Genomic DNA, 71,112 nt, shown 5'->3' with positions numbered 1-71,112 from the left:
CATTGTAAAATTAAACTTTGTCCATTTGTAATTAATAAGTATCATGTGGGGAGATATTTTTACACTATATCTATTCCTCTTAAAACTAGATTTAGTATCCATTGATATTAAATGTAATTGTTCCTTTAGTTGAAAAGGCATACATGACCCAAAGGTTTAAAAAAACCTCAACAACAAAGTGAATGTAGTGAGTAGTACTGTGAAAAGTAAATCTTCTGACTTCAGATCCTCAGATTCCCTCCTCTTGTTACCTTTTTTAAAAAAAATTTATTTAGTTGCAGCATGTGGGATCTAGTTCCCTGACCAGGGATAGAACCCAGGCCCCCTGCATTGGGAGCAAGGAGTCTTAGCCACTGAACCACCAGGGAAGTTCCCTTATCTTACCTTTTTGTGCACATGTCCTTGTGGCAGAAACAATGTCACAAGACACTGAAACCCATTTCATTTTCTTCTTCCCCAACTTGAAGAATGACAATATTGCCTACCCTGCCTTATAGTGAGACAGGGCCCATGAGACTAGTTTTGCTTCAAAGATTACAAACAGAAGTGATATGTGTTCTCCTTAGCCAAAGTGTTTAGTGCCAGCTCCCTTCTATGCTGCAGCAACTGTGGGGCCCTGCCTTTGGTTGGAGGAGCCACAAGATGGAAACACCCTGGATCCCTGCGTCACCACATGGAGAACAGAACAGCGGCCCTAAAAGAGTGGCTTATCTCTCAATGGACATGTGTATGCACCAGAAATATTTCAAGTTTAATATGTTGTTACAACATAATTTAGTCTATCCCAATAAAATTATTATGAAAAAATAATTATTTTTATTGTTAAAAACATGTAATTACACATAATTTTATTGTATATAAATAGGTGCATTATGAAACATTCTGGATCTTCCTTTTCTTAACAACATCTTTGAGATTTCTTTCTACATCAGAATTTTTAGCTCTTTTTTTTTTAGTTGGAAAGTGCTCTATTGCAGGAATGTACTTTAGTATATATTTAGAAGGTAAATTTCTTAAATAGGTACTGCATATATATAGTTTAAAATTAAAACAGTTCAAAAGAGTATGTGTGAAAAATTCTCCCTCCCACAACTTCCCTGTGCCAACAAATTTCCCTCAAAGATAACCAATATTTTCTGTTCCATGTATATACTTCCAGAGATATGTATAGATGAAACATTTAAATGAAACTCACTTAGTCTTGGATTTGGCTGAGATCCCAAAACAGTAAGGTCATATTCAAAGTTAGATGCAAATTCACCAACATAGGATTTCCAGAAGGAGAATGTAGAAAAACCAGTTTTTTACGCTTAGTTCACCACCCACCTCCAGCTTACCAAAGCTGTTGGAGAGGCAGAAAAAAAGATAGGGGATTCAGGGTTTTAGAGAAAGTTATTCTACTTTGTACTGGGTCATTGCCACCATCCCCAACCTCATCCAGAGGTGTGTGTGCCCCTTGATATAAGGAATTTGGCTGGGATCGTGCGGCCATATGTATGTTCCTTCCAATCTGAGACACAGTGGCTCAGATCTCAGTTACATCTGGGATATGTGAAAAATAAAGGTCTGGCTTAGTCATCCTGTGGGGAAGAGATGAGGCTACAGTTTGGGATACAACAGATTTCCCAACAGTAGGTCAAATGAGCATGTTTTCTCTAGTCCAAGTGTGGTACATACAGGCAAGAACTCTGGAGAAGTACTGTCTTGGATACTGTTCAAGAAAGCTGCCTAAAGAAATGAGTGGACTTCAGCAGAAGGAAGGTGGAGGCGTATCACCAGATGCCGAGTCTCAACAAAGAATTATAAACAAACAACCACAAAGGCAACATACTCATCTGTGTGAAAGCAAGTGTAGAGAGGGGACCTGCATGCGGGTTCAGTGGCTAAGACTTGGCACTTCCAATGCAGGGGGCCCAGGTTTGATCCCTGATCAGGGAACTAGATTTCACATACCACAACTAACATGCAGGTAAATACATACTTTTTTAAAAAAAACACAGGTGCAGAGATGAGATTCTCAAAGATGGAATGATGGAACTTCAAAGAACTCAGAAATTCTGTAAAGCAATTACCTCCAATAAAAAAAGAAATTTAAAAAATGAACTCATAAATACAGCCTGCAAAAAATAAATAAATAAGAGTAAACCTTAAACATCTGTGAGCCCTAGAGAAGGCAGATGTCACCCATGACAGCACAAGTCAAGTACAAACATTACTCTCTCCCCTGTGACTTCCTCCATGTGTTCCAACCTTAACCAGTTTCGTGGTTGTATAAAGTCATTCACTGAAAGGGGTGCCTGGCTGTAGGTGCCAAAGGGGGCTGAAATCCAGCATGCTTTCAGTCTTCAAACCATATGCCCTGGCATGGGGCTGTGCCTACTTGGAGGAAGAGCTGCCTTTTTCTACTTCAAACAGAGGCACAGTGGTCTCACATGGGGTTGCATTCACTCAGAAGGGGGACCTTTTTCTAATCTCTACAAACACACCAGATGAATAAACAGCCACTCAGCTTAGAAGGATGAGACAGCAACAAGATGAGAAAAGTGGAAGCACTGAATGAAGAAGGAATGGAATTGATCACATAAAATTTTTTCATAGGAGGTGACCCACATCCTAGAGGTCCAGGCTGGGAAAGAGGAAGGGGCCTCAATTTTAAATCAATTTAAGAGTGATGACTGTTAGAGGGAGCTGGGCATTTCTGATAATTAACTGATGTTAATTTCTGTTAATTAACTGATGTTAATGTTGTTCGGGAGACTAGCATTTCAGGAGGACTTTTAACACCTAAGACTGATTTGAAAAGTTGATGAACTTGACCTAGGTAAAAGCGGCAAAGGAAAAACAGCCATACAGAATAAACTAAAGGGTCAGTGGAAGACAAAAATTAAGATGCTTTCTACAAGGACCTACTGTATAGCACAGGGAACTCTGCTCAATGTTATGTGGCAGCCAGGATGGGAGGGTAGTTTGGGGGAGAATGGATATATGTATATGTATGGCTGAGTCCCTTTGCTGAACACCTGAAACTATCATAACATTGTTAATTAGCTGTACCCCAATACAAAATAAAAAGTTTTTTAAAAAAGATGTTTTCTGATTTATACTCTGTAGTAGAGACTTCTGACTCCCTACTAACATATATTCTGTCCTTTGCAACTTGATACAACATCTAGAATAAACTTTGTCCAATGAAATGTAAGATGGGTTGGGGTATTCAAATAGGTGGGCCTTAGGAAGCATTACTATGAACAAAGCTAGTGGAAGGGATGGAATTCCAGCTGAGCTATTTCAAATCCTAAAAGATGATGCTGTTAAAGTGCTACACTCAATATGTCAGCAAATTTGGAAAACTCAGCAGTGGCCACAGGACTGGAAAAGGTCAGTTTTCATTCCAATCCCAAAGAAGGGCAATGCCAAAGGATGTTCACTACTGTACAATTGCACTCATTTCACATGCTAGCAAGATTATGCTTAAAATCCTTCAAGCTAGGCCTCAGCAGTATGCGAAATGAGAAATTCCAGATGTACAAGCTGGATTTAGAAAAGGTAGAGGAATCAGAGATCAAATTGCCAATATTTGTTGAATCCTAGAGAAAGCAAGGAAATGGCCGGAAAAAAAAAATCCTATTTCTGCTTCATTGACTATGCGAACGCCTTTGTGTGAGTCTCAGCAAACTGTGGAAAGTGCTTAAAGAGATAGGAATACCATATCACTTTACCTGTCTCCTGAGAAACCTGTATGTAAGTCAAGAGGCAACAGTTAAAACCAGACATGGAACAACTGGGAAAGCTGTATGACAAAGTTGTATATTGTCACCCTACTTATTTAACTTCCATGCAGAGAACATCATGCGAAATGCTGGACTGGATGAATCACAGTCTGGCATCAAGAGTGCCAGGAGAAATACCAACAACCTCAGATATGCAGATGAAACCACTATAAAGGCAGAAAGTGAAGAAGAACTAAAGAACCTCTTGATGAGGGTGAAAGAGGAGACTGAAAAAGCTGACTTAAAACTCAACATTCAAAAAACTAAGATCAAGGCATCTGGTCCCATCATTTCATGGCAAATAGAAGGGGGAAAAGTGGAAGCAGTGACAGATTTTATTTTCCTGGGCTCCCAAATCATCACAGACAGTGACTGCAGCCAAGAAATTAGATATTTCTTCCTTGGAATGAAAGTTATGCAACCTAGCTGTACTGTGCTTAGTCGAGCATCCGTGTCCAGCTCTTTGTGACTCCATGGAAATCTAGACAGCATATTAAAAAGCAGAGATGTCACTTTGCCAACAAAGGTCCATATAGCCAAAGTTATGGTTTTTCCAATAGTCATGTACGGATGTGAGAGCATAAAGAAGGACCATAAAGAAGGCTGAGCACCAAAGAATTAATGCTTTAAAATTGTGGTGCTGGAGAAGACTCTTGAGAGTCCTTTGGACTGCAAGGAGATCCAACCAGTCTATCCTAAAGGAAATCAGTCCTGAACTCATTTGAAGAACTGATGCTGAAGCTCCAATACTTTGGCCATCTGATGCAAGGAGCTGACTCATTGGAAAAGACCCTGATGCAGGGAAAGATTAAAGGCAAAAAGAGGAGCGGGCAGCAGAGGGTGAGATGGTCAGACAGCATCACAGGCTCAAAGGACATGAATCTGAGTCAGAGGACCCTGGTGCGCTGCAGTCCATGGAGTCACAGAGTCAGACACTTAGCGACTGAAAAACAACAACTACAACAAGTGAGGTGCCACTTCCAGGACTGGTCTAGTAAATACCTCCCACAGTATCCACACACAGGGGATCTCTCTTTCCTCTTCTGCCAGCTGGATGCAGCTGGATCCATGAATGAAAAGGAAGATAAGAGCTGCCCCACAAAGCTGAACACCTGTTCAAGACTACTAGGTGAGCAGGAAATAAACATCTATTTTGTTAAGTCACTATAGTTTAGATTTGCAGTATTAAAGGAATCACAATTCTTTAAAACTAGAAAGGAAAAAAAAAAAAACCAAGTGGAAATTATTTCTTGACAGGCAAGGGAGAACTGCAAGGAGACAGATAATGTCTATGAACAAAGTAAAAGATGGGGTTTATATAGATTTTGGGGGAAATGAGGGGTTTAGATTAACTATAAATGATTGGCAATGACTGGCAATGACTGGCTCAAACTGAAGTGGGGTTTGTCATTGATCAGGTGGATTTCAAGAGCAGACCTACTGTAACAAGTTTGGTGTCCATGGGTGATTCAGCCCAAGGTTGATAATGAAAAGTCTTACTTTTTCCTGTTTCAATTCCTGAGGTCATGAGTAAGTTTCTTCAGGCAAGAGTGGAGTTTTTTTTCTTTTTAAAAAAATCTTTTTTGGAGTATAGTTGATTTATAGTGTTGTGTTGGTTTCAGGTGTACAAAAGTGAATCAGTTATACATATAGTCACTCTTTTTAAGAGTCTTTTCCCAAATAAGCCACTGCAGAGTATTGAGTACTGTTCCTTGTGCTATACATAGCTCCTTAATAGCTGTCTAGTTTATACATAATAGTGTATATATGTCAGTCCCAATCTCCCAGTTTATCCCTCCTCCCACCCTTTCCTCCTGGTAACCATGTTTGTTTTCTATATCTATAACTCTATTTCTGTTTTGTCAATAAGTTCATTTGTACCCATTTTTTAGATTCCACATGTAAGTGATATCAACATATTTGTCTTTCTCTGACTTACTTTACTCAGTATGATGATCTTGAGGTTCATCCATGTTGCTGCAAATAACATTATTTCATTCTTTTTTATGGCTGAGTTATATTCCATTGTATATATGTACCACACTTCTTTTTCCATTCCTCTGTTGGTGGACATTTAAGTTGCTTCCATGTCCTGGCTATTGACAATAGTGCCGCAATGAACACTGGGGTGCATATATCTTTTTGAATTATGATTTTCTTCAGATATAGGAGCGGGATTACTGGATCATATGGTAGCTCTGTTTTTAGTTTTTAAATAAACCCTCATACTGTTCTCCATAGTGGATGTACCAATTTACATTCCCACCAAGTGTACGGGGATTTCCTATTCTTCACACCATCTCCTGCATTTATTGCTTGTAGATTGTTTGATGATGGCCATTCTGATCTGTGTGAGGTGATACCTCACTGTAGTTTTGATTTGCATTTCTCTAATAATTAGTGATGTTGAGTATCTTTTCATGTGTTTTTAGCCATGTATGTCTTCTTTGGAGAAATATCTGTTTAGATCTTGCACCCATTTTTTGATTGGGTTGTTTGGGGATTTTGATATTGAGCTGCATGAACTGTTTGTATATTTTGAAGATTAATCCCTTGTTGGTTGCTTCATTTGCAAATATTTTCTCCCATTGTGAAGGTTGTCTTTTATTTTGTGGTTTCCTTTGCTGTGCAAAATCTTTTAAGTTTAATTAGTTTCCATTTATTTATTTTTCACCTGTGACCCCATTTATTTATTTTTGTTTTTATTTTCATCACACTAGGAGGTGGGTTGAAAAAGTTCTTGCTGTGATTTATGTCATAGAGTGTTCTGCCTATGTTTCCCTCTAAGAGTTTTATAGTGTCCAGCCTTATAATTAGGTCTTTAATCCATTTTGAGTTTATTTCTGTGTATGGTGTTAGAGAGTATTCTAATTTCATTCGTTTACATGTAGCTGTCCAGTTTTCCCAACACTGCTTATTGAAGAGACTCTTTTCTCCATCAAACATTCTTACCTCCTTTGTCATAGGTTAGGTGGCCACAGGTGTGTGGGTTTATGTCTGGACTTCTTATCCTATTTCGTTGATCTATATTTCTGTTTTTGTGCTGGTACCATACTGGTTTTGTAGTATAAAACAGTAGAATTTTCCATTCTCATCTCCCTTTTGGTAGGAAGATTTGTAGCATAAAGAGTGGAATTTTTCTGTAGTTTTGTAATATAAAGAGTGGAATTTTCCAATCTCCTCTCCCTTTTGGTCCTCACTGACAGATCATGGAAGAGGCTACTATTGTCTAGAACAAGAATGGGCAATTAAAAAAAAAAAAAGATACAAACGAACTTATTTACAAAAAGAAAGAGACTCACATACATAGAAAACAAAAGTATAGTTACCAAAGGGAAAAGGGTGGGGGGAGGGATAAATTGGGAGGTTGGGATTAACATATACACACCACTATGTATAAAATAGGTAACTGGGACCTGCCTGAGGGTCCAGTGGTTAAGAATCCACTTGCCAATGTAGGGGACATGGGTTTGATCCCTGGTCTGGGAAGATCCCATGTGCCTCGGGGCAACTAAGCCCGTGTGCCACAAGTACTGAGTCTATGCACTGCAACTGCTGAAGCCTGTGCGCCCTAGAGCCCATGCTCTACAACAAGAGAGGCCACTGCAGGGAGAAGCCCACACTGCAGCTAGAGAGTAGGCCCTGATCACCACAACTACAGAGAGCCTGTTCGCAGCAACAAAGCCCCAACACAGCCAAAAACAAATAAATAAAACTGAAAATAAAATAAATAAATATAAATAATATATGATAATATATAATATAAATAGATATAAAATAAATAAAATAAAACCAACAAGGACCTACTGTACAGCACAGGGAACTTAATATTTTGAAATAATCTATAAGAGAAAAGAATTTGAAAAAGTATATATATAACCTAATTGCTGTACTGTACATGCAAAACTAACCCAATGGTATATAATTATACAATTGTATATCAATTATACTTCAATTTTTAAAAAAGATATGAAAGAGAATGCTAAAAAATATATGCACAGATATATCAGGATGCATCTTATCAAAAATTAGAAAAAAAAAGAATGGGTAATTTTTTATTTTCTTGCAAATATTTTCTCCCATTGTGAAGGTTGTCTTTTATTTTGTGGTTTCCTTTGCTGTGCAAAATCTTTTAAGTTTAATTAGTTTCCATTTATTTATTTTTCACCTGTGACCCCATGCAAAGGGCCAGAAGGTAAATACTGTAGGCTTTGTGACCCATACTATCTCTGTTGCAGATACTCAACTATGCTGTTGCAGTACAGAAGCATCATGAATATATAAACAAGGAAGTGTTCCATAAAACTTTATTTAAAAGATAGATGGTTGGCCATGTTTGCTCCACAGGCTACAGTTTGCTGAGCCCTGGTCTAGAATTCTAGATCTAATTCATCTAGATTACATGGATTATTAGATTCATTCTTAGATATGGTTATGGTTTTCCCTGCCAGGTGAAATGGTGGTTGTGGTGATCATCATGTGTTTTTGATTCAGGCTCATCTGTTGCACCATTTCATGAGGCAGCCACTACATCAGTTCAGTTCAGTTCAGTTCAGTTCAGTCACTCAGTCGTGTCCGACTCTTTGTGACCCCATGAATTGCAGCATGCCAAGCCTCCCTGTCCATCACCAACTCCTGGAGTCTACCCAAACCCATGCCCATTGAGTTGGTGATGCCATCCAGCCATCTCATCCTCTGTCGTCCCCTTCTCCTCCTGCCTCCAATCCCTCCCAGCTTCAGGGTCTTTTTCCAACACCAACTAGAGAGTATATGACTGCAACATCAATAAACATACAACTAGCAGAATAAAGAGGGACTGGAAAGTTCACCAAAGTCATGATCCAGATTTTAACAGATTAAACCCTCAGGAAAGATCCTCTTCTTGACCTAAATTATGGGAATAACATAAGGAGTATTGACCAGGTTGTTACTTTTTGAAATTTTTTGAAGTTTCTCTTACTTTTTTGCTAATGTTGAAAATCTGTCTGAGAGCTCTTTGGGAATACAAGCTGCTTAGAAGCAAAGAGAGCTGAAATTTCTGGGGGAACTATATTGCCCCAAACCCCCACAAGCCTGGCCTGAATAAATAAGTAAAACCATAAAACAGCGCTTGGGTCTCCAACCATCCGGAAGCAGGTGGTCAGAGCTGTACAGTCCTCAAGGAAGGCATGCTCCCACTTCACACAGAGCCAGGGAGAAAAGTGGCTGAGCCAGGACTTGCCAGAAGGCAGACGCATGGCATAGGGAGAACAATGACAAGAGCAGAACTGGGTCTAACCTGAGAACTTCCTTCACTGCCTGGGTAGAGCATCTTTTTTATAACTCCCTTTAACTTTTCGTTTTACATGATGTATGACTGACCAACATTTTGTTATTAACAGCCCCAGGTGCGCAGCATGGTGATTGGATATTTCTGTTACGAGATGATCACCCCAGGTCTAGTCACCATCTGTCACCATACAAAGATACTAAATAATTATTGACTATAATCCTTATGTGGTTCATTTTATCCCTGTGGCTTATTTATTTTGTAACTGAAAGACTGCACCTCTTAAAAAAACAACAACTGTACCTCTTAATCTCCCCATCCATTTCACTTACCCTCCCTCACCCCTCCCCTCCACAACCACCTGTTTGCTCTCTCGGAGTCTGTTTCTGTTTTGCTGTTTGCTCATTTGTTATGTTTTTTAGGTTCCACATGTGAGATAATAACCATATTTGTTTTTCTCTGACTTATTTCATTTAGCACTATACCCTCTAAGTCCATTTATGCTATTACAAATGGCAAGATTTCATTATTTTTAGGCTGATATTACATTGCATGTGTATATGTCAGGATATATATATGTGTTATATATATGTTATGTATGTTATATATATGTTTTATATAGAGAGAGCTTCTTCATCCACTCATCTATTAATGGACACTTAGGTTGCTTTTGTAAATTGACTATTGTAAATAAGGTTGCAAAGCTATAGGAATGCATGTATTTTTTTTAAGGTTCTTAAGATAACATTTTTTTAAGTTAACATGTGCATAATAGGAAACCAAAAAACACAAGAAGCAGAAAACAAAGTCACTCATAGTCACAGTTTACCGTTTGATGTGTCCTTCTGGTCCACTAAAGGGTAGACCTTTTCCAACAAGACGTCTCACTTATTTATTACTGAGCCAGATGGACCACTAGTGAGGAAACACCAAGAGCCAAACATTTCATTTCTCCCTTAAAATACTCATGAGGCGTTCAGACAGTAGGTCATTAGAGGGTGTAGAAAAGACCCAGAAGGAGATAAAGATCACCTATAATAGGACCATACAGGGATAACTATTGTTAAGACTTTGGTATATAGTCTTCCAGTTTTTTTTTTAATTTTACTTATTTATTCTTTTATTTATTTCTGGCTGTGCTGGGTCTTCATTGCTGTGCCCGGCTTTCTCTTCTTTCAGTGAGAAGGGGCTACTCTCTAGTTGCGGTGCATGGGCTTCTCATGGTGGCAGCTTCTCCTTGCGGAGCACAGGCTTTCGGGCACACTTCAGCAGTCGCAGCGCGTGGTTCAGTAGCTGCGGCTCCCAGGTCCTAGAGCACGGGCTCAGTATTTGTGGCACAGGGACTTTCTTGTTCCACCACACGTGTGATCTTCTTCCCGGACCAGTGCTCGAACCCATGTCCCCTGTGCTGGAAGGCAGACTCCTAACTACTGGATTCACTACCCAGTCTTCCAGTTTCTATAATGTACACACACACATATAGGGGTGTGTGTGTGTGTGTGTGTGTGTGTGTGTGTGTGTGTGTGTGTGTGTGTGTGTGTGTGTGTGTGTGTGTGTGTGTGTATGCATATCTGTGTATACACACATATTTTTAAAACCTTATGAATATGGACCCATAATACACATATTGTTTTATAATTCTATAATGTACACACACACATATAGGGGTGTGTGTGTGTGTGTGTGTGTGTATGCATATCTGTGTATACACACATATTTTTAAAACCTTATGAAAATGGACTCATAATACACATATTGTTTTATAAAAATTTTAACTTAAAATGTATCCTACATAGCCTTTCAGCAGGTAAGTAGCACTTCTTATGCGGGGCTTCTTACAGACTCAGTCTGATTCTTCTCCAATGTCTTCTCTTGGAGTTGTACCAATTTTATTGCCAGTTTTCATTTGAATCCATTGGGAAATGGGACAATGCCACTTTTGTTCCTTGGCCAGGAATCACTTGATCCTGAAAGTCTTGTGAGAAGACATTGCAAGCAGCAAATTCCTGTAATTTCTACTCTTAAATGATGTAGGAAGTGTTATTGCTGATTCCATTGCCTCAGGCTTTCAAACAAGAGAGTAAATTACAAACAGATAAAACTCAACCAAATGATGTGAAAAATACCCTGTACTACTTGTGAAAAGGTGCAGCAGGTACTACTCTGGAGCCATTTCTCTGGCCAGGAGATGGTCAGGATCCCTCCAGGAGTGAACTGGGAGTTTCTTGTAGTGTAGCCCAGTCTCCAGGAATGGAAGGTCACTGTGGATATTCCCTCCAGAGAGCAGTGCAACCCCAGACCTTATCTTTTTTAATTAATGTTTCTTTTTCCTTCAAAAAAATATCCAGAAGTAGAACTGCTAGATCATATGGTAGGTCTATTTTTAGTTTTTTGAGGATCCTCCATACTGTTTTCCACAGTGGTTGCACCAATTTACATTCTCACTGACAGTTCAGAAGGGTTCTCTTTTCTCCACATCCTTGTTAACATTTGTTGTTGTCTTTTTGATAATACCTATTCTGACAGGTATGAGGTGATACCTCATTGTGAGTTTCTTTTTTTTTAACTTTTAAACTCATTGTGGTTTTGATTTGCATTTCCCTAATGATTAGCAATGTTGAGCATCTTTTCATGTGCCCTTGGCCATCTGTATGTCTCTTTCAGAAAAATGTTTATTCCGATCCTCTGCCCAAGAATATCTTCATAATATATATGTCAGAATTCCATGATAGCTTTGGATATGACTGCTTTGTTTCCCATTTTCCCTTTTCCAAATAGGGACTTTTATTGCTGTTTTTCTGTCTTATCATTGGGTACTGGGTGGAGTAGTAATGAAGTATTGATGGCAACAACTTGACTTTTAGCTCATAGATTGCTAGACCATGAGGCAATTCATCCAAGCTAATTAGAAAAGACTGCAATCATGATTTTGATATGAAATTCAATAATTGAATTAGACTTTTGTCTTCACCCTTGGGGAGAAAGTGAATATATTTGGTGACCAGAGAGGCTGACTGTGACAGAGGCCTTGTCTGTCTAGCAAAATCCATTAATCTCTGGAACTATTAAACTAGTTTCCCATATTCCCATTCAATTTGAGTACGGCCACATGACAATGTTTTCTCCAGTGTGAGTGGAAGCAGTGTGTATCACTTTCTGACCCAGGGGATGGCAAACCAGAAGATGAACAGAGCCAAGGCCCATGAATGACAGCAATGTAGGAGTGCTTCCTCCCTGACCTAAATATCTGTCCAGAACTATTAGGTAAGCAAGAAATAAATTACTTTGCTGAGTTGTGTTTTGGATCTATTTGTTGCAGTTGTTTAGCCTGGATTAACTGATATACACCCCATGAGTCATGCTTGTTCAACATAATGATTATATATGCACATCCTGTTTAAACATAATTATTAATGGTAACATACAAACATCCTGTAATGAGCCTTGCTTTTTTAATGTCTCGGAAAGTGATCCACATTAGTACATTGCAAACTTCATTTTTATCTTCTTTCCATTTTGCTTTTTGATAGCTTAAGTACCATGTTAGTTAACCAGTTCCCTACACATGAACCATTGAGGCTGTTTCTAACCTTTAGTTAGTATCCTATGTTGCAGTTCTTTCGGTTTGTACTCTGCTAATGTAAGGCACAGGTCAGCTTCAGGTCCACCAGTATCTGGCTTTACTCTCTGTATTAGGACTTTACTTAGCTCCTTTTAGTCAAATTACAAAGCTAATATTTGACCATATTGATTCTCTGTAGCCTACTATTGTAAAACTCAAATGGTTACAAACTCAAAACATTTACATTGATGGGAGGAATATAGCATGGAGGTCAGCAGCATGAATCATAGTCAGAGACCCTGCGTTCAAAGCCCAGTTCTGCTACATGTAACATGTATTTGACCTCGGGCAAGTTGTTTAACTCCTATATGCATTAGTTTTCTCATACAGTAAAATGCAGGTTCGGGCCTCCCTGGTGGCTTAGAGGTAAAGAATCTGTCTGCCAATGCAGGAGACACAAGAACCACGGGTTGGATCTCTGGATGTGGAAGATCCCCTGGAGAAGGAAGTGGCAATCCACTCCAGTATTCTTGCCTGGAAAATCCCATAGACAGAGAGCCTGGGCAGTCTACAGCCCAGGGGGTCGCAAAAAGTCAGACACAATTGAGCGACTGGGCACAAAATGAAGGTTCCTGTGAGGATTAAATGATAATGTAAGTAAAGTGCTTAGCACATGATAACCATCAGTTAATAAGCAGTGTAGAGTTTTCCGTAATGTATAATTTTGTCTAACTACAAAAGAAAACAAAAATTAAACTTGAGTCTAAGGTTGGCACATGTATCATAACTATCTTTATTGTTAAGATAGGAAATTATTTTTCATTAAATCACTTCTTCTTTTCCAAGATGATTTTTTTCTTACATACTTTTCTGTGACTTCCTAGTTTCTAAATTCTACCACTGATGACTTCCTATGTCAGTAGAAATGTACTGACTTCATTCTTTTTAAAGACTGTAATTTCATGGGGTAATGATTCAGTTTTATTAAGGAGAGAGCCCTCAAATCTTGTGACTATTCATTTGAATTTTGTATCAAACTATTAGGGTTAGATTGTATTGGGTTCAGGCTGGTCCTATATTTTAGGTTCCAGAAATTTAGCCATTGTAGATGCAAAATTAATGTTAAAGCAACAACACAGAGGGTCCACTGAGTTGGGGAGTGAGAGGGAAGGAGTTGCAGAAAATGTACACAAATGTAAATGCCATTCTCCAAGTACTTGAATTCCAGAAGTGAAACTGGAGGGTTCAACTGTCCATATTAGGAAATGACTCATTGGTTGATGACCACAGTGTTAAGCTAAGTATTTTGCCCTATTTTTTGTGAAGGTGGCAGGGAGCATGAAAGGGGTAATAGTACTAGTAAATCAGTTAGCTTTACAACCATTCTTTTCTCTTCTAACATAATCTTAGTACAGTTATAAGCACTATAAAATCAAACTTTCACTTTAATTGGAGAGACTGAAAATCAAGCTCAGTTTTTCAAGATGAAGTTTCTGAAAAAGATTCCAAAATGAGGTTATCTCATTCCCTGAAATTGCATCCGAGTCAAGAACCTGTGTTAAGATTGGCTTGAATCCATCAAAGCATTCAACATGTGCTCTTGCCATAAAGTAGCAAATGAAAGCTTGGAGAACGACAACCTTTTCAACTTCTCTAGCACTGAATATATTCCACATTAATAAAACATCAGGAACTCCTAACGCCTATTAAACCGTACTTGGTTTCCTTTAGCTCAGATTCTGGATTAACTAGCATTAAGTACACAACAGGAAGGAACGTAGCTGTGCTGTGTGGGAGCAATAAAGACATGATGAACCCAATGCCTAAACATTACAAAAGCATGTGCTCCCCACCCTATATTTGGGAAACTTCTTCCCCACTGAAGTTGATAATGAAAAGCAAAAGTGAAAGTTGCTCAGTCATGTCTGACTCTTTGCAATCCCATGTTCTATACAGTCCATGGAATTCTCCAGGCCAGAATACTGGAGTGGGTAGCCTTTCCCTTCTCCAGGGGGTCTTTCCAACCCAGGGGTCAAACTCAGGTCTCCCACATTGCAGGCAGATTCTTTACCAGTTGTGCCACAAGGGAATCTTCCTGACCCAGGAATCAAATTGGGGTCTCTTGCATTGCAGGCAGATTCTTTACCAACTGAGCTATCAGGGAAGCCCAATCTTGACAACAGAAAATGTATATTACTATTCTTAAGAACTCAACATTCAGTGTTGGTGCTTAGGAATAATGATTTTTGATGGGTTAAAGCCCCTGACCATATGTAGGTGTCTGTGGACACATTTATAGGAACTGGTTGGTGCCACTATTCTCCCGACCAACCAAGCTCATTGCCAGGCTGACTTCAGCTTGGGCACCCTCTCCTCTTAGTCTTGTCAGCACTCGACAGTATCTGGCTTATAACAGCTCTGTTGGATGGGAGGCCAGATAGCTCCCAAAGAGCCCTGACCAGAGACAGAGACCTGAGACTAGAAGTCTTGTTCTAGGACAGATGGCTTGAACTGTCTCCTATTCCCGTTTGCTCTGGAAGCCTATGGGACTACTGAGTGCTAGAAATCTGGGTGAAGTTTTGCAAAAATAGCTTTCAATTCTGTGTCAAGAAGAGCGAAATGAACCAATGTTTGCAAAGATGAATCACTTGCCTTAGGGGTCTGACTTCTTCCAGGTCAGGGAAAGAACAATATAGTCCAGTTCATCAAAATGTTGGAAAATCCCAGAGTCAAAGGATTGGAAAGGACCTCTGTGGTGAGAGCAGGTTAAAAGGCAATGGGCTTCCTGCAGGGGAAGGCTGGCTGCCCACCACCGGCCGGCCTTGATATTTTGGGTCTCAATAACTAGGTGCTGGCAGTTTCCCAGGGCTGATTGGCTTGTGGAGGCTAACAAACATAACTCAGACAATCAGGCACCAAATACTAACCACCTGATTTGAAAGATGAACAACAGGGACTTCCCTGGCAATCCAATAGTTAAAGACTCCATGCTTCCATTTGCAGGGGGTACGGCTTCAATCCCTGGTCAGGGAACTGAGATTGCACATGCTGTAAGGTCAAAAAATAAATTGAAAAAAAATTTTTAAGAAAATAAACAAAAAATGAACAATAACAAAAAAAAATTCACAGTTTTGTGAAAGAAAGGACCTAGGAGTCAGTCTGATGGGCATATGTTCCCCTGTAGGAAAACACACTGGAAGTCAAATCAGGATACAGATAACATTACTGGTACAACCACCACCACAAAAGCAAGGTCGCCTCAGGGATGTGTGAACAGGATACACCTCCTTTTAGGCTTGTCACATTCTTTCTTTACACACAGTTATACACATGTGCTAATAGAGGCTCCTGAGGCTATACCTTGATCTCAGAGCAAGAAGAGCCTTAATCATCTGTCACATTTTAATTTTCTATTACAGTAAAAGGACGGTCCCCTCCTGCCTTACCTGAAAAGCCTCTTGTGGGGCCAATGCAAGTGGAAAATGTAATCACTGTGAATTTCAATGCGAAAACATTTTTTATGTTCCCAAGTCCCCAGATTGACACCTATTCATGTGAAAACACCAAATCTCTAAGATGGACACAATTACATCAGTAATTCACATTGGTTATCATAAACACATAAAAGCATTTTCCCTTCATTAATTGTAACTAATTACATTATTTTTCTATAATGTGTCCATTTACCATATTTCTCAGCTTGTTTCTTAGCTTTTATGCCCTGTACTATTTAAGAATAAATTAATAACAAAACATACATACAAATGGTACCTAATATTTATACAATTCAACCTTTATTTTTAAAACGAATGGTACCTAATATTTATACAATTCAACCTTTATTTTTAAAAAATAATAAAATCAATGAAAACCATGCAAATGATATCACCTATATTGAACAGTTGAAATAAGAGACATGATGTAAGAGTACATCCATGCTGTATTTAAGCAAAATGTGATGGGAGAATTTTAGGTAACATAGGCCAGCTATGTGAAGATGATGTACGGACACTTTCTTCTTCAGCTCTAAGAATTCCACCAACCAATTCCAGCTGGACAGATGCAAAGAAATGCCCTGGGTTTCAATTACCTTTTATTGTAAAACAAACTGCCCCAAAACTTACTGGTTTAATTTTAAAACAATAAACCTAGTTTTTCACTGGTCTATGGGTTTGTCAATGGACTTCTGGGCTTGGCCAGCATAGCTTGGCCTAGATGGTCTACAATGGCCTGGTTCACACATCTGATGGTTGGTAGGCTAGTTTGTCTAAGGGGCCACACTCACATGTCTGGCAATTGCTTAGATGTCAGTTGGGGTGATGACTACATGTCTTTCATCATTTATCAGGCTGGCTAGAGTTTTTCACAAGGTGGTGAAAGAGTTCTCAGCAGCAAGAGAGAGCAAGCCATAATTGTAAGCACCTTTTAAGATTTTTATGGACTTCCCTGGTGGTCCAGTGATTAAGAATCTGCCTGCTGATGCAGAGACACAGGTGGGGTTCGATCCCTGGTCTGGAAGGATCTCATATGTCAAGGAGTGACTAAGCCTGTGTGCCAACTACCGAGCCCACGTTCTAGAGCCTGTGCTCCAAAACAAGGAAAGCCACTGCAATGGGAAGCCCATGCACCACTATGAAGAGTAGCCTCCACTTGCTGCAACTGGAGAAAGTCCACACAAAGCAACAAAGACCCAGTGCAACCAAAAGTAAATAAAGCTAAAAAAAATTTTTTTAAATACTTCTAGTATCAGATTTGCTAATATCCCATAGAACAAAAGCAAGTCAAATGACCAAGCTGAGATTCAGAAAATGGAGAAACAGACTCCACCTCTCAATGGGAGCAGCTGAAAAATACTATGGTTATTCTATTCAATCTACCACATCTTGGATGCCAAAGTAGAGAGATTGATATTTCTGGTAACCAGAATGGATGACTATCTCCAGAGCTTAAACACATGACTATGGGGGGGTGGGGGGTGGGGGTGGGGCAGAGAGTTTGTGTGTTGTTTCAACTACTACTGAGTTTATCTAGGAAGGCTGCCCTCCTTGGGTCCTCTACTTCACCTGAGGCAGAGTTAAAACCAAAGAGGTAGGCAGAGACTAGGGTTCTGCCGGCCACAGGAAGGAATTTAGGTCTCAATCCCAAGAGTAATGGGAAGCCGAAGAGCATTTTAAAGAGAGAGAGATAAGATCGCTTGGGCTGCAATGAGGACAGTAATTCTAGAAGCTTTGCCAGGAAGGGGAATCTTGAGATAAGGCGTTAGTCACAGAATTTAGGGTCAAGGGAAAGGGTGTTTTTTTTTTGTTTTTGTTTTTTCAAAGCAAAAGATGATTGAAACTAGAGCTTGTTTGAATGCAGATGGAAGGATCCAACATTGCAAAACGTTAAAGGGAGAACCCTGAGAATTAGGAAGGGAAACTTAAGCTCCCATGGCAAGTTTAGTTTAAAAAACTATCATACAATTTGGCGCTTCCCAGGTGGCACAATGGTAAGGAATCCGCCTGCCTATGCAGGAGACACAGGAGATACAGGTTCAATTCCTGGGGCATAGGAAATGGCAACCCATTCCAGTATTCTCACCTGGAAAATTCCACAGATAGAAGAGCCTGGTGGGCCACAGGGCTGCAAAGAGTTGGACACGACTGAGCATGCAAAGCACGCATATTCTGAGCACAGAAAAAAAAAAAATTACCATACAATAAAAATGATTGCATTTTTGTTATACAGTTCTATGGATTTGAACACATGTATAGACTCACGTAATTACCACCACAATCAGAATACAGAAGAGTTCCATCACTCCCAAATCCTTCTTTTTGCTATCCCTTTATAGTCACTCTTCAATTCCTAAATCCGGGAGCCACTGACTTATTCTCTGTCAGTATATTTTTAATATTTTCAAGATTTTCATTCTGAGACTAGCTTCTTTCACTCAGCATAATGCCGTCATTGTTAAGCTATTGTAGCACCAAGTTGTTGGGTATACGAATACTTAATTCCCTTTTTTAAAAAAAATTTTCATTCCTTTTTATTGCTGAGTAGCATTCAATCGGGGTCAGCTTAGGACAAAATTTCTTGGTTAGTAGTGATATCACTATTCTACCAGTTACTTGGGACAAAAACCTTGACATCATCCTTTACTCTCTTCCCTAAACTATATATAATGCATTAATAAGTCCTGTGGCTTTATTTTCAAAATGCACCTGAAATTTGACTCGTTCTTACCATCTCCACTGCTTCCATCATCTTCTGCCAGAACTAGCACTTCCACTCTTACTTCTCTACCCTCATTGTCTGTTCCCCACATAATAGTTATATGAAAGTTTAAGAGGCTTAAATGTGAACAAACAGCTCTTCAGTGGTTTTAGTGGTAGCAATCCAAAGTTATCACCATGGCCTACAAAGTCCCACATGATTGGACCCCAGGCTACCTCTCTGATCTCATCTCCTACCACTCTCCCCACACTGACTCTGTATCAGCTAGAGCGATCTCCTTGCTATTTCTATAGCATGTCAAGCACCCTCCTGCCTCAGAGCATTTAAATTTGCTTCTCCTGTCTAGAACTTGCTTTCCCTAGATATCCACATGGCACAGCCCCATCAGATCAATTCCATTTTCTGCTTAAGTCCCTTATCAATGAATCTTTCTCTAACATCTAAAATAGTAGCCACCTGAGACCACTGTTTAACCATTACCTTGCTTTGTTCTTCTTAGAATATATACAAACACACATATATTTGTTTTTCTGTCTCCTCACACTAGAAACCATCTTACTTGGGTTTCTCCTTGGAAGGAAAGTTATGACCAACCTAGACAGCATATTAAAAAGCAGAGACATTACTTTGCCAACAAAGGTCCATCTAGTCAAGGCTATGGTTTTTCCAGTGGTCATGTATGGATGTGAGAGTTGGACTATAAAGAAAGCTGAGTGCCTAAGAATTGATGCTTTTGAACTGTGGTGTTGGAGTAGACTTTTGAGAATCCCTTGGACTACAAGGAGACCCAATCAGTCCATTCTAAAGGAGATCAGTCCTAGGTGTTCATTGGAAGGACTGAAGTTGAAGCTGAAGCTCCAATACTTTGGCCACCTGATACGAAGAGCTGACTCATTTGAAAAGACCTTGATGCTGGGAGGGATTGGGGGAAGGAGAAGGGGACAACAGTGGATGAGATGGCTGGATGGCATCACCGACTCAATGAACATGGGTTTGGGTGAACTCCAGGAGTTGGTGATGGACAGGGAGGCCTGGTGTGCTGCGGTTCATGGGGTCGCAAAGAGTCAGACACAACTGAGTGACTGAACTGAACTGAACACTAGAAACATCCTTAAAAATTTTTGTTCATTGCTCAACAAGCACCTAGATGATGTCTCATCTGGCATATAGTTGTTCAATGAATATTTTTGATTGACTAACTTATAGGAGGCAGGGATAGGATGGGAACACATGCAGATTTATAGATTTGAGGGCATTCTACATTTTATATTACTTAGACAGTAGGATAATCAGGGAAGCAGTACAGGAAGCATAGGATTAGAGATTTGCAGACAGTGGAGAGAAATTTAACTAGAAAAGTATGATGAAATTCCCAGACACTGTTCAGAGCTCATTTAAGGTTGAAATTATTGTATTTAGTGATGCCAATCTGCTCAGCAGGACAATTTACTGTGACAAGATACAGGCATACAGAAGCATGTTAATCCATCAATGATGAAGGACTTGTTTGGGGAAAAGAGGAGTGTTGGGGCAGGCTTAAGATTACTAGGGGGCTGTAATGATGTAACATTGAATTTAAGATGGATAAGGAGGGAACTGAAAAGTGGGAATTAAGTAGAAGCTTTCATCAGATTGAAGGTTCTTTTAAGGTGAAAAAGACAGTTATGGTGATGTTCTTGAGCAGTCAAGTTCAAGGTTATCAGGCTGTCGTTGGATAGAGAGATGTTCGAATTACTGATTTCTAAAGGTCCGTCTAGTCAAGGCTATGGTTTTTCCAGTGGTCATGTATGGATGTGAGAGTTGGACTGTGAAGAAAGCTGAGAGCCTAAGAATTGATGCTTTTGAACTGTGGTGTTGAAGAAGACTCTTGAGAGTCCCTTGGACTCCAAGGAGATCCAACCAGTCCATCCTAAAGGAGATCAGTCCTGGTGTTCATTGGAAAGACTGATGCTGAAGCTGAAACTCCAAAACTTTGGCCACCTCACGTGAAGAGTTGACTCATTGGAAAAGACCCTGATGCTGGTAGGGATTGGGGGCAGGAGGAGAAGGGGACGACAGAGGATGAGATGGCTGGATGGCACCACTGACTCGATGGACATGAGTTTGAGTAAACTCCGGGAGCTGGTGATGGACAGGGAGGTCTGCGTGCTGCGATTCATGGGGTCGCAAAGAGTCGGACACGACTGAGTGACTGAACTGAGCTGAACTGAACAAGACGGAGTTTATGGTGACAAGATCCAGGTTTTTTGACTGGGATTGAGAGGCTGAGATAAGGGATGAAGCCTGCAAGTTAAATGTCAGTGATTCTAAATTTATCAAGATGGCAGATGGTTATAGAAAGTAAGAAAAGGAGCTGGATGCACGTATTAACAGATCATCTTCACAGAGGTGGTTAAATGGGTGGCAAAGTCTTAAGAGTAAGCGTCACAGAAGCAAGAGTTTTTACAAGAGGTGACAGTATTTGACATATTGCCCCCACTTCTGGAACCTGGGAAGTGAGAATACTAACCCATGTGAGAGAGTTCCAGGGGATGCTGAATCCTCAGAGGACACAGAAAAGCTAATCTGGAAGCGGGAATCTCAGAGGAAGACCGGTTTGTAGGCAGGAGCCTGGGGAGGGGACCGCAGCAGCAGAAAACCCTGACACTTCTTGTCCTTTATTTACCTTCCTCCCAACCTACCGCTAGCCCGCGTTACACCAACCCTCACAGCTAGAAAACTCACAGAAAAGGGAGCAAGAGGACCGGCTATTTTCAACTCCCCGCGGAAGTGCTCTCACCGGAACTCCTCCGTGTTTGCGCTTTCCCATTGGCGGAAACTTCTGCCAGCTTCCAGTAGCTTCCGCCCACGACTCAGTTGGGCGGAGCTTTCCCTGGAAGTCACTTCCGCTAAACCCCGCCCCTCGTTCCCTTTTTGGCCACTTCCGGCATCAGGCCCCGCCTGTTCCTTGTGGCCCCGCCCCCTTCCCCCCGCCCCGGGCCGGCTACCCGGCCCCGCGGCGCCGCTTCCGGTGCGGGCCCCGCCCCGGCTGTGGCCCCCGGCTGCGGAGAACTCCGAAACGCAGCTGCCGCGCTGGGGCCTGAGTGACCGCCTCCTGCGCCGCCGGCGGACCCGGAGCGCCCCGCACAGGTAAGCCGCGCGGGGTCCGTCTCCCTCAGCCTCGGCAGGAGCGGGTGCTGTGGCAGGTGGAGGAGACGGAGGAGTAGAAGGGAAGGCAGGTGTGTAGCGGCAGACGTGAAGGCGCGGGCCGGCGGAGCACTGGGGGCCGCGGAGGAAAAGTGAGAGCGCTGGGAGGAGCCCAGAAGCGCCCTCGCCCATTAGGGTGATTTGAGATAAAGGGATGGGAAGAGTGAGGGGCCCCTGGGAACGGAGAGAGCAAAGATAAGGTGACGTTGGGAAGATCTAAGAAGAGCCAGCGGATTGGCTTGGGGGTGGAGGGGGGCTTGGTAGAGGTAAAAGGGATAGAGTTGGGTTGGGGGGATGTAAAGAATGGCGGGGTGATGGATGTATGGGATTAAAGGGGGCTGGCAGAGGGATCTGGCAGCTAAGGTAGAAGGAATGGTGGGCGAGGCGGGCTTCAAAGCTGCAAGGAGTCCGTTGCGCCCGTCTTGCAGGTCCGGGAACTTTAGGCGAAATGGGGGAGGGGGCCGTGTGAAGGGATGGAGTGGTTTAGATTTTTGAGACTTAAGTTTTCTAAAAGTAGGTAGGTGGTATTGTTTTTTGGATCTAGTAGCTGCTTAGGGTCAGGGGGAAGATGGGCTCTTTGGAGGAGGGTGTGCGCATCGAGTTGTAGAACTGAGTCATCTCAGTCTTCCTAAAGAGGCTGTGAGATACCCCCCACCCCCCCTCTCGGCTGGGGACAGCATACAGAGAAGATGGTGCCACAAGAGGAGAAACAGTTGTTCGATGACTGGCAGGACTTGTTTGAAAAATTATCCCGCTTGTGATCGATTGATGTTGTAATGTTATAAGGAGAACGAAAATGATCACCGAATTCTTTGCTTTGCCTTATGCTTTTGTTTACTTTTATTTGATGCAGATTGTTTTTATTTTAAATGAACACTTTTGGCAACTAGATTTAATGTGGGTGTTAACTTTTTCATGCTTTGTTACGCTATAAAAAGGACTATAGCAGAATGAAAGTATTGCTGCAGGCATAACTCACACTTTCTAAAGTGCAAAGAGAGGAAGTAGAGGCAGTAAGAGGCAAATTGGAATTTGAATTTTTCACCGAATGCAAAAGACAAACGAAGTGCTTCTAAGATTAAACAGAAAATGAAAATTTTTTAAATTTCTTTTTTTGCCTAGCTTTAAAAGTTGTACCTTTTCAATCTGTTAAAAAAAAACCAAAACAAACATAAATCCAAGCAGTGGTTTTGCTAGGGGTGTGATTACTTCCCCGTGAGATTTTGAAGATGCTAAGACATTTAGGTTTCTTTCTTTTTTTAAAAAATCTTTCTGCTCAATCCTTAAACAGTGGAACAGTGCATTTATCAAATTTATCAAGTCCCAACCTGTGCACTGCTGCTGCTTCTTTCATGTGATGATAGCACTGTACACCATGTTGCAAGTCCTGTTCACCTAAAATTTGCCCATGCATAGTAATCCATTCAGTTGCGGAGACTTGCTGAGGAAACATAACTCAAGTGAGGTTTGCTGGGGGTGGGGGCCTGAAAAGGAGGAAGGGAAGAGGGGGGCTGGTTAGAGGAGGAGAGGGTGTGAAAGGGGTGTGTGTTTGGAGACTGATTGGTAAGAATGCTGATAAACCTGCCCCCAGAATACTTTTGGCCTGAAAGCCTTTCCTTTTTGTATTTGTCATAGAATGTCATAGAAGTGAATCAGAAAGAAAGGGGATGTGAAGAGATTTACTAGACTGTTTTTAAAAAAGAAGATTTTTTAAAAAATTAAAATTTAAAAAAAAAAGAGCTTTGACTTGTTTAGACGATATTGATACCTGTTTCCAATTAATTAAAGCTTAAAAATCTCCAGAGGAATCCCTCCCTCCCCTGTTTGTTTTTGAGTTGATGATTGCAATTTGAAACTCGTGCCTCCTTTCGTGTTTCATTCTTTCATGTTGTTGAAATTGGATTCTTTTTGATGCTATAATGTCCAGTTAGCATTGGCTAAGCCCACTCAAAAAGCAGGCTGGCCATTTATTCTGGAAAATTTTTAAAGTTTAAATCCAAGGGGAGTTTGCTAGGTTCTGCTTTTCTATGAGAAAAGTCTTTGTGTCTGCCTGATAATTCTGTCTTGCTTTGATGGTAATATCTTTCTCTGATGGGCCTGGGAACATAAGCAATAGTCTCTTTCTTGTAGGCAGGCCCTTCTTTTCCTTTTTTATTGTGGTTTTCCTACTCACAACCTCTGTACCGTGCAAACCCAGTTGCTTTTTCAGTAATAAACAGATTAGTGTTTGATAATGTTGAGGAAGAGAATTAGAACACAGATGTTTGCAGACTTCATGTCATCTAGGTTTACTTTGTTTTAAACCCACCAGTTGTCCAGCTCTACTGAGATTCATCCCATATGCTTCTCTTAAATCCTGTTCCTCTTCCTCACACTTTTTCTTACCCACCCACCCCAAACTCCTGCTGCTCAGGTTTACGGGCACATGTTTAATGTTCAGAACTCATGCCCTTTACTGGAGCAGAGAAAACGTCTTTTTTCCCCCTGAATTATTTGTTTATTTATTTTTGGCTGTGCTGGGTTATCGTTGCTACACTTTCTCTAGTTGCGGTGTGCGGGCTTCTCATTATGGTGGCTTCTCTTATTGCAGAGCACAGGCTCTCCGGCACACGAACTTCAGTAGTTGTGGCACGTGGGCTCAGCAGTACAGGCTCAGTAGTTGCGGCACACAGGCTTAGTTTCTCTGAGGCATGTGGGATCTTCCCAGACCAGGGATCGAACCCTGGTCTCCAGCCTTGGCATGCAGATTCTTTACCACTGAGCCACCAGGGAAGCCCAGAAAACCTTTTTATACCTGTTTTACATCTTTTTTTTTTTTTCCCCTTTCTTTCTCCATCTGTGTGGTTTCTATGAATCACATAAAGGTTTAGACCCAGTGTGCCTGTCGGGCTGTGCCCAGGTTCGGAGCCATGCCAGTTTGTGGGTGAAATTCAAGGCAGTGATGGAGCCACTGCGCCCTCAGCAGAAGCAGCCGCCGCCACCGCCGCCGCCGCCGCCACCCCACCTGGCTCCCCTGCAGATGGATGCCAGAGAGAAGCAGGGGCAGCAGATGAGAGAAACCCCGTTCTTGTACGCCCAGAAGCTGGTCACACAGCAGACTCACCTTTCTGCCACACCTGGGAGGCCTTCGGGCAGCCCTGCCCTGGGTCCCTCAGCCAGAGTTCCACCAGCCACCACGGTGGCCCGAGTTTTTGAACGGAGCAAGGTGAACTCAGAGCCTGAGGAAGAGGAAGGAGGTTTGGAAGGTGAGGATGGGGATGATGAAGTTGCAGAGGTGGCTGAGAAAGAGACCCAGGCTGCTTCAAAATTTTTTCATGTGCAGAAGGTGGCTCGCCAAGACCCCAGAGCAGCCCCCTTACCTGGTCTGCTCCCAGCGCCAGGGCTCGCACCCCATGGACAGCAAGCTAAAGAAGACCATACCAAAGATGCTTCTAAGACCTCCGCTTCAGTCTCCACGGCAGGGCAGCCGGGCTGGAATCTGGATGAGCAGCTCAAGCAGGTCAGTCTTTTCTGCTTGGGGGCTTATTTGTTCCCCCAAAAGGCTAGTCAGGGAGGGGTGCTGGACTGCCAGGGTCTGTGCCAGGCTGTGTCTTCTCAGCCTCCTTCAGTGACCAGCAGCCTAGACAGGGATAAACCTTGCGTTTTCCCCTCATAGTTGTTTTCTTGATTAGAGCAATGAAGTGGTAAGTTACTCCTAATATAGAGAGTTCCAAGTTTAATGGGAGAGATTGTCAATACAGTCTTTTTTTGGGGGGAGGGGGTTGAGGAAGAATGAGGTTGCAACAGTGTTATGAGGGATATCTAAAAATGAGATGTATGACTCCAATTTCAGTTTTTCTAGTAGTAGTATGATAAGAGAACTGTCTTGCCTAAGATAGTGTCTTAGCCCCAGGCTAACCCAGGATCGAGTTTTTTAAGGACAATTTTGTTGTTTTGCTGCTAAATGTGGCTGATGGGAAGCTGTTACATTGTGTATATTTTCCAGCAAAGAGCCTTATAGACATGATTTCATCTCACCCTTATTTTACCTCCTTTGAAACATGGAAGGGTAGACCTCACAATTTTCTTTTTATTTACTTATTTTGCTGTGCTGCTCGGCTTGCAGGATCTTAGTTCCCCAGCTAGGGATTGAACTCAGGCCAGGCACTGAAAGCCCTTAGTCCTAACCACTGGACCACCAGGGAGGCTCTCACAGTTCTCTTTTTAGCCAAGGAAAGCTTCAGTGATTCCTACACAAGGCAGAGCTTGAGGGTCATCTAAGGAGAGCTCCAGAATAGTTTTAAAAAATGTAGACTCCAGGGTCCTAATAAATTAATTCAGGAGGTGGAGCCTAAGGAATCTGTGCTTTCTTTGCCTTCTGCTGCTTGTCTTCCTGACTTGCCACGCTCCTTTTCTTCACCCAAAGAATGGGAGTGATGATCAGTTCTTCCAGGCCAAGTGACTTGGTGTGAAGGCAGGGAGTTCATAATAAACCGGGTAATATTTGGGTACTCCCTGTAAGCACATATACTTCTTTTTTTTCCGTAAAAAATATTTACTTATTTATTTATTTGGCCTTGCCGGCTCTTAGTTGAGGCATATGGGGTTTTTAGTTGCAGCATGTGAACTCTTAGTTGCCGTATGCGGGATCTAATTCCCTGACCAGGGATGGAACCTAGGCCCTCTGTGTTGGGAGCTCAGAGTCTTGGCCCCTGGACCTCCAGGGAAGTGTGCAGCATATATACTTCTTGTGGTCCAGTGATGCTGTTTAGAAATCAGTTGTGAAGAGCTGTGGATTTACACAGAGCAACCAAGCAGCCTTATGAGAAAGTCCTTTGTAGGCTGAAAAATGAGCATCTTTGTATCCAGGAGCCTTACCTATGCAGTTGATCTGAGCTTTACAGTAGCAGTGTTTGCAGTAGGTTCCAGAGCCAGCAAAGTGGGTTCAAATACCATCTCTTCCATCTGTTACCCTTGTGATCTCTTAGTAGGGCTCCTAATTCCTTTGAGCCCTCTGTGAAATAAAAATACCGAAGCATACCTCCAAGGATGTTGTGAGGATTAGCAGAACTAGCTCACGGTGGTAGTAGTGCCCCAGGCGCTCTTTCATGCACACAGTGCCATCCTCCACTGCAGCTCCACAGACACGCTCAGAAGCAGGGGAGACCCCGAGAAGCGCAGAGGTTTCCCCTCTGATCACCAGGAAGGTGGTGGCAGAGCTCGGACTAGGATCAGAGAGTCCTAGCTTCCCCTACAGCAGCGGCCTGGCTGCCAGCCCAGACCCGCCTCCCGGCTGATTGCTTTGGTTTAGCAAAACATCTGTGACTTGCCGGCAGCCCCCGAACTGCTGTGTGGTTGGCAGAGTTCCACGCCGGCCGCTGAGTCAGCTCCTAGCGGGAGCCCGCCCTGACAGCACTAGGAAAGTTCAGGCCCGAGGCGGCTGGGCTGCCCCTGCCTTGGCAGCTGGCCAGCCTCTGCGTGTGTGCGGTCGTTCCTAGAAAGTGCAGCCTCGTGCGAGGAACAAGTGCAGCTCCAGTGCCTGTCTGTCTTCAGGAAGTGCAGCAGGTGTTGAGGTCAAGCCATGAGAGCCTTGAAAAAAGACACTCTGCAGAAGTGGCATGTGGGTACACACACGTGTGCGCCGTGGCCCGCACCCAGCTCCGGTTCTCAATAGCATCAGTCCCGTGCCTGTGCAGCTCAGGGCTCAGGAGGCTGGCTGTTGGCTTCTGAAACCCTCTGAGTTCATTTTAAATTTCTAAGGCATGCTCACTAATTATAGACTGCCTGACAGAGCACTTGCCAGAATGTTTTTAAATGCCAGTGTGTGTGTGCGTTTAGTCACTCAGTTGTGTCTGACTCTTTGCGACCCCATGGACTGTAGCCCACCAGGCTCCTCTCTCCATGGGAATTCTCCAGGCAGGAAAACTGGAGTGGGTTGCCATGCCCTCCTACAGGGAATCTTCCCAACCCAGGGATCGAACCTGGGTCTCCCTGGGTTCTCATTGCAGGCAGATTTTTTACCATCTGAGCCACATAGCTGAGGCCTAATCTTTCACCCTAAATTTACCCTCCCCCTGAGTTTGGAGATCAGGAGCTAGGTTAGGGGCTCACGAGGTAAGAATGACTTTAAACTTAAGATGTGCATCTTCTTTTCTCCTTTCGAATTTAAATTTTCAAGATTGATTTGCTCTTTGCCCTCCCTTTGTCTAATCCTGCTTCTGAAAGTGGTAGTTAATGTGCTTGGGGATTTTAAAAACTTTTTAGTTATGCTTTGGAAAGGGGACTAAAAAAATGATATGCCTAGGGAGAGCCTGTAGAAACTATTACAAACTAAGACTAGCTTTTTAAAAGTTTATTATTATTATTGAAAGTCTTGTTTATTATGCATTTAACTTCTAGAGAGCAGAAAAAGATCTTATTAATGTGTGACAGTGTCCATTCTGTTCTTTCACACAACAGACTTAACAGAAGCTTCTGGGGTCAGGCCCATACTCCGGGGGCTAAGGCCTCTGCTTCTCCCTTGAAGAGCCTTCCAACTAGGTTCAGCAGAGGCAGTGTGGAAACTTCAAGGGGGATTGAGTCTTGGGTTGTGACAATTTTACTCTGTCCTGAGTCAGTTAAAGCCCAACTGCCCAATCTGAGCTCTGCTGCAGATATTTTAAAAGTTTTGTATCTTGGTATTCATATACCAAGATAAAGTTGATTTTGTCTGCAGCATAGCTAACAGGAAATCAACAGGAAAACTCAAAAGTATTTTAGAAGATTTAGGGGTGCTGTGGGGGTCTACAGCAGGCATCTGCCAACCGCAAAGCAAAATTTGAAAAGTTTAAGGGCTCCACAGTTTATCTTTTGTTTCTGAAATCATTTTATAGCCTGTAAAATCAAAATTATTTGATGTTGTCTCCTTGAAGAAACTCTTAGAAAATAATTCATTCTTAAGGAAGGCCTGGACTGTTAGAGAGTGGTATTCTCTGACACCAGAGTGATGGGAAGATGGATGATGCCATTGAACCAAGCTTCTAAAACCCATCAGATTTCATTGGGCAGAGTAAGTAATCGTAAAACAAAGCAACAAAGAGCTGAGTGTCCCTTCTCTCAAGGGAGATCAATAGAACCCTATAACATAGAACCAGCTAGGAGTGTTGCTGACCCATTAGGGGTGGTCCTCTGTCCTTCTGGAAAGAGAGCAGTTCGGGCAGTACAAGCTTTGTCTTGAGCCCCTATTAGTAAAGCCAAGTTTTCCAGAAGGGCATAGATTCCTTCCTGTGGAATAGGAAGCTGAGTGATGGCTTGATAGGCACATGGGAACCAGAGAACATGTCTGATTTTCTGTGTACTGTGGCAGTCTCTTTGTTACTGAGTGTGAGGAGGAGGAAAGTTGATTGACTGCTTGGTCTCCAGAATCCACTACCAAGAGTTCCTCTGAGCAGTGAGGTGTGTTCTCTTGGGCTTAGCCTACTCCTCTGGGTTCATACTGCTTGTCTTTGAAATATTCAATGCTTTTAATTTAAGGTTGTGCAAACTATTGCCTGAAAATAAATAAGATCATTAGCTTTGTCCACTTTCTTTGTAGGTCTACTTTGCATGCCCTTAGCTTCTGTATTCATGGTGGAATCCATTTAGATCAGTGTTACTCAAATGGAGACTCTCTCCTCACCCCCTCCCGCTCCTAGGGGGTGTTTGGCAGTGTTGGGAGATACGTTCAGTTGTCATGACCGGGGCAGGTGGAGTTACACTGCTGGCACAGAGTGTGTAGCGGCCAGGGATACTGCCAAACCTCCAATGCCCAGGACGATCCCCCACAACAGAGAATAACCTGGGCCCAAATGTCAGCAGTGCCAAGGTTGAGAAACCCTGCTCTAGATTGTGTAATTAGAAGGTGAACAGAGACACTCTGCTTTCATCAGACACTGCCTGAGATGCTTCCTTTGTGTCTTGATCTTGGTAACTGAAGTGTTTGGCAACCTGGAGTTTTCTTCACTTCTGTTTTCAATATCCGTGTTGAGTTTGTATCTTCTGCCATCATCATGTGGGTGAACAGACTGTCCATTACTTGGAAAAGGATTGGGACCTACAACTTTGTGCTCTGTCAGTGCGTTCTTCCAGCCCAATGCTTCATGGTATCTAAAATGTCAGTGTTGATTTGTGAGAGAACTTGGTTGCCCTTCTAGATATGAACCCCAAAAGGTCAAGGCATAAATACTCAGCAACCTTGTTATGTATTAAGAGATGCGATATTAACTCAGCATTGGTTTTAGAACCTAAAGTTGTGGGTTTAGATGCTGTCTCCACCGCTTGCTATAGCGCTCGGGATGGATGCCCTCTCCTACTATTCTGAACCCATGCTTCCATCTTTCCCAGAGGATGATAATCCTCTCTTGCCATCCTCAGGGAACAATTTTAAAGATATTACAAAGGCGGAAGAAGAGAATATGAATGTGAAAAATCTTCCTAAAATGTGTGCCATGATGCAAAGTTTAGGTTGAATTGTCAGTAGCGCCTAAATGCTTTTTGAAGCTGTCACTTTTCAGTTTTTACTACCTTTGTAGGGGTAAGATGTTGCATAAATCTTAGTGCTCTAAAACTGTGACCAAACTCTAGTATTCTGGGGCTCTCTGAAGCATTTCAGGATTATGTGAGCTAAAGCCATTGCATTTTTGAAGCTGCTTCTTTCCATGTTAAAATGGGGATATTTCTCCTTTAGGTAAAAGTAAGCTTTATGTTGAATTCTTATAAATACTTGGTTAGGGACTTAACGACTCATCCCTTCATGTGTGTCTCCACTCCCATCCCTTCCTAATTTTCAGGACTTGTTCCATCAGCGAGCCCATTTCCCTGACTCTTTAAGTCTCCTTTAATCAGTAAATCTGCCCAATTCAGTTGCTACCAAGGAAGGCGAAGTCACTTTTTATCTCTTTAATTTTTGTTTACTTATCTTTTGACTGTGCGGGGTGGCTTGTGGAATCTTAGTTCCCCAACCGGGGATCACACACAGGCCTCAGCAGTGAAAGTACAGAATCCTAACCACTGGACTGCCAGGGAATTCCAGAGAAGTCTCCTTCCAGCACGTTGTGTAGTCCAGACAGTTCCCCCGCTTGCCATAACGAAACTTCTCGGAGGAATGGTTTGTACGGCTTACGTCACCTTGTACTCACTCCTCAACACACTTCAGTCTGGACTGTGTCTCTTGTGTATGTATCCCTGAAGCTCCTCTTGGCAAGGCCTCCCAGGGATCACCATGTTACTAAGCCCTGCCTGCCCTCACCTCCTGTGATTTCTCTCCAGTATTCAATAGAATTCAGTGGGCTCCTCTCCTTGAAACGTTTTCTTTTTTGCTTACTGTAGCCCCATCCGTTGGTTTATTTTCTGTGATCTCTTTCTTTTCTGTCTAAACCTCTAGAACTCCCAAGTTCCCCAGGGCTTAGTTTTAAACCCTCTTCTCTATATGCTTCCCCTGGGCACTTTCTTTCACTTTCATGACTTTAAATACTATCCACAAGCCATTGAGTCCAATGTATATTGTTTGAGCCCATGTTTCCATTCTGTGGTCAGTGGATGTTTTATTAGATGTTTTATTGGCACCTCAAGTTTAATGCATATAACTCTTACTTTCTAACCTACTCCCCCACGATTGTTTCCTCCTTTATTTTCCTTCACTATAAAGGGCATTTCTACCCACTTGGTCATTCAGAAACCTTAGCGCTGACTGTCTTTGTGTACCTCCTACTCTGTCACTGCATCTGGTGATGTCCATCACCAGGTCTTGTCAGTTCTCTCATCTAAATATCTGGAATCTTGCCGCTTCTTTCCTCCACCATCACCTGCTTAATCCCAGCTACTTACTGCTAGAGCCATCAACAAGTTTGTGTGTCTTCCCTCCCCCAGTCTAATTCTCCACACAGCAGCTAGAGTGATGTCTAAAAACCAAATCAGATTATGTCACTCTTTTAATGCCCTTCGAGTTTTTTGGCAGTTGCTGTAGTTGTAAAAGCCAGGACCTGCATAATCTGATCCTGCCTGCTTCTCCAGCCTTATTTTTGCCAATATCCTGACCTATCACTGTACTCCAGCCACCCTGGCCTTTGCATATGCTGGTTTTTCTGCCTAAAATGCTCCTGCCCAGCCTTCCGTTTTCACTTTAAATGTCACTTTCTCGGAGGCACTATTAGTGTGGGTCATGTTATACCTCGGAGATATGGCAGATTTGGTTGTGAATATCACTGTGCAATAAAGTCACATGAATGTTTTGGTTTCCCGGTGCCTGTAAAAGTTGTGTTTACATTTTACTGTAGTGTGCTGCACTGCTAAGTGTGTGGTAGCATTATGTCTAGAAAAACAGTGTACATACCTTAATTTAAAAATGCTTTATTGATTAGAAACCATTATCTGAGCCTTTAGCAAACTGTAACCTTTTTGCAATATAACATCAAAGATCACTCATCACAGATCACCATAACAAATGTAACAGTGATGAAAAAATTTTTAATATTTTGAGAACTACCAAAATGTGACCGAGAAGACGTGAAGTGAGCAAAGGCTGTTGGGAAATGGCACCAATGGATGTGTTCAACTTGGGGTTCTCACAGACCTTCAGTTTGTAAAAAAAAAAAAAAAAGAAATGCAGTATCAGCAAAGCGCAGTAAAGCTGAGCACAATAAAATTAGGTTTGCCTGTATTGGCTATAATTGAACATTGTGCTTTTATATTTGTGTGGTTTATTTGTTTGATGTCTGATTCCTGTACTCAGTGGTAAGCTCCAAGAGGATGGGGATGTGTTCTGCTTATCTCTTGTGTCCTAGCACCAGCAGAATAATAGTAGATATTATTATGTGCTGCATAAATATTTGTTTCTTCTACTTTCTTTTAATTTGCTCTGTTTTTTTATGTGAATAGCACCGTTTCATTTCTTTTTAAAAAAATACTATTTTTTAGAGCAGTTTTAGTCTCACAGCAAAATTGAGCAGAAAGTACAGTGATTTTTCATATACTCCCTGCCCCTACACATGCCCACCATGCACCAGAGTGCTGCATCTGTTACAGTTGATGAACCAACAGTGACACATCATTATCACCCAAAGTCCATCGTTTTACACTAGGGTTCACTCTTGTTGCACGTTCTGTGGGTTTTGACAAACATGTGACGTGAATCCACCGTTACAGTAACAAACAGAATAGTTCTGCTGCCCCCCGAATCCTCTGTGCTCCACCTATTCATTCCAGCCTTTTCAGATTGACTTCTTTCACTTAGTATTAATAGCATGCATTTAAGTTTTCTCCATGTCTTTTCATGGCTTGGGAGCTCCTTTCTTTTTAGCACCAAATAATATTCCATTTTCTGGATGGACGAAGTTGATCCATTCATCTACTGAAGGACATCATGGTTGCTTCTAAGTTTTGTCATGTATGAATGAAGCTACCATAAACATCTGTGTGTAGGTTTTTGGTAGACAGAAGTTTTGAACCCGTTTATATTAACAACAAGGAGCATGATTGCTGGATTGTGTTGAAAGAATGTGTTTAATTTGAAACTGCCAAACTGTCTTCCAAGAGTGGCTGTACCCTTTTGCGTTCCTACCAGTAGTGAATGAGAATTCCTGTTCTTCCACATCCTTATCAGCATGTGTTAGTATCAGTGTTGGGGATTTTTTTTAATTGATGTTTTCATTGAGATGATTGTATATTCACATGCAGTTCTAAGAAATAATTTAGAGAGATCGTATACACTTTGTCCAATTTCCCCCAATGGTAACATTTCATAAAACTGTAGTATATGTTGACAGTCTGGATCTTGACATTGGTGAGATCCACTGATCTTATTTAGATTTCCTAAATTTTACCTGTACTCTGTGTGTCTGTCCTGCTTTTTAACCCTATTTCATTATGTGTTTAACACATCTTCTGAAATTCTTGTTACTTAACAAAAATGCTTTTGAATCTGCTGATTTCTCTCAAGGTTGGCCTTTGCTGTATCCCACAAGTTTTGATGTGCAGTGCTTCCATTGGTTGGTACAAAATTTCGTTTGTGATTGCTTCTTTAACCTGTAGGTTTTTCAAAAGTTTTATTTTTGTTTATGAATATGTTTTTATCTTTTAAAAATATATTATTTGATAACATTTAATTAAGCTCTAACCATTAGTGTTAGAGAACTGGTGTACTGTCAATTTTCTGGAACTCGTTATGATGTCCTTTGTGTTGACCTTATATATGATCAGTTTTTATAAATTCTTCATGTGTGCTTGGAAAGAATGTGTACTGTTTATTTGATAGACATGGGGTTGTATATCTGTCTGTTGGATCAAGCTTTTGAATTGTGTTATTCATGTCTTTCTTATTCTTACTAAGTTGTGTTTGTGTGATCACTTTCAGAAAGAGGTGAATTAAAATAATCCAGTGCAAGACTGGCTTTCTTTTGGTTAGTATCTTGAGACCACATGTAAAAGACTTAAAAGTCTCTGTCTTTTTTATTAGGTTAATTTAATCCATGTAGTTAGTGAAAGTGAAAGCCACTTATGTCCCACTTTTTGCAACCTAGTCCAGGATACTGGCGTGGGTAACCTTTCCCTTCTCTCAGGGATCTTCCCAACCCAGGGATCAAACCCAGGTCTCTTGCATTGCAGGCGGATTCTTTACTAACTGAGCTATTGGGGAAGCCATGTAGTTATTAGGACTGGTGATGCATGTTTACCTATTTCTGCCTTCTATCTTTGAATTTCCAGTTTAACTTTTACTTTGATTCTTGTTTTTTCCTTTTCTATCTTTTGTTCATTTGATTGAATTTTCTTTAATCAATCTTTTTCTCTTTTACTGGCTTAGAAATTATGCTTTTTTTTTTTTTAAACCTCACCATTACTTTTTGCATGACATTCTTTCCCTTTGACTGTCTTCTTCCCTTATGGTTCAGCTGGTAAAGAATCTGCCTGCAGTGCCGGAGACATGGGTTCAATCCCTGGGATGAGAAGATCCCCTGGAAGGGGAAAGGTTACCCACTCCAGTATTCTGTCCTGGAGAATCCCATGGGGTGGCAGAGAGTTGGAAACGACTGAGCGACTTTCACTTTCATCCTTTCCTTGTTTAGTAACTCTATATACAGTAAACTCAGTCTTGGTACTGAAAAAATTTCTTTTAGATATATGTCTTTCTTTATCTTGCCTCTATTCCTGTACCATTGTTCATAGCTTTAGATTCTAGAGTGACCGTTATTTGCCTTAACACTTTGAGGATATGGTCCCATTTATCTCCTAGTAACTATTTTTGCTATTGAGAAGTCTATTGTCAGTTTAACTGTCACCTTTGTGAATCTTTTTTCCCTCTTTTTTAGCTTCAAAATTTTTTCTGACTCTGCTGTTTTGCATTTGTATTATATTAGTGTTCTGGATTTGAACGTATTTTTATTTACCCCACCTGGGCCTTAATCTGCTCCTTCAACTTGATGTTTCCTTCCCACCTTGGCTCCTCTTTTTCCTTGACTACCATTCTACTAGAAGTATTTGAACCTTCTGTTTAGCCTTCCTAGTAGCTTTTCTTTTATAACCTCATCTCTTTCTGTCTTTCTCCTGCATTCTGGAATATTTTCACATTCTGTTTTCCAGTGTCTGATTCTCTCTTCAGCTCTGTCTATACTACTTAACCAAAAAAATGGTTATCTTAATACTGTGTTTTAATTTCTGTTCTCTTTTTTTGGTTTAAAAAAAACTGCCTCTTTTTAACATATGGTTTCTATTTCTTCCTTTAGCTCTTTGAACTTCTTTAACTTTTAAAAAACTTTTTATTATGGACTTGTTAAAAACTTTTTATTATGAGAATTTCATATATACAAAAGAAGAAAATGGTAGTGAACCACCTGTGTCCTTTGCCCAGCTTTCAGCAGTTACCAGCATTCTGCCATTCTTTCAGCATGCTTGTTTTAAAGATGCTTTTAGATCATTATTATTATCTCTAATTCTCGGAATGCAAGTTCTCCTTTTGTCATGTCACTCTCCCCTCTGATGGTTTATTTCCTCTTGCAGTGGTTTGTTTTTGTTTTTCAATGTAAGCCTATTTTGAGTTGGGATTAGTTTCCATGGGATTCCCATGTGTTTTGGATTATGGAAGCATTCTGAAGGGGAGTTTTGTTTTCTCCTCTGCTGGGGTCCTACAAGTTTAGCTGATTGCCATTGGTTTGGGGTGTGTGTATTTGGAGTCTACATCTGTACCTCTACATCCATACTCAATCAGACACGACTGGGCAGCTTACACTCGCTCTGTACCTGGTGAGAGCCTGAGTTTCCATCTTCTTAGGAACCCTCCTTTTCCATGAGGCCCCTGGAAGATGGCAAGGTTCCTTGCTGCTTTTCCAGGTTGGCGGGCAGTTTTTTAGGCTCCAGTTCATGGCGGGGGTGGGAGAATGGTGTGGAAGTGTACTCCTTCCTGGCCTCTAGCTTTATGAATTTATCTCAGCTCTGGTTCCTGGCATGCAGGGGGCCTGTAGCCTGGACTCTTCTCCCTTAGAGGTGATTAAATCCCCAGTCCTCAGCCCTCTGCTTTTAAGAACTGTATCTGGGTGCTTTCTCCCTTGAGTCCTTCAGCTTCGGCACTTGCTCACTAGTCTCTCTGATTCCTCCCTTTTTGTTTATGACACAGTGGACTCCGCTTTCCCTCTTGGTTTCAAGCTTAGCTGTATGTGTAAGGGGTGTGGAATGTTAAATTTTATCTAACATTTCTAGTGAGGTTTTTCTTTAGAGACAAGAAGGTGGTACATCAGTTTGCTCTACATCAGATTATTCTCACTCACGATTTTGTTTGCTACTTTGGTTTTTCACTGGTTTTTAATCACTTCAACTTTTTTACCTCTTCTGTGCTGGGTGTTTGCCTTATTTCAGTGAGTTGTGTGAAGTAGGCCCTGATAGTCGCCCCCCTTTACATGTTTGTTTTATTTTGCAGGTGAGAAGAGAAGGGTGAAATGGGCTAGTTGTGGTCTCAGAGTTGGGCTGTAAACACAGGTGGTCCAACTTCTGCCTCCATGCCTCTCCTCTTAATATGCCAGAGAGAGCAGGGCAAACATAATCTTTTCTCAGTTGTTTCATTAGCTAAAAGTAACTATATTTCCTGATTTTCCAAGTAATTCAGACACATTTTAGAAAATATGAAAATTTGTAAGGAAGGGACTTCCCTGGTAGTCCAGTGGCTAAGACTCCATACTCCCAATGCAGGGGGTTCTGGTTCAATCCCAGGTTGGAAAACTAGATCCCACATGACGCAGTTAAGACCCAGCACAGCCAAATAAATAAATATTTATAAAAAAATTTGTATGGCAGAGGCCATCACAGTATTATAATTAATCCTCCAATTAAATAAGTAAATCTTTAAAAATTCGTAAAGAAGAAAATATAATCAACCACATAACTTCAGTATAAATGTAAACTTTTTTTGTATTTGTGTGCTTTTTTTAAATGCCTGTAACAGGCATTTTCTTTACCTTCTGAGCCACCCGGGAAGCCCTGTAACAGGCATTTTTTTGTTGTAGTTTTATTTTTGTGTTCAGCTTTTATTACCTAATAGCCCATGAGCAATTTTTATAATTAAAATTTATTTTAAAGTGTTGTTTTAAAAGTTATATTATTATAAAAGATATCACAGAAGTTATATTAACTCATAATTTTTAAGATACAGAAACACATAAAGTAAAAGTCAGCCTGACCTTCCACAGGTCATTGTTCTATACCTTTTCAGAGTATTTTCTCTTCACAAATACATTTACTTGTTTTTAATAGATATAGGAGTTTTACAACTTAGTTTTTTACTCAGTATTATGACTATCTTTTCACGCATGTTTATAAATATCTATTTGTTAGTGTTTTTATAATCATATCTCAGCATTATTGAAGTAATGTTGAATAGATGCTCATGAAAAATAAAAACAATATAGAAAAATACAGTAAAAATGTATAGTTTTTAAAAATATAGTGTCTGGTTGCCTACCTTACTGTCTCCCAACCGATCCTCCTATCCCAAAGGAGGCCACAGTTAGCAATGAATCCGCTTCTATAACTGTTCCTGTGTATTTACCTATTTAGTGTGTGACCACAGAATGTGTGAGAGTATATGTGTTTAGTATAAATACAGACTGTGTTTGTAGACGCTGTTTGACCCTTTGCCCTTCTGTCTGTATTGCTGTGGTAGGCTAGATTAAATATTCTAGAAGTTAGAATCTGCTCAGTCTGCAGGTATATGTATATGACTGTCTTTTCATATGTTTACTTGCCTGTTGTATTTGTGCTGTGACTTACCCTGCCTTTGCTCATTTTTCTTTTTTTTTTTTTAACCTGTGAAAAACACAGGATTTACTCTGACACACTTCTAAGTCTATATTTCATATTAGCAGCTCTAAGCTGAGTGTTTTACAGCAGAGCTTTGGAACTTTTCCATCTTGCATGACAAACTTATACCCATTAAGCTTCCCATTTCTTAACCTCCCACCCCCACCCCAGGCCCTGGTAACCACCATTCTACTTTTTTCCTTTCTTTTCTTGAAATTTATTCATTTTACTTATTTGGCTGTGCCACGTCATAGTTGCAGCATGAGGGATCTTTAATTGCAGCATGTGAACTTTTAGTTGTGGTATCTAGTTCCCTGACCAGGAATCAAACCTGGGCTGTCTGCATTGGGAGCACAGAGTCTTAACCACTGGACCACCAAGGAAGTCCCCACCATTCTACTTTCTTCTTCACTGAGTTTACCTTAGATACTGCATACAAATGGAATCACACAGTATTTGTCCTTCTATGAGTGGTTTATTTCACTTTCTTTATTTATGCTTATTTACATTTTGGTTGAAATGATTTTTTTTGTGCATGGTGTAAAATAAGAATCCATTTCTTGAATGTGGATATCCAGTTTTCCCAACACTATTTGTTGAAGGGACTGTCCTTTCCCCGTTGTGTATTCTTGGCATCCTGTCAAAAATCAGTTGATCATATGTGCATGGGTTTATTTTTGGGCTCTGCATTCTGTTCTCTTGGTCTATATGTCTGTCTTTATGCTAGTACCATACTATTTTATTACTGTAGCTTTGTAATATGTTTTGTAATCAGGATGTCTGAGTCCTCAGCTTTGTTTGTCTTTCTCAGGATTGTTTTAGCTATTGGGGTCCTTTGTGGTTCCAAAGAATTTTAGAATTGTTTTTTCTTTTTCTATTAATATATGCCCTTGGGATTTTGGTCAGGGTTGCATTAAATATGTAGATCACTTTTGGGTAGCATGGACATTCTACAATATTAAGTTCTTCCAATCCATGAACACAGGATGTATTTCCGTTTATCTGTATCTCCTTTATTTTCATTCAGTAATGTTTTGTAGTTTTCAGTGTACAAATCTTTAATCTCTTTAGTAAGATTCATTTTAGGTATTTTGTTGTGTGATCATTTGCAAAAGTAAATGAGATTGCTTTTCTTAATTTCTTTCTCAGGTTGTTAATGTACAGAAACAACTGATTTTTGTATGTTGATTGTGTATCCTATAACTTTGTAGAATTCATTTATTAGCTCTAACCGTTTATTAGTGTGTTGTATGTGTGGAATCTTTAAAGGTTTCTATTGATTCATATAAGTGCATGTCATCTGCCAACAGAGGTAATGTTATTTTTTTCCTTTCCAGTTTGGATGCCTGTTTACTTCTTTTTCTTGCCTAATTGTTCTGGTTAGGGCTTCCAGTACTATGTTGAATAGAAGTGGTAAGAGTATGCATCGTTGCCTTGTTCCTGATCTTAGAGAAAGAGCTGTTAGTTTTTCATCATTGAGCAGGATGTTAGCTAGAGACTTGTCATATATGGCCTTTAAAATGTTGAAACCATTCCTTCTTTTCCTAGTTGAGTATTTTTATCATGGAAGGGTGTTAAATTGTGTCAGTTTCTTTTTCTGCATCTGTTGAGATAATCATGTGATTTTTATCCTTTGTTCAGTTAAAGTGGAATAGCACATTGATTAATTTTTGGTATGTTGAGTCATCCTTGCATTCCAGGGATCAATCCTACTTGATCATGCTGTGTGATCCTTTTAATGTGCTCTCGAATATGGTTTGCTAGTAGTTTATTAAGGATTTTACATCTATATTCATCGGATAGTTTTGTTGCAGTACCTTTTTCTGGCTTTGGTATCAGGGTAGTACTGGCCTCATAAAATGAATTTAGAAGTATTCCCTCCTCTTCAATTTTTCGGAAGAGTTTGGGAAGGATTGATGTTTTAATTCTCTAAATGTTTGGTAGATTTTACTTGTAAGGCTGTCCCTTCCAGGGCTTTTCTTTGTTGTGAGGTTTTTGATTACTGATTCAGTCTCCTTACTAATTATAGGTCTCTTCAGATTTTCTGTTTCTTCATGATTTAGTCTTGGTACATTGTAAGTTTCTGGGAAGGTATCCATTTCTTCTAGATTATCCAGTTTGTTTGCATATTATCATTCACGGTAGGCTCTTATAATCCTTTTTATTTCGGTGGCATTGTTGTGATGTCTGCTGTTTCATTTCTGAATATGTCTTCTCTTTTTTTCTTAATTTAACTGAAAAGGTTTGTCAATTTTGTTTATCTTTAAGAAAAAAAAAACCCGTTAGTTTCGTTGATGTCTTTCTGTTCTCCGTTTTGTTTATTTCTGCCCTAATCTTTATTATTTCCTTCCTTCTGCTAACTTTGGGCTGAGTTTGTTCTTCTTTTTCTGGCTCCTTGAAGTATAGTTAGGTTGTTTGTTTGACATCTTTCTTACTTTTTAATGTAGATGTTTGTTACAGCTATAAACTTCTCTCCTAGTACTGCTGTTGCTGCATTCCATGAGTTTTGGTATGTTGTATTTATGTTGCCTTTACTTGTTTTTTTCTATTCTGTTATCTTTTCTTACTGATCTGTAGTAGCTCTTTTGCATAGACCCTTGTCTTTGTGTTTCAAGTGTTTTTCTCAGTTGTTGGCTTTTCAGCTTAATTATAGTTCTTTCATCGAGTAGTTTAAATTTTTGATGTTGCTAAACCTAATTGACTTTTCCCTTTATGATTTCTGTTATACTTAAAAAGGCCCTCCCATCTCCCAAGATTATAAAATATATATATGTTGTTATTTTATGGTTGCATTTTTATATGTGTATCTTAACTCCACCTAGAATTAATGGAAAGGATGTGAAGTAGGGATTGAACTCTTTTAAAAAGCTGTGTTAAATGGCTGCACAATGTTCTGTCATATGGAGAGAACTTTCACATGTTCCCTGTTCCCTCACTGTCACGCTTCTGTAGTTTTTTATTATAAATAAAGATATACCGTATTTTTAGTTGCTGCTTTTAGGTAGATTCATAGAACAGAACTGCACAGTCAGAAGGAGACTGAGAAAGCAAGGCAGTTACCAGCAGGGACTTGAAGGTGCACGGCCTGCATTAGTTTCTCAACTCCACACTCTTGGATCACTTGGCAGCCTTCTTCAAGTCACTTACTTCCTCATGTCTTCCTTGTGCCTTGGTTTTCTCATTTGAAAAATAAGGATAGTAATAGTACCTACCTCAGAGCATTGTGCTGAGGTTTAAATGTTTAATGCACATAAAACACTGGAATAGGGCCTGGGTAAGCAGTTATTGCTGCTGCTGTTTTTATTGACATAGGCATTTTGAGGCAAGTGACTTTCAGAAAAGGTGCTGGTGTTTTAATATTTTCCTATGGGAATCTAGGAGATCCCATTGCCCCAATCTTATCACTGAATCTTATCACTGAATGTTATCATTTTTTAAAGCTTGTCTAATTGAATGTATGAACAAACTTCTTTTTTGCTGGCCGGGGATGGAGGGGGGAACTACAGTCTCTTCTGTTATCTTCCTGAATTTTAAATTGTTCTCTCTAAAAATGGCTTATATTGCCTTTTAGTTCCCTTTTATGGAGTTGTCCTTTAAAACTGGAAGTTCACCTGCTTTTCAGTATGTGATTCCTTCCCTGCGCCCCCCGCCCCCGCGCCAAATTCATCACTTAGCCCATAGTAACTCTCCGAAGTTCATTCCTTTGGCTTCTTTTTCAGGTCCTGACGTTCATTTGAGCTCCCTCTATCCGCCAGGCCCTGTGCCAGGGGCACAGGCCTCTCAGAGGAGTAAGTTACCGCCTGTGTGAGAGAGACTCGCCCTGGCAGAGGGGGCAGGCAGCACGGGGGCGGCCGGCACCGGAGTTGGAATGTGTGCCCCACGGTGCCATCCGCGCGTGCAGCGGGTGGGAGTGGGCTGGGAGAAGCCAGGAGAAGCCCTCAGGTTGCCCGTGGGGCTGACTTCTAAACATAATGCAGCTCTTCTGCCTGAGGAGACTTGCTCTGTAGAATCCCAAACTTGAAGGAAGTTGGTTTTTTTTTAACTTTATGAAATAATTCATCATAGCATTTTTTAAAAAAATTTGTTCTTTACATTTAAAATATGTAGTTTGAAAAAAAAAACTGCAAAACCTTTCTGAAGCACTGACTCCGGGCCGCTTTCTTGACCTCTTCGGGTCTCAGGTGAGGTGGTGTCCGGCTTCCTGAGCTCTGCTGTGCAAAGGGATGTCAGCAGCCGTTATGGATGGTCAGGTGGTTGGTAGCCAACAGGGTGAATAAGCTGTGCTGCCAACTCAAATACTGCAGACAAAAGGAGCTGGAACTTTCCTGTGGGGCGCTCAGACTTAGCCTTGTCTGGGCCACTTCACTCTTTAGCATAGAGGTGTCCTCATCCCCAAGAGTGCATTGGAGTTTTTCTTCCTCCTTTTTGTGGGAACACCCCTTTTCTGGGCAGTCTTTTTGATTATGGCATGAAAGTGTGATTATATGCCTAGATGGAAAAGAAGGACTGCAACCCTCTCTCCCTTCCTCCACCCTTCCCCCTTTCTGCTGCTCAATCAGAAAAAGGGTCCCTTGGCTCTTTTTCCAAGTCACCGAGTTTGAATTGACCTTTGTTGCTAGTAAGAACGTGGGGGAGCACTTTCTGGTTCCTGCTAAAGTTACCTGATGGCGGAAGGTGTGCATCTGATAATTATAACGCTAGTGCTTCCAAGGCCTGAGCCTTTGAGCTAAGAGCAGTAATCCTGATCTTATCAGTAGGGTTTTGTAGTCCAACAGTGTTGCTTCTAACAGTATCTGTTTTACTTCCTGGGGCTCCCCTCTCCTTTCAGGATTCTCCTATAATCCTGCCCATTACCCCTTTGTGCATGTCTCATTACCCCTTGGGATCAGTTAAAACTGGTGGGAGGGCAGAAGTGTTTTTTCTTTTCTTCCTCTGGAGATCTGGGAATTGGACATTTAACATTACAACATTATCCATTTGTCCAGTAGTAGATAGTCACAAGTGTTACGCGTAATACCTACAGAGACACAGGCATAGCAAAGAAAAGGTAGGTCATGTGCTGCTTATTTAAAAAAAAGAACAGTACTAACAGCAGTATTCAGCTGGAATACTTTTGTTACACTTTATATTTCAGTTACTAACTGATATCCTTGAGCTTGGGATCAGCCCTTTGAAGACTACCCATGGAGCTGACTGTGAGGTTCAGGTCCCAGGAATTTGCCCAGATCTGAAGGTGGGAGGGATTCAGAATCTATTAGGTATAGAGTAGGCAGAAAAGAAACACATTACTGTTGTGTTGCTTTCAGAGAACACTCAAGAATCTCTGTAAAGCTGTAGTGTGTGTGATGGCGTCTAAGGACAGCTTCTTAGAGGTTTCAGAATATGGGGAGCTTAAATGAAGAGCTAGTAACTTAGCCTCTGCTTTAAACCTGAAGGAAAGGGTTAACTCTTGCCTTGGGGAAGAGTGAGAAATGGGAACTAAAATTGCTTTGGACATCTGAGCTGTGCTTTAATAAGATATTCCAGGTGGTCAAGGAGTAATCCTAAAATAGCCTAGATACTTAATTGCTTTTAAAGTCAGGCGCTCCTGTCTCTGGGGAGGCACAGCTCTAAGGAATGCAGTGCTGGCTCCTAAGGTCTTAGAGGCGTGGTCTGGTTGGGCTTTTTTTTTTTTTTTCTTTTTACCCCTTCTTCTTCTTCCAAATCCCCAGTGAAAAAGCCCAAGGTACCTTTCTTGGGTCAGGAGACGCTGGTTAAATGTCTCTCTTCTCAATGGAAGTTTGGCAATAAGCCTTTGGCTCCTGCTGCTGCCAGCTGCTATATCCTGGCTTCCTCCAGGGCTGTTGGATTGTTCTTGTCACCTGTAACAAACCCCCAGAGACAGTGGACTGTTTTCATTAGTGCTCCAAGGCGTCCTGCTTGATCCCCCTGCCCAGCGTCTCTCTGTTTTCATTGGAACTGACTTTTCTCACATTAAGATTCAGATTCATCCTTCTCGTCCTGTTTCATCCCCTCCGTCCAGCCCTAGTTGGTTCTCTGACTTGGCTGCTCTCGGGACAGTCATTTCTCCCTGGTTCTGCTGCTCTCCCAGACTCCCAGTGTGGCCAGCCCCAGCGCCGGCTTTCCCTCTCAGATTTTCACTGCTGTTTATGAAAGTAATGTGTTGGCCTTGTGAGTCATTACCAAGAAACACTAAAAATACGTTTTATTAAGTGAAGAGTCATACTGCTGTCTTACCTGAAACACTAAATATTGTGATTGTGTCAGTTCATTAAATTATTCAATAATTTTAGTGCAGTCTGAATTTTCTTTGTTTCGGGGATGGGTGGGGAGGAGAAGCAAGTGTTGGGTCATGACAGATGATTCAGATGTTAATCTAGAGAAAATACACAGTTTTTAAAATCATCTCGCTCGCTCTCTCTCCATTAGACTCTAACCTCCAAGAAGTCAGAGGTTCTTATCTGTCTTGTTCTCTTCCCCTCAGAACCTTTCACAGTATCTCATATATCCTGGTGATCCAGTGTTCATATGTGAATGAATATAATGAAAAAATTGGAAAGTGAAAATCTCCCGTAATTTCAGTCCGATTAGATGCCTACAGACATTTGTATGTGTATATCATGCATTTTCCAACAAAAATGGATCATTAAAATCAGCTAAAGCACTGATTTAATCATTATTTTTCTGTTCAGAAAACATCCATGGCCTCCCAGCTCTTCACATTTCGGAGCTTAAATTTCCTCCTGGTATTCAAGGCATCTCACAGCCTCTTTCCACCTTAACTATTCAGACTTGCATCCTCCCTGCCAAAACATGCCTTGTTTATCCCCCACTCCATGCTCATTGAGACTGCAAACCTCTCAGCCCTTTCTTCCAGGCCAGCTTCATCTACACCTCTGAGCCGCCTCCTTCCTTCCAGCTCCCTGGCACTTCGTGTTTGGGTACTTGGGCTCGCTCTGTCTATTAAATGCTGCGTGTGTTTAGCTTGTTTTTCCAGCTCTGTGGTAGAAGACCGGTGTGGGAACCACTCTGGGGGAAGTGGTGGTTCTCTCAGCAGCCTGCACAGCTCTCTTAAGTGGGGCAGGTGCTCAGGAAAGCGGCGCTGAGTCAATGTCGCAGGCTCTTTGCTTCTCCTAGGGGCCCCACCTCATGTATTCCCCACCATGACATACCAGACCGACAGTCCTCTGGGGACAGGAAGCAGCCCACGTCCTGAGAAGGCCCGCTCCATTACTGGGCCGTTCTGATTGTTGGGAAAGTCTTTCTTGTAATCAACCTGAAATCTTCTCCCGGTTAACTTCTGCTTGGTGACTCTAGTTCTGCCCTCTGGGGCTTTAGAGGGAAAAGGGGAAAAAAAAGACAAGCGCGCTTCCTCTTCCACAAGGCAGCCTTTTCGATTTTCAAGGATGATGAATATATTTCCCCTTCCAGGGTTGAGGTGTTGACGAGGCACTATTTAAATTTTGAGTGGCAGTTAGACTAGACTCTGATTGGTTATTTTTTTCAAGGCCTAGGTGCCATATTCTTTCAGTCCCCTTAGAGCAATCCCCACCTCTCTCTCGAGAGGAAAGTGGGTGGCTGCTCTTGGTCAGGACGTTCTGTTTGGAAGGTAGTGGTAAAAGCTGAGCTGTTCTTACTCTGGTACCCTCAGTGGTCCCAGGTAAGTCTCCTGCGCAAATGCTGTGGGAGGGCTGGTTTTGTTTGGCTGCACCTGCCAGATGAAACCAATGAGAAGAATTAGGGAGTAAAAGAATCTCCCGTTGATAGAGCCGCCCAGGGCCAAGCAAGACCTGGCATTTGTAGGCATTCTGCGTACAGAGAACATTATTCTTCATTTCCTCCCTCCCTGAAGTCCCACCTTGACTGTTCTTTGTACCCACGAGGCAGTGTGGTGGTGTACCAGAGAGACAGGCAGACCTGGGCTTCAATGCTGATGCTGCCACTGGGAAGCTCTGAGACTGCAGGCAAGGTAACTAACTTGGTCTGTGAGCCAAATAACCCCCATGTCCAAATAACCCCCTCTCCTTTGTGGAATTAAGGGAGAAACCGCTTGGTTAGCTCCAGGTCCGGCCCCGGTTACACAGAAGATGTGTGGACACTAGCTTCCTGCTCTGCTTTCTTCTTTCTCCAGCTTTCTTTCACAACCAATTTTGAGAGATTTATAGGCAAAACACTCTGTGGCCTCCCTGGGGGAAATGAGCTGAATGTGGGTCTGGTAGGGAAAGCTAGCCTTAGGTGGGTATTTGGGAACAAACTGTCAGTTTCCTGTGAGCTCCTGGTGAGATCAAAGCCGGTAAAGTGAGCCCTCAAGTAGGGGAGGCTGAGAAGGTCGTAAATGGCACCAGCGGCCACTCTGGCTACTGTTGCTTCCGCACGTTTCTGGGCTGTTGAATCCTGACTGCCTGCTGCCCACAGGGAACAAAGCCTCTTCCCCGGCTGCTCAACTGCATGTGGCGACCCTTCAACTGAAATGGTTTACTTGGGGACCCCTCTTTATCTTTATTGAGCTGACTCTTCAGGGGTATATTTTCTCCACATTTGCTTCTACCATTCCCTGTGTTCCTCCACCGCTAGCTGCTGTCAGCCACATTCTACGTTCAAGAAATTCAGTCATTTCTGAGCTGAAAATTTCCCAGCAGCCACACCCATACCCTGTTGATAGGTAGAAACCTCCTGTACATAAACTTGAAGTGCACAAGCGAGCTGTGTTTTGCAGCCGTTGAACAGAGTTAAGAACCAAGAAAATAACTTCTGAAACCTGTAATCCTCCTAATGAAAGGAGGAGGGGAAGACAGGAGCTGTGGGGTTGGAGGTTCGCCTCCCTGTCTCTCAGCAGATGAGTCAGGGCTTTTTATGTGCTGGGGGCCAGGGATACCCTGACAGGATGCTTACAGACTGCGCACAGGCAGGGGCGTAATAACCAGAACACGAGGCGACACTGCCCAGAGGAGAATGACTGTGGGCAGAGGCTTCCCAGAGCCAGACCAGACCGTGAAGGACAGGCAGGGCTTAGGAAGTACCCTCACCTCAGCCAGAAAATCCTGTGAATCAAGGTGGAAGTTTAACTGTCTCAAGACAGAGCAATGCAGAGAGAGTGGATGTGTCCCCATCAGCCCCAACTGAATATTTTCAATTATATAATGGTCCAGTTTTGCCTTGGACAAAATAAAACACCTCCACTCCCAGGCAGCTCTTTTCCTGTGTTTCCTTTAAACACTAATGGACATTCCTATCTGAGGAATGGGTCAAACAGGGGATTGCTCCTAAGAATGTAGTATCCTGTTTCTGCCCTGTTCTGACAAGCCTCCTTGTCCTCTCTGGTCACCATCCTAGTGCATTTCAGGGTAAAATCACAGCTCAAAGCAGATTTTGAACCTGAGTGGTTCTTGGTGGGCCATGACTAATCCACAGCCTGACTGTCCCGGTGCTTGGACTGTCCTGTGACTCGGGCAGAGCTGGTGAAAACCAGCAGTCACGACGTCTCCATCCTGCAAGGCCTTCTCCTCTGTTCCCAGAGCCAAACCCTCACACTCAGGTGTTTATTTTCACACATAGTCACACCGCTGGTGGCACTGGCACTGGCATGCTTGTTTTTACACTCCCTTCCTGCTGCGGAAAGCCCTGTCTGAGATTCTAGGCTGTGGATTCCTTCCTCTCCACCCAGCTGAGTGTTAAATAGCTTCTGAGTGAGCATTCAGAGCGCCTCGAGGTTACTGTGATTAGCAAAAAAAGAAACTGTTTTTCCCTCTCTCTTGGTGACTGATAGAGAAAGAATCCTCCTGTGAGCAGAGTCAGCTTCACATCTCTAGCTAGAGAGTTGGGAATTGAGCTGCCACGGTAAACAGCTGACATAACAGAAGCTGCAATGATCCCCCATTAAATGTCTTTCAGCTGATAGGGGCTCCCGGGATAATTGACTTTCCAGCAGGAATTACTGGCTCAAACGAAATCACTGGGCATTAGGGTGACCTGCTGCAGCCTTTGAAAGGGGACCGTAACTCTGTCTGGTTTTGCTGACCTGACAGGCATAATTCATCTTGATTATTCATTGTGCTAGTTGCCACCAGATGACACCAGGTTTCTGTTGACTGTAATTACAGCGTGGGTTTTAGCTTTTTTTTTTTTTTGAAACAGTGTTCCACTCGGTTGTTGGCCTCCCTGAGCTGAAGGTGCTGTAGGAAGGTTTCTACAGCGTCTGCCTGGAGAGATGATGTGAGCACAGCCAGATAGCATTTCCTGAGCACTTCCTTACGCACGTCTTGCAGTAGATAAGCAGGGAAACAATTTGATGGAGCCTGTTTCATGTCAGCTGACAGGGTGTCACTTCTTCTTGGTTATCCTTAACCTGGTGTGTGGTAAATTGCTGTTCTCACAAAGTGGGCCTGCAGCTCAGCCCACAGCTCAGCCCACTCACCAGCCCCAGGTGCCCTCCCCAGCCAGCTGGGTGGTACACTGCGCTTGTTTATGTGGGCACCTTGGCCCTGGAGGAGAGAAGAGAGAGGATGGTCTCTGTGCCCAGTGCCATCCCTGGCTCCTTCATTGACAGGTGGGACGAGGTGAACGGGCGACTTCTGCTCTGACATTTCATCCTCTCAACTGGCAGAGGGCCTTTCGGATGCTCCTATGTGGTATAAGTGTCTATATATATATATTTTTTTTTTTTTGAAGAGGTGCTTAATTGGTTCAAATAATTAGCTAATGCCTTTTAACAATGATTATAGTTGATCACATATTCACTGGAGCCTTAAAATTGTCAGGCAGTGTGCTGTGTGCTACAGAGATGAAGAAGACACTTTGCTTTCAAGGAGCTTACAGTATGTGGGGATAACAAATAATTCCAAAATAAAATGTCAGATTCTAAGCTCAAGATGAACAGAGAGTGCTTCCAGAGAACTTGTGCATCCGGGTATGAAGGGAAGCTCGCTCTAGAAGAAGATGACTGATTTGAGAAAAAAGAGTTACTCAACTGAATAAAAGCAGGAAGCAGATTTCAAGAACATAAACAAAAGCATATTTGCCATTTCCTCCCAATCAGTTGAATGGTGTTGGTTTGACCTAATCAATTAAATTAGGATTAGGTTTTCATTACTTCTCTAATGAAAATGAACTTCACCCTAATGGAACAGTCTCTCTCTATCTTGGGAGTAATCTCAGGCCCTGGGGGCCCTCATATCACTGGGTAGTTCTGATCACTAGAGTTAGGGCTTCTGGTGGTGAGGCTTGGCTGAGCGACCACAAGATCTTCGAGATCTTCATCTTGCTCCCTTTGACCCCTTATCTTCCACTGAAGTGTTGTGCGCGAGGCCAGGCTAGGTATCTTCACAACATACCGTATAATTTACAGGCACACCATAAAACATACAAACATATGTCACACTGAACCTACAGAAAAATGGTTCACCTCAGAGCTATGGCTTCCAGAACATCAACTAGGGATGAACCAGTTCTCAAAGCTAGGCCTTTGTGTCCCCTCTTCCAGGGTTATCAGGTATAAGTAACACCCACTCCCCTCCAGCAGATGAAGATGATTCTTCCACCTGACTCCCTTTGGTTTTGGAACCATAATTGAAAGCAAAAAACCAAGATGTCCCTTTTAGGGGGGCAGAGGTGGTTACTCAAGCAGTCAGTCTTTCAGTGTGAGCCAGGAGAGCACAGTTGCTCAGGGTCCCCCTCTACACCCTAAAAGACTGCCTTGCCCCCTTATTCCCTGCCTACTGCCTTCTGACCTCTTGCTTTGTTCCCCTTTAGAATGGTGGTTTGACCTGGAGTGATGATGCAGATGGAGGCCGGGGAAGAGAGATCTCTCGTGATTTTGCCAAGGTCTGTAATGTTTCCTTTGTGATAACAGAAGGGGCCATTCTGCAGTGGGTTATTGTATCTGCTTCCCAAGGAATGAGGATAGAAGTGGCCTGTGACTCACATCTGTAGTCATTCAGATGGTTATGTATTGCTATTATAAGACTTCCTACATAAGATGGAATTTATTTTCACTGTGGTGTGTTTTTGTTTTTTTCTTTTTTCTGGTGGGTTTGGGATTGCAGCTGTATGAACTGGACAGTGACCCGGAGAGGAAAGAGTTCCTGGATGACCTCTTCGTCTTTATGCAGAAGAGGGGTGAGTGTGCCCCCTACTCATCATTTCAATTCACTGAATATTTATTGAGTGCCTACTGTGTGCACGTCACTCTTAGCCATCCTCCCTGTGGAGTGCCAACATCTTAGCCCAGGAGGACAAGAGCCATTTATTGCCAGTTGGTCCCATACTTAGCTAAATAATTGGCAGTCAAGTTGAAGAGGGCAGAGAGGACCTGGGTAGAAAATGCATGGAATGATCATCCAAATTCGGTCCTGCTTTATTCTTGTCACTGTTCTGATTAACTGGTCTCTGGAGTCATTTCAAATTCAAATACACTTTTTTTCTTAGCCTTATAGTAAGTGGTCCTGGACATCACTTAAAACTCATATATGAGGCTTCCTGCTGGTGCATCTGCTTAATAGAGACTTAGAATGGCCAGTGAAAAAATGGAGGCCCTCCAGGATGCGTTCGGAGGATTCTGAAATGATCCAAAAGAAGGAAAAGCTAACTTTTTTTTCCTTATCCATTGGCTCTTTGATTTTTGTATCCACTGGCTTGGTTGGGGTGCTTCTGCAGTTTAACTGTAGGGCACGTGGACATCCACTTTACGGTGCCTTACCGCTTCTGGTCTTTCTCCCCTTCTCATTCTCCTGCACCCACCCACCCCCAACCATCTCCACTTGGGACCATGGCATGTCTCAGTCTTGAGCCCACAGTGACTCAACTTCCTGGCTTTGTATTCTGTCACAGCAATGGGTTCACCAGCTGGCAGCCCTCAGGAAGCATGGTCAGAACCCCAGCCTCTCTAGGAGATAATTCTCGGCAACCTGGGTAGCGGCATCTTCTTCATCCTCAGGACAAAGCCTTAGGGGAGCTGCTCCTGCCAGCATGTTCCCTGGGACCCTGCCTGATCATGTAGCCCTTGGTTTCTGGGTCAGCTCCTTTACTGAGACCTGGGAATGAAGTCCTCCTCTTTATTGTAGGTGGGGCTGTAATGACGGCCTCCAGCAATGAAAGATCCTGATTTAACTCCTCTTCTTCCCTTTCTCCCGCTCCCTCTTCCCACCAACCTCATCCCTCTTTCTCTCCCCCTCCTTCCAAAGCCTCATTGCCTTCTTAGCAGTGTGCCTGTTACCGCTGGTTTGCTTACAAAGGCAATCGAAAGTTTTGAGTCTGGGTTTCCCCTCATCCAAGCCTATCAAAGCAGTCTAAGCAGCTCTAATTAGTTTACTCCTCCAACTGTTATCTGGAGCTGCATGTGTCAGTAAAAAACAAGAATATAATCCTGAAAGATAATGTGACTGGCAGCAATGAAACTCCCTGGTTGCCCTAAGAGAGAGAAATCCACTTAATACTTTGGTCTCCCCTTCCAATTACCTTTTAATTATTTACAAGCTCCGCAAGCCCAGCTGGTGCAAACCCAGGAGCTGATCTTGTCTCAGAGGGGCTGCTATAGCAATATAGATTTTAATCAGCAGTGTGCTTCCACTGCTTTAGATTCTGCTTTATTGTTTTTCTCCCTTCCCAGAAGGATTTTTAAAGGAAAATGGAAGTTATATCAGCCTAGCCAAGAGTGAAGAGCCATAATTGTTTGTTTACTACTCTGTGTCCCCAGTAGACGAGCATCTCCTTGAGGACAGCCACTTTGTCATTTCTGTGTGTCCCCAGTGCCAGCACAGGGCCAGACCTGGGGGCAGGGACTGGGAGGAGCCCTGCTCAGGACACATTTTCTGTCGGAACAGTCCTGTTGGTTTTCCTGACTCAGCTGCCCCGGTGGTGGTGGTGGGGAGCCTCCCCTCCCCCCCCATCCCCAATTAGCTGCCTGTGATTGGAGGTCAGCAGCACAGAGGGATGTATGCTGAGTGTCCTGCTATTGCACAGCGCTGGGGCTGCCAGACTGCCATCTAGTCTATTCCAGAGTGAGCCCAAAGCAGAAGTGACTCTCTTTGATCCTGTCTATTTACGGTTATTCAGGCCCTGAGTAAACCTTTTTTCTTTCTTCAGCACTCATGTTCGGTATTTCACTATTTGCTGGTATCAACAATAGAAGGGAAACAGTTGAGTCAGTTTTGCTACTTGTTAATTACTCTAGTATAAGGTTTCTCAGCCTCAGCATATTGATTTTGGGGACTAGATAGTCCTTTGTCGGGGGTGGGGAGGAGGGGCTCCTCCCCAATCTTGATAACCAAAAATGTCTGCAGATATTATAAATGTCCCCTGGGGGGACAAAAGTGTCCCCCTGTTTAGAACCACTGCCATACAAGGGTAGGAAAGAAGTTGAAGATCAAAACTTTTCTCTGCAGAGAAACTCTTCAGGGAAATCATCTTAGCTCCATTCAGAGAGCAATCCCTGAGGGTGGCAGGGCCTGTGTTTGGCAATGGGAGGAACTTCCCGCCTGTAGCTGAGGGCCAGACGAGTGGGTGCTGGTCCCCATCCAAGGCTGGGGTGTAGAGACCTGAGGGTTGCTGTAGCCCCAGCAGGGGAAGAGTGGAGGCAGAAATGCAGAGGTGTGTATGTGGTCCAGACATGGCTGGAAGAACCCTTGTCTGGCCTAGATGAATCAGGTGGCATCAGATTGTGAAGAGCTGCGCTTAGCCCAGAAGGTAACCCTCCAGTCTGTGACATAGCCGAGTTATTGAAGGGACACCCGGGAGTGTCACCAGAGCTGTGCTTTCAGGAAGCTCGCTGTGGCAGTCAGTGTGTAGCTGGGCTGAGAGGGAAGACTGAGGCAAGGAGCCTGTGGAGCTTAGGTTGTTCCCTTTAAAATCAGTGATCTCCTCCCGAAGACTCATGTCTGATGACCTAAATTTAGAATGAGTGGTTCAAGGGGACTGGGAGCAGTTTGCGCTTCTAGCCATATGAAGCTTGCTGTCTTTCCTCTTTGCAGAATGGTGAGACCTAGGGCCCCTAGACATTTGTGAGTTATTTGTCATTCCCAAATTGGAGTCTGGGGCACTCAGGAGCCCACTCGTGTTAGCTGGCTGGGTGCAAGGAAGAGCCTCATAGACCTTGGCAGTGGGCCGGCAGCTCATCCTCCAGAGCTAAGATAAAGGATAAGCAGTTGATTTTAAAGTAGCCCCGGAAAGCAGCCAGAGTCTGAAAGGCCCAGTGATGCCCACCTGGGCCGTGAGTGGGCTGGACAGCTTTGACACAGAAGCTACACCACAGAGGAAGTGGCCCGGGCTCCAGGGGAGGTGGCACCCAGCCCGTGGCCTCGAATGACTGCAGCTGCAGGTGATAAAACGGCTGTGCAGTGGGAGAGGGGCCTGGCCATAACCGCTGCTTTGTGCTGGGTCTCTCCAGCTTGTTAACATGTTTGGGTGAATTGACTGCAGCAGATGGGCCTTTCAACTTGAGGCACCTTGGTTTCTAGGCCAGACTGGGTGACTTGCACGCTCGTGATCCCTCCTCCCCGCCCCCAGCAGAGAAACCTACCCCAGAAGGCACTTGAGAAGAGGCTGAGGCAGTGCCCAGTCAGGCACCTGTGTCCTGCCTGCCTCGGAACGGCTGCTGCAGCCTGTGGGGAGGCATGCGGACTGAGGCAGGTGAAGCTGGGGCTAGCATCCATCCTGAGCAAATCCTTCCTCTTATCTCTAAAAAGAGAAGGTTTTGGTTAGATTGACTCTATCTGGAAGTTTTTTCCAAGTTCTCTGTTGTGTATTATGTGTCCGCGGTTGGTCTGTTGAACTGTGAGCAAACAGTGAGCCACCCTCAATAACCAGAACAGAAGAAAAGCCCCTCGAGCAGTTTTCTAGTAAAACAGTTGTGTAAAAGCCACACCAGGGAGCCCCACCCCGACGCCCCCTCCAGCCAAACCAAATGCTCCATTCCCTTCCTTGCAGAATCATGTGTTTCTTCTTTTGCTTGTGCTTCCCACACAGACGTTTCTATAGAAAGATGGGTTAGATTTCAAAACTCTGATGCCCCCTTTTCCTCACCTTTTGCCATATGTACATGCAGGTGTGGGTGTGTGTGTAAAACACATACATACACCTTTTTTTGTCAAAAAAAAAAAAAGGCAAACATTTGTAAACAAAATTCTTTGACTAATTTAATTCACTGTGGGTGATTTCTGAGGTGTTGTTTATTCCCTGGTAGATTTTCCAGGGGGTCCTGTGGGCAAGGGGGGCAGGTGCTGATTTGGAAGTCTAATAAGCAAAGGCTTATGAGCATTCTTCCCTCATCAGTGAGGAAGAAGAGCTTGTTGTCTTGTTCCCCAGGCAGCGAAGCAGAAGTATGATTTCATCAAAGAGGAGGAAGATGATTTTTCTGTTAATTTTATTATTGTTACCCTGTGTACTTTACAGAACCCTTTCAACCCATTATCTGATCTGCTGTTCCGCATAGGTCTACCTCTGTGGGATAGAGAGAGCAAAGGTTATCACAGGAGCCAGCCCCCAGCTTAGATGACTCCCCTGAGGCCACAGAGCTGCTTTAGCACATGGTTTCCTCATCCCCAGGCCGGGATTCTTTCTCTCACCCACACTGCCCTGGAGAAACTTGGCCCCTAGCACCAGCAGCTCCATCACTTTCCATTGGCCCCTAGCACCAGCAGCTCCATCACTTTCCACTGGGGCAGTGGACAAGCCTCTGCTGTCCTTCAGCCTTCTAAGCCCCGCAGGGACTGTGGCCCACCTGCACAGGTCAGGGCCCGGGAGGGTCTGACAGCATCTAGCTGATAAACATGGGGCACAGGTCTTCATGCAAGAAGAGTGTTCATCTCAGGGTAAGACAGCCTGTCTCTCAGGGAAGGGCAGATGTGACGGGTCACAGTGGCACAGAGGCTGCCGTCTGTCAAGGCAGGATTAGGGGGGCCGGGAAAAGCCCTAACAGTAGCATCATGGGCCCCCTAACCAAGCGCCCACAAGCAAGGATCTCTCCTCCAGCCCCTGTCCCAGCTCGCCACAGCAGACAGAAGACTTGCTTGGTCACATGGAAGACAAGTTTTGTCAGGACTTCACCGGAGAACTGCTGTCCCTCCCCCACCAGTTCTGTTCAAAGCTGCACACTGACCTTGGTTTTCCCAAATGGATTGTTGGATCTGTTTTTGATGTGTATATACAAAGAATTTACTGTGGGAAAAGGGCTTGGTCTGCCTCAAAGTGCAATTTGAGTGTTTTTCCTTCTGTTGTGTGCTTATCTATCCATCTCAGGCAAGGAAATGTTCGTGACATATATTGCTTTGCCTCTTGGTGGAGGGAGTTCCTCGTATATTCTTTGTACCTTGCATTAAATGGTCTGTGCCATGGACACTCTTCCTGATAGACTAAAATATGTTTGTCTTTGTCAGATAAAATAGGCTTTGGGGTTTCATTTTCCAACTTTATCCCCAAATCAAAGTCCAAAATACAAATCCTTGTCTCAGGATTAATCCTTTGTTTCCGGCCAGGTCTTTTTCTTTCCCCAGGTGGTAGCTGATGTTCTAGTGCTAGGGTTCCCCTCCCACTGTTTTTTTTTTTTTTTTGGCTATCGCGGATCTTCATTGCTGCGCGTGGGCTTTCTCTAGTTGTGGCAAGCAGGGGCTGCTCTGTAATTGCAGTGCGCTGACTGCTTATTACAATGGTTTCTCTTGTTGCGTAGCACACGCTTTGGAGCATACAGGCTTCAGTAGTTGAGGCTGTCAGGTTCTAGAGCACCAGCATTAGTCGTGGCACACGGCGTAGCTGCCCCAAGGCATGTGGGATCGTCCTGGACCAGGGATTGAACCTGTGTCCCCTGCGTTGCATAGTGGATTCTTAACCACTGGACCACCAGGGAAGCCCCATGTCCCCACTTCTAAATACCTTATTACTAACCAGTTATCCATGATAATGGAAAGAGATCCCTGGTTTTTGAAAGGCATGATTAATTTGAATAGCTCATTATTGTCTTTAAATTCAGCCTCTTCCCCTTCAAAATCATTTATTGGTACTTTTAGCACTTGGTAAAATTGGGTTGAGGGCTTCCCTGATAACTCAGTTGGTAAAGAATCCGCCTGCAATGCAGGAGACTGCGGTTCGATTCCTGGGTCAGGAAGATCCACTGAAGAAGGGATAGGCTACCCACTTCAGTATTCTTGGGCTTCCATTGTGGCTCAGCTGGTAAAGAATCTGCCTGCAATGTGGGAAACCTGGGTTCAATCCCTGGGTTGGGAAGATCCCCTGGAGAAGGGAAAGGCTACCCACTAGCCTGGAGAATTCCATGAATTGATAGTTTGGCCTCCTTTGTTCCAAAGTGAGCCAGTATTCAGCAGACCGTCCAAGGGTTGGTGTAGGGAAAGTCTGAAGCGAGAGGTTGACCCGGTTACACTGTGGGAACATCTACTAGGTCTTGAGAGGCTAGAGGCACAGATGGGCAATGGAAGCTCAGACAGCCATGCATGCTCAGGGAGAATTGTTGGGCCTCTCCCCAGTCACCCCTCCACCCTTCTCTTGGACTCTCAGGCCAGTCTGTTAATCAGCAGCAGGCAAAGCAAAGAAGACCTGACGGTCCACTTCCTTCTAACTCCTTCGTTTTCTTCTCTGAGCGTAGTTTTTATGGGAGGAAACAGCACCACCATAGCCCTAATTTTATTATCGGCCATAGTAGAGTACAAGACTGCATGTGCTATTAAACTTCACCTAAAGCAGTTGGTCTGAGCAAGAGTATCAAGAAGGGTAATGGGTCTGAAATTAGCCTCTCAGGTTGTGGTGCCTGCAGAACTCCATTCATTGCTGGTGGGACTATAAATGGGCATCACTACTGGAAATCTGTTCAGTGGTGTTTACTAAAGCTAAATGAATGCCAACCCTATTACCCAGCAGTTAAACCTCCAGGTGTATCCCCAGTGGAAATGAAAGCTCTGGTTCACTAAAAGACACACGCAAGAGTTTTCATAGCAACACCATTCATTATAGGCCAAAACGGGAAAGAACTGAAACGTCTATCAGTAGTAAAATGGACAACTAAATGGTGGCATAGTCCTCTAGTGGAATAAATACCACACAGCAATAACAAAGAATGAATTACTGTTGTACACAGCTGGGATGGCGCTCACAGGCCTAATGTGTAACACTGGAAGCCATTCCCAGAAAACTGCGTATACTGCATTCTTTGGTTTGTGTAAAGTTCAAGAAAATCACCTATAGTGATACAGGATAATGATTACCTCTGAGTGGGGTGGGGAGTGGGTATTGATTGGGAAGGATAATGGGAGAGTTTTCTGGAGTGCTGGAAATGTTCTGTATTTTGCTGTGAGCAACGGATAGTGGGGTGTACACAGCAAAAAAGATCTGGTGGACTGTATCCTTAAGATACTCATCTAGGGTCTAGGCACTAGGCCTTGTGTCAGGCAGGCCTGCTCAGTGAGAGATCGTGGTAGAGGGCTGAAGGGTACATGTAGGACCAGTCCAGTATCCGGATATCTGCGCATCCTTGCTCAGCCCTGACCGGTAGAACAGTCAGCTCCACACTCCATGGCACACCACCACACCCTGCTGCCTAGTTTCCCAGTGGGAAGTATTTTCTACATTAGCAAGTCAGGAGGAGAACACCACCAGTGATTCCCCTACTTGTCCTTGGGGAGCAAGACTAGAGCTGGGCAGGAATTAATATGCAGCAGGAGGCTTGCCTGCCCCTCTGCGTTCCCGCTTAACTGGGGACTTAACTCTTCCAGGCTCCCAGCTCTCTTGACATGCTGTGGAAATGATTAATGATCTTGTTCAAAGTCAGGAAAAGCAGCGAGGGTCCTGGGCAGGGCCGCGCCCTGGGTCCTGGGCTCTCACCCCTGACCAGTAGGCAGGAAGGCAGCCATGCGCCTTCTGTCCTGGGGCAGCTCTGTCCTGGGTCCCTGCCCCCGATTACTTCTGGTCATCCCTGGAATGTGCCCACTCTCTGGGGTGGGGAGGAAGTGGTCCTCCCCTAACATGCCCACCATGCTCAAGGAGACCATCTCCCCGCTCTGCTGTCATCCCTACTCTGCTGTGTCTCCACAGGCTCAGCAGGGAGGCGAGCCAAGGACCGGAGCAGGTTTTGTTTGGCTCCGTCTGTGCTGAGGGCTGAGGGCTCTGGATAGCAGCACCAGTGCCAGTGGCCAGCGGCATTCCCACCTCCAAGGGTTAAAGCCCCCGGAGCCCCCAACAGCTTCCCTGGGTCCCAGCCTCATAAAAGCCTTTTCCGCATCTCCCTTGGGCTGCGTCAGGCTCCCTGGCTGAAATCTGATAAGGGGCCTCTTTGTTGGAACTGTCAGTCTCCTTTATTGAGGAGGGAACTGGAGACCAGCGGCATTTCTTGGGGTACAGATAAGGCCCTGGATCGCTGTCAGAGGGACCATGATTAATTACCCTCAATCCAAGCTCCTGCTTTGATAGCAGTGACTGACAGCCCACAGGGTTTCCCGAAACATGCTCCCGCCCTCTCTGGGAGGTGTAACGGGGTGGGGGGGGGTGCGGGGATTCGGCCCCCTGCAGGGCCAATGATGGTGACCACTGCAGAGAGTGCTCTGCAGTGGCTGCTGGCCTCCTTCCTGGCTCTCTGCAGTTTGCTTTGGCTTTTATTGTGGACTGAGGCCTGCTGTCTCTCAGGTGAAGAGGCTCTTTAGAGTACGATGTAATCCAGCCCACAGGGTGGGCCAGAAACTCCCCCGTTTTCCCCCATGGCTGGGGGAAGAGGCATTGCTTATGGACTTGAACTTCGAGTTTTTATTCCTAGATTCATAGGACTTTAGAGCTGGAAGTTATCTAGTCCAAATTCCCTCCTTCAGTCAGATAGGGAAACTGAGGCCTGAATATGTCAATCCTCCATCCCCACCCCCCAGTGTGATGTTTTTGGGTTTTTTTCTTGTTCAGGGAGGGAAACTCAGCTAAAAGGTCTTCTCCCCCTCTTTTCATAGTTGAGTCTCTTTGGGATACAGGAAATGGCTACTAGGCCCACCAAGTACAGGGCAGACCCCAGAGCCACACGGGCCTGAGGACCCTGCTTGTCTCTCAGTTGTCGAAAGAATCAAAGCCAGGGCAGGTTTTATGTCCGGATTGGCTGCTTAATGTGAGAAAGCCATGATGTCATCTAAAGTTGGCTTGCAGGATACGGTCAGCTTTGTTTCTGGTGGGACTGAGGGGCCCACCTGCTCTGGACGCTACTTTTAGGGGTTTTGTGGAGGGCCATCCATGAGGAGGAAAACGCCTGTTCCTCTTACCTGCCGATTCCTGGAACTGGAGTGCCTGGCCAGGCAGTAAGGGCCCCTCTGAGAGAAATCGCGACCCCCGCGTACCCAGAGTGGGGCTGGGTGGCCGAGCAGCCTTGGTGTAGCGGAGAGGTCACTCTGGGGACTCAGAATGCCACTTTGCTCCTAATTCATCTTCTCAGGTCCTGTATCTGCCCGTTTCCGCCCGTTTCCCATGCCCCTGAGCAACTCCCAGCCTAATGCAAGTCACTTGCTGTGTGACTATGAAGAGGCGAATTTTTAATGACATTTCCACATCTATGATGTTGTTGTCTTTGAAAGAAGTCATCTCGAATGACTAGACATTTAGTCCAGTGACTGCTCTGAGGGAATCTATAATTCCTCCCTGGGGAGTTGCCTTCAGAGGCAGTTTGAGCCACACGAGGAAATCTGTCATGCTTTATGGCCACACCTCATCTTCGCACAAAATCAGTATAAACCGCCTGCTTGCTTTGTCCTATTTTCCTGGCTTGTTTCCTTGAATGACTGTTTCTAAAAGTAAAACACACCCTTATATTTGAAGGTCTACCACCTTGGAGAGAATCAAATGAAAATAATATAAACTCTGAAAGCTATTTGCAAGTGGAGTTCCAAAGCCATGTGGTAGCAGGCTATCTAAGGAGACATTTCTGAAGGATGGCACACCCTCATCTGGGCAAGCCCAGCTTGGTGGTCACTCAGCCATGCCTGTTCTGTGTACATCTCAGAGCCAGCCACCTTCGCCGCTTTAACACTTGTTTCCCCTTCTCTGTGGCCCCACTGAAGGACTTCATGGTTTCTTTACCTCCTCAAAATCTCCAGCTCTCCAGCCATTCCCATGCTGCCGCTCCTCTTAATTTAGGACTCAGACGCCAAGGGCTGAACCACTAGGATTCTCACTTCACTAGTCTGTTTAATAAAGGTCGTGACACTCGTGAACCTGCCAGAATCTGAGAAGAGAGGGTGACTTCTCTTCAGGGCTGTCAGCATTAGACACTTAGAGCTAGTGACAGACCCGGGCGGGCACACCGCCGCCAGGAAGAAAATGTATTTAACATTCCCCGTTGGGTTAGCACAGAGCTGGTTGCTTTGACTCTGAGAAGCCCGTTGTTTGCTTAATCTATATGGTAGTTTCATTTATTAAACTTTATAGTATTCAAGACATGATGAAGGTAAAAACAGCCCCTGCTTTCATGGAGCTTACAATCCTCCTGGGATACCAGACAAGCATAAGTGAAATATGTGTAATTATTTGTGGAACTTGTAGTGGTTATAATAGAAATTCAAAGAGGAAAGAAATACATTCGAACCAAGGTAGTTAGAAAATTATTCCTGGAGACAGCAAACATTGAAGGCCCGTGTAAGAAGGATTTGGGCACATCATTTTAGAGTTGATGAAGAGGAAGAGTAAAACCCAAAAAATAGAGGAGAAAGAAGTTGGGTTGTGGGGTGAGGGTGAGAAGACCCAGCTGATTGAGTGAGAGTAAGTTATTGGGATGTGCTTGAAACACATCATACATAATCTTCTAAGTGGGGGCGTCCCTGGTGGCTTAATTGGTAAAGAAGCTGCCTGCAATGCAGGAGACCAAGGTTCAATCCCTGGGTTGGGGAGATACCCTGGGGGAGGGAATGCAACCCACTCTAGTATTCTTGCCTGGAGAATTCCATGGACAGAGGAGCCTGGTGAGCTACAGTCCATGGGGTCGCAAAGAGTCAGACACAAGTCAGCAAATAACACATGCACAATCTTCTAAGGAGTGTTCGGGAACCTGAGTCATGATATTGAACACGTGAGGTGGGCTGGGTTGGCAATAAGAGTCATTGTGGGTTTTTTAAACTAGTAAGTGAGTAATGGGGTGAAAGTGGTGTTTTCATCAGATTGTCTGGCAGTAGCATGCAGGTTGAACGTGTGGATTCAAGGCTGCTGGGGCATCTAATGGGGAGCCAGTGAGGGCCTGGCCCAGGGTGATGGCTGTAGAGAGCAAGCAAGCTTTGAAAGGTGCCTCAGAGGAGGAATCGGTGAGCCTCCAGACAACCTAAAGGTGGAGGAGAAAGAAGAGGAGCAGTCTCCTTCTGAGGTTCCTGCCTAAGACCTCTCAGAGCGATGCTGTTGCTGGATGAAGAGGCAGGGATGGGAAAAGGGAGCTCGCCTAGTGGATGAAGGGGAGCTGAGTGTGAACATCTGACCTGGAAGTGAATGGGTCACGTGTAAAGATGTTCCGGAAGCTTCTGGAATTGAGAGCTTCGGGGTCCTGTGGGAGGGAACCTTGGAAGTGGTCCTCCCAGACTCTCAAGGCAAGGCCATTGGCTGCAGAGGAGAGAGACCTTAGCCCTGTTCTGCTGGGAGACCAATTTTGTTGCGTGAGACTTCTGTGCTTATGACAGGAATGAAGTCTGCTGTCCAGAACAGCTCAGGGAGAAGTTAACCAGCGTGTGCACTGTTGTGTCTTAGGAGCATGCCAGCAGTTCTCTGACATTTTACTAGTGATCCTTTAAATTTAACTCAATGGCCTTTGTCAGGACAAAGGTCTTTAAGACCTCTAGCTCCCTCCTACACTGAGGAAAGCGGCCTGGGACCACCACAGCAATGCCATGTGTTTGCGCTCACACTGCTTCTTCCGCATAACCGTGGGACCCTTCAGACCACTCTGGCTTGAATTACCCTATAAAAAGAGTGAGGGCAGTATGCTAGGACTGAGATGAAAATGCCATTCCTTGAGGGGAAAGAAGCAGGAGGAGCTGAAACAAACAGCCCTTCTCTAATCAAGCTGGCCTGACATCCACCAGGCAGTCAGTGAGACCGCAGCAAGCCGGAGTGGGGGTGGGAGGGGGTCTGGGGGTGGTGGCAAGGCAGAGGAGGAGCAGCCGGTGTACAGTAAAAGGACTTGCCATCAAAAGGCAACAAGTCTCATACTGTGCCCCGGACGGTGACCCTTCCCGCTGGAATTCTCCCCTCTGACCTCCAGATCATTAATCCCGGGGCTGCCAAATGACAGTCATCCATCACGCCTCCTGACGAGCATCCCGGCTGCCCAAGAAAGGAGCCTGGCCCCGCCCTCCCTGCCGTCCCTGGGTGCTCATTAGTGGGCCTTCCTGCTCCGGGCCAGGTTTCCTAATCAAGTCCCTGACTCCTGTCACTTCCCTTCGGGGCCAGGGGGCGGAAGCAGCTCTGACCCTCCCTCTTTCAGAGGCCAGGGAGGGGGTGGAGTGATTAGTGGGGAGAGAATTGTTGAGTGGCTTTTCATCCCCTTGGAGACCTGTGTGCCCAGCAGCTCCTTTGACATGGTGGGGACACAGAAGAGAAAACAAACCCATTTCTCTATCCTGCAGCAGGAGAAGAGATGAGGAGAAAACAAGGCAGTATTCAAAGAAATTAAAGCACAGTTATAAACGGCGCTGAGAGCTGCAGAAGAGAAGCTCGGGAGCTGTCCAGGTGGACGGTGGGAGCGGCCCTCCCCTGTGCAGGAGTCAGGAAAGAGTTAGTTCACTGGTGAGGCAGCCGAGTGACTTCTGAAGACTCTAGAGGACTGAGTTGCAAAATTATTAGGAGTCATATTGCTAGCAAAAAAATAAAATCTTTGAAGTCATGTAGTCTGGCTCTCTTATTTACAGTGGGGAACAGACCCAGAGAGGCCATGTGATTTACCCAAGGCCATGCAGCCTGTGAATTGAACCTGTCTTTCTGTTCTTCCCGAGGAGACCTGGCAGCTAGCCTGATAGCTTCCAGGCTTTGGGAGTTTGACTCAAATTACTCTTCTGAGCAGATTTGTGAACATATTTCCAACTCAACCAAAGGTGGGCATGCACAGATGTCTTTTTTCTCTGCCTGAAAATGACCTAGCCCTGTGTTTCTCTCCTTGCACCATTGCAGGGACCCCCATCAACCGAATCCCCATCATGGCCAAGCAGATTCTGGACCTGTACATGCTGTATAAGCTGGTGACAGAGAAGGGGGGCCTGGTGGAGATCATCAACAAGAAGATCTGGAGAGAGATCACTAAAGGCTTGAACCTGCCCACGTCCATCACCAGCGCCGCCTTCACCCTGAGGACCCAGTGAGTGGCCCGCGCCCTACAGAAAGGAGGCTGAGGCTTGTGAGAGGGAATTAACCTTGAGGCAGGGAAGGAAGGAAATTTCACCATGTAGTGAGCAAGACGGGTGGAATGCCTGAAAGAGCCAGGAGCTTTCTGAGATGATCCCTCGGTCACCTAAGTAAACCTGAGCGCCTTTTCTCAGGCGTGTCCTGTGTGCTGTTGCTTCACCTTTCCGTTTTGTTTCATTTCATTCATTCCATTTCACCAGCAATCATACCACGTAGGTTTTGTCCCTGTTTTCCCGATAATAAGAACTAAGTCTCAGAGCCTAGATTGTTTGGTCAGGGCTGTTTCAGCTGGTAAGCAGGCTGAGGTTCATAGCTGGACTTCTGTCTCTGAAGTTCACAACCTTTCTAAGACATCATTTCCTATACAGTACCCCCACTCTAAGTCTGACTCTTTCTACTTGACATTCAGCTTACCCAGAGGAAAGCAGGCAGGCCTCTGCTGGGATTGGTGACCTGTTTTTCTACCCATTTGAGTTAATTATAAGGGTGGCAGGAGCAGGGGGAGCATTGAAGAATGGGGGCCAGAGGGGAATCTGTTCTTTGGGAACTCGGGATATTGCTCTGTGAACAAGACAAAAGGATCAACTGTGTGTGGCTTGGGTGGCATATTAAGGCCTTGTTGAAAAGTTAGAAGGGTCTTATCCAATGAAACGGTTCCTGCAGAAGTTGGGAACAGAGTGACAGCCAGCAGAGCCATCTTTCTCCCAAGGTTCTTAGGTAGAGAACTGCTTTCTTGGGGCTTCTGACACGAAGCGGGACGGCACTTCTAGGCCTAAACACAACAGGAAGAGTTGCGCCTGTCTGAACAACTGACTCAGAATGGTTAGGAGATCAAGGAGCCAGAAAGACATTGCAAAACATGGCGTTTCTCCTTTCTCCCAGGGCACTGGAAAGGTGCCATACAAACACGAAACATTAGTGATGATAGCCATTTCCCTGATGAGCCATGACTCCAGTTCCAGCTGCATTTAGCCCTGGGTGCAGTTAGGGGGCCTGGACTGGGGCATCCTGCTATCCTGAAGGTTCCTCTTCCACCAAGTTCACCAGGTTGTGCTGCTTCATCCTAGAGGACAGAGCCTGCCCCATAGAGGCCCCTTGCAGAGGATCATCAGCTTACACTGGGCAGTCCTGACACTGCATTTTGGGTGATCCTTCCTTCCTTCCTTCCTTTCCTCCATCCAGGTATATGAAATATCTCTATGCCTACGAGTGCGAGAAGAAAGCCTTGAGCTCCCCGGCCGAGCTGCAGGCAGCCATTGACGGCAACAGGAGGGAGGGCCGGCGGCCCAGCTATAGTTCCTCCCTCTTTGGCTACTCACCCACTGCGGCTGCCGGGGCCCCTGCCCTCCTCTCCCCACCCAAGATCCGCTTCCCCATCCTTGGGCTGGGCTCCAGTGGTGGCACCGGTGCCAGCAGCTCTCGACTGTCCCCGGCGGCTTCTCTCAGGAAAGGTCTGCAGGGCTCCCAGGGGAGAAGGGGCACCAAACTCCCCGGGCCCGAGGCTCAGGTGGGAGGGCGGCTTGTGGGCTGGGTCCAGCTCTGGTGCCTTTGTCAGGTGATGGAGTCCCGGTGACCACCGTGCCCGTGCCAAATCGCCTGGCTGTGCCTGGGACCTTGGCCGGCCAGCAGGCCAGTACCCGGACGGCCACGCTGGAGCAGCTGCGGGAGCGGCTGGAGTCGGGGGAGCCTCCTGAGAAGAAGGTATCCAGGCTGTCGGAGGAGGAGCAGCGCCTGGTGCAGCAGGCTTTCCAGCGCAACTTGTTCACCATGGCTCGGCAGCTGCCCATGAAGATCAGGATCAATGGCAGGGGTGAGCAGCGGCCAGCGCGCCGGGCCCCAGCTCCATTCTGGGCGGGCTCATGTCCGGGGACTGGGGGGGCCCTCCAGGTTCTGCCCCCGTCCCTCTCACCCGGTCCGCAGAAGGATCTAGAGGCTAGGGGGTCACCTGGGGGTTCAGTGGCCACGGAGACCTCAGTTCACCAAGCTGAGGTCATTTTCCAGGGTGCCTGCAGTTCCTCAGGCGTGCCCTGTTCTGTAGCAAAAAGGAAAAGCAGTTGTTCAAGGAGGAGGAGCCGGAGACCTTCAGGGCCAGTTGCGGGGTCTTTCCCGTCCACTCCTGCCTTTTGATCTGTCTCAGTTAAAGGGCTTGCCCTTCCCCCCACCGCCCCACCACCTGGAAGAAAGACTGCGCCCCACTCCCGAGGCCCAGCAAGGGGCCGGAGCTGCCTCAGGCCGGCAGCCAGTGGCCCTCAGGAGGGAAGGGAGGAGGAAATACAAGTTTGGCAGCATAATTGACATCTGTCCCTTGCCCTCCACATTTTTCAGATGCCCCACCTTCTCATCCCTGCAGCCACACACCCCACACCCCTCATTCCTGTTTCTCCCCTTTCCCCCTCACACATTTCTTTGCCATTCATGACTCTGTCTCAGAACAAACATGAGCAGGCTTGTGTTGGCGGAAAATCAGGTGTGAAGGGAGCTGTGCATGTTCCCAGGCAGCCCCTTCCTGTCCCACTCTCCCCTGGCGAGGAGCCCAAGGAAACTGGAGATGGTGGCCCAGACAGCAGGGCTCTGCCCTGTTCCCTGCTCAGGCCAGCTGCCCCTGGTCATGCACAGGCCAGGGGCTAATAGATGAAGCAGCTCATCTGGAAGAATTCTTGGCTCTCGACATCAGGAACGGAGAGTCTCTGGTGGGCCAGGCAGAGGCCTCGTGTGCCAGTGCCTGCCACCTTTCACAGGCCGTGGATGGCTTAGATTGAGAGGGAGTGCCAGGGGCTGGACAGGCAGACCCCCTCCTTGAGGACCTTCCAGTCTAGTAAAGGGGAGGAGGAAGCCAGGCAAGTCTGCGGTGGATGGGGCTGGTCTTAGTGATCTCTGACCCCGACCCCTCCCCGCAACCTGCCCCCCCCCGCTGGTGGATAATGGGTGCTCAGGGTTTGTTGAATCGCACCAGATGGGTCGGTACACAGCTGTGAGCCGAGGTCAGCCTCCTTCCCAATGTGATCCCTCTTCTCTGAGAGCAGAGCGAGCTGGGGAATTGAAGTGGGTCAGTGGAGAAAGCAAGCGATAGGATATTGACCAGCCTGGGTCTCCTGCCAGACCTTACACTGGGAGAAGGTTACACGGGTGCTTTCTAACTCTGGGAGGCCTCAGCCTGCTGCGGCCGGGCTGGGAGGGTGGCCAGGCCTCAGAAGGGATGACAGAAATGCCCAAGGGCTTGACCGGGCCTGCTGTCTCCCTTGTCCCTAGCAGAGGACAGAGCAGAGGCCTCAGCAGCAGCACTGAACCTAACCACAAGCAGCATTGGGAGCATCAGCATGTCTGTGGACATCGATGGTACCACTTACGCAGGTAAGGGAGGTACAGGCTGGCAGCCAGACTCAGTGCGGCTCCCTGCAGGGCGCCCTCGCCCCCCTCCTCTCTGGACACCTTCCCAGGGGGCGGGCCTTTCATGTTGTCTCAAAGTTCCAAAGGTAAAGTAGTTCTGGATGAGGAGGCCTGAGGACTGCTAACAGGATGGCAGGCCCCCCTCCACCTGTGACCGAGTCAGAGAGACCCCTTGTCTAACCCTTTCTTGACCAATGGTTGGCTCGTTAATTAAAAGAAGTCACTGAATGTAAAGAATCACAATCAACTCCATCCATGCCTTTAACATTGTATTGTAAACTAAATTGGGGCTTCCCAGGTGGCACTAGTGGTAAGGAACCCGCCTGCCAATGCAGGAGACCTAAGAAATGTAGGTTCGATCCCTGGGTCTGGAAGATCCCCTGGGGAGGAAGATTTCCCCCCCCTCCGTAATCTTGCCTGGAGAATCCCATGGACAGAGGAGCCTGGTGGGCTACAGTCCATAGGGTCACCGAGGGTCTTCACTGGGTCGGACACCAGTGAAGCGACTTAGCATACATGCATGCATAAGTTAGATGTGTCTGCCATTACAGTCTTCCTAAGTACAGGTCTCCTTTCTTTGATGGGTTCATCTCTGTTCTTCCTAAACATGGTCTGGGAGCACTTCCCTTAGAGCCTTTGGGCCCTTTGAGCAAAATGACTGCCCCTCAGCAGCCTGGACGCACCTGCCGGCAGGGCAGTGTGCACCCAGGGCACCGTCCAGCCTGGAGCCTCACCCAGGTAGGCAGCAGTGATGTGGTGAGGGACTGAACCCCTGCCCGCATCCCTGCTCTCCCCGTCTGCTCACACTGCCTTCTCCCCTCCCCGCTCACTCAGGTGTGCTGTTTGCCCAGAAACCTGCAGTCCACCTCATCACAGGATCCGCCCCCCAGAGCATCGGCAGCAGCTCCAGCAGCAGCAGCAGTTCTCACTGCTCACCGAGTCCTACCTCATCCCGGGGCACCCCCAGTGCAGAGCCCTCCACCAGCTGGTCCCTCTGAGGGGCAGGACCCAGCTCCCCACTCCCCACTCTCCCTTCGAGAGCGGCGGAAGTTGATGCACAGAATTTACCTCATCTCACGGAGCCCACATCAGACACCATTTGGCCAGATGTTGAGAGTTTGGACATGTCCGTCTGCCCAGGCTCCATCAGGTCCTGCTGTACTCTAGAGGCAGGGAGAGGCTGGAGGGGCCTGACAGGGCAGCGTTGTCCAATCAGGGATCGTCCTGGAGAACTGAGCAGGGTCTGGGCGTCCCGCTTGCTCCAGGGCTCCCAGGCGCCCTCCCATCCTGGGCACAGTGTATCGACAATCTGTAAGCTGACACAGGGCTGAAGGCCCTCCACACCCCTTCCCCTTTAATTTATTTCTCTCCCACTGCCTTCTTCTGTGACTCCAGCATCACTGGTCTCTTCCCCTGCTCAGCTCCCCCATCTTTAACTCCCATGTGGGGCTGCTTGGAGCCAAGAGCACACCTCTGTGGCCCTTCTCTGCTGAGCATGGGATGGGGTTCTCCCAGTCCACCTTGCCTACCATGTTTGGTTCGTGGAGTGTGGGTCCCTCAAATTCATGTCTTGAAGCAGTCCTCAGGGCCCCATATCCCCTTTTAATGGTTCCGAGCAAGGGCTGATAAGGGCAGTCCTCAGGACCCAGGACCTGCTGGGCATCTGCCAAGGGAGAGGCAGAGCCCCGGGGGCAGCCCAAGCAGACCCTGGCACCCACTCCACTGGCCCTTTTCTGACCCGCCCAGACCTCACATCCCCCCCCCCCCCATTCATCCCTGTTGGCCAGCTCTCCCAGGAAACAGCCCGCTTGTCCCTCAGGCCCCTCCTCGGCGGGGGGCCGTCTCAGCCCCTACATCCCCAAACCTGCCAGTGTCAGGTTCATTGAAATACCTCAGATTTGTAATTGTTGATGTTTGATTCTTCAGGAAGTATTTGCATCTCTGGAATCTTTTTTATATGTGTTTGCTGACTTTTGTGTTTTTTTTTTTACTTAAAAATTTTTATTGTTGTTACTGTAGCACCAAAGAAATGAAAGCAGATCTCCCCCAAAGCTGAGCAAATGGTTTGGTACCCCAGCCCCTCTGGCCTTTCCCTAAGATCCCCTCAATGAGGAGGAGGGGGAGATGGCAGGAGAGATGACTCAGGGATCACAGCGGTGGGAGGATTGGAACGGAGGGACCCCTCTCACACAGGTTGGGTCCTGAAACCACACTGGTTGTCAGGTTGGCCCTTGACCCATTTCCCACCAGAGCAGGGCAGTCCCTCACTGGGCTAGGGTCAGGGCGTCTCCCCTTCACTCGGGGTTTCCACCTCAGGGCAGGCGCAGGCCATGGAGGCCATGGACACTGCAGGGGTCGAGCTGCCCCAAAAGATGAGAAGATGCTGAGAGAGCTCTGTCTCCTCTTGGACGCTGGGGTGAAACAGGCTGCTCCTGTGTCATAAAGAAGAGGTGATTCTCACACATGGCTCACCTCTCCGTCAGGTTCGCTCTGCAGTGTTCCCTGGAACCCCACCCACTGTGACATCTTCCGGCGGTAGAGGTGGGAGGCCGAGGTGGACCCAAGTCCGCATGCGCCCCACGCTCAGTCTGGCTAGGAAAGGAAAGGGAAATCAGACACCTGAGCACAGAACCCATACCTCAGCCCGGTGAGCTGCAGCGTCGCTGACTGCATCTCCTCTCTCTCCCCCAGCCGCCCACACAGTCACACACACACCCATCCAGTGGGGGCTGACCCTCTCTCTCTCTCACACACACACACACACACCCCAATCCAGTGGGGGCTGACCCGCTCCTGGCCTCACCAGGCCGGCACAGGGCTGGGCAGAGAGGGGCGTCTGCTGTCGCTGTCAGGGAGGAGCCCGGTTGGCTGGCGCTGGGCCCACTTGAAGGCATCACAGACATTTGGCCCGTGTGTCTTTCTCAGGACTTTGGTCACGAAGGATGGCCCCTTGCACCCAGAGGACACAGGGACCGTGTGCTGTGTCTTCCTGGTGGTTGGATCCTCTCCCTTTCCCCGGGCAGCCTCACCCTCTCAGCAAGGCCTCGCTGACCTGAGGGGCAACAGCAGGGTCTCAGCCTGAAAGCCAGAGGGTAGGCGTGCCAGCCAGTGCCCCCAGAATGGGGCCCTGGGCCAAGGAGAGCTCTCTGGACGGTGCAGCCCTGAGGTCACATGGCAGCCATTGACTGGGGCCGCTCTGTCCCCTCCCCTTCCCCGTCTTACTTGTATTTAACCAGGAAAAAAAAAATGTGATAGCACATGGGTAGCCTAGGCAGTGGATGAATACCTCAGAAGTCCTTTTGCAGCAAGTGTCTGTATATGTTGTGGTTATTTTCTATCTTACATGTTCTCGAATGTTTATATTTCAATAAACCTCTACCTCTTCACACAAGCAGGACACAGGTGCTTTGGCTCTTTCATTTGACAGTAATAGGAAGAGGGCAAGGGACTTCCAAATAAAAGGGGCTAAATAAACTACTCTGATCCCTTGATTTTTCCTAAACTTTCTCTTCACTGCTCACTCACTGTTTCCCCAAAGCACTTACTCTCAGCCTGTCTTCTGTATTAGCTGGGCACCTCTGATACTGCATGACCACCCATGACCCCTGGCATCATGTCAGGGTCCCAGATGGCACAGGGCCATGAGCCCTCTTTCAACTGCTGCTGAGTAAGTACAGTCCCCACACTTAAAGAGCTCACACTTGTCTGGAAGGCACACACAACTTGACAAAACATGATTGGAACCCATGGGCAGATAATCCCTGGAAGGCTTCCTGGAAGTGGACATTTCAGCAGGAAGAATGAAGTCGCCAACTGAAGACATGAGGAAAAGCAGACGAACGGGTCCACGTGGCATCAAAGGGCCTGGAGTTGGGAACTGTGGGTAGTACTGGTAGACAAAAGTGTGGCTGGGGCCAGGGTGGAGCCCAGGCTGAGGGGTTTGGGCACTATCCTCTGAGCATCAGGACACTACTGGCATGTTTTGAGGAGGGCATAGGCTTAGAAAGAGGCTTTTCTAGCAGGGTGACCTGGAACTGGGAGACATTCTAGGTGTGGACACCCTGGGACACTGCCACTGAAACTTCGGCCTAGACCCAGGCTGCTCAGCGCTT

The 71,112-nt window shown here is 44.9% G+C and overlaps 1 protein-coding gene, 1 non-coding gene and 1 pseudogene across 3 annotated transcripts; 1 reads left to right on the top strand and 2 right to left on the bottom strand.

Moving 5' to 3' along the window:
- Window positions 1–10,874: 10,874 nt before the first annotated feature.
- LOC136147423 (large ribosomal subunit protein eL39-like) lies at window positions 10,875–11,029 on the bottom strand (annotated as a pseudogene).
- Window positions 11,030–21,835: 10,806 nt separating this feature from the next.
- On the top strand, window positions 21,836–70,374 carry ARID3B (AT-rich interaction domain 3B). Of its 2 annotated transcripts, none has more exons than XR_010659184.1 (9): window positions 21,836–21,946; window positions 24,868–25,502; window positions 50,027–50,098; window positions 50,320–50,392; window positions 63,383–63,566; window positions 64,796–65,064; window positions 65,169–65,423; window positions 66,866–67,738; window positions 67,835–67,938. XR_010659184.1 is itself a non-coding variant. In XM_065906799.1 (9 exons), the coding sequence occupies exons 2-9, from the start codon at window positions 24,945–24,947 to the stop codon at window positions 67,996–67,998; spliced, it is 1,674 nt and encodes a 557-aa protein (XP_065762871.1). In that variant the 5' UTR covers window positions 21,836–21,946; window positions 24,868–24,944; the 3' UTR covers window positions 67,999–70,374. The 2 variants fall into 2 exon arrangements, 1 of the variants encoding a protein (XP_065762871.1); XM_065906799.1 differs by having other exon boundaries at window positions 66,866–66,964; window positions 67,835–70,374.
- Window positions 38,589–38,661, bottom strand: TRNAG-CCC (transfer RNA glycine (anticodon CCC)). Its single transcript has one exon. It is a non-coding gene; the product is annotated as a tRNA-Gly (tRNA).
- Window positions 70,375–71,112: the final 738 nt, after the last annotated feature.

This window comes from Muntiacus reevesi, chromosome 15 (assembly GCF_963930625.1).
Source record: "Muntiacus reevesi chromosome 15, mMunRee1.1, whole genome shotgun sequence".
NCBI lineage: Eukaryota > Metazoa > Chordata > Mammalia > Artiodactyla > Cervidae > Muntiacus > Muntiacus reevesi.
The sequence above is the reverse complement of the archived record's forward strand: the minus strand, read 5'-3'. Positions and strand labels throughout refer to the sequence as shown.

Coding starts and splice junctions, on each gene's coding strand:
- ARID3B (XM_065906799.1), top strand. CDS start 24,945: ATGGAGCCACTGCGCCCTCAGCAGAAGCAGCCGCCGCCACCGCCGCCG. Junction 50,393..63,382: donor CGTCTTTATGCAGAAGAGGG/GTGAGTGTGCCC, acceptor GCACCATTGCAG/GGACCCCCATCAACCGAATC. Junction 63,567..64,795: donor GCCTTCACCCTGAGGACCCA/GTGAGTGGCCCG, acceptor TCCTCCATCCAG/GTATATGAAATATCTCTATG.